The sequence below is a fragment of the Salarias fasciatus genome, chromosome 13, assembly GCF_902148845.1.
Source record: "Salarias fasciatus chromosome 13, fSalaFa1.1, whole genome shotgun sequence".
NCBI classification, from domain to species: Eukaryota; Metazoa; Chordata; class Actinopteri; order Blenniiformes; family Blenniidae; genus Salarias; species Salarias fasciatus.
In genome coordinates this window covers 22,065,786-22,126,733 of record NC_043757.1, presented here as the reverse complement: position 1 = coordinate 22,126,733, position 60,948 = coordinate 22,065,786, and the positions used below count along the sequence as shown (strand labels likewise).

Genomic DNA, 60,948 nt, shown 5'->3' with positions numbered 1-60,948 from the left:
ATCAAACAGGCCTTTTTAATGAAACCATAAGGTGGAGCAGTTTGTTTGCATGTTTGCATCCAAAATCACAGTTTTGCATTTTGGGCACTGGCTTGTGCAATCAGGCAGATGGCACCAGTGTGCAGCGTTGTGGGAAAGACCTATGGGAACGAGTGTTTGCTTCATAAAGAGGCCTGCAGAAAGAGGCGCTGCACCGGACTGGCTCACGCGGGACCCTGTCAGGGTAAATACCAACAGCTTGTGATAATAGGCACAATTTTTTCCTACTGTTGCTGTCCAACCCTGCTTTGTTGTCCCTCTTGATCAGTCCCTAAGGCGAAATGCAGCGAAGAGGAGTTAGGCCAGTTTCCATACCGCCTCCTGGACTGGTTTCTGCTCTTGAGTCGAATGGGGAGGTCATACACACCTGCTGCTCCAACCCAGAGCTGCCTCAGCCACGCCCAGAGGACACAGCTGGCACAGGTAGCTCACACTTCACTGACAAGCAGCAAGACAGACCCAGGAGATAATCCAGCAGGATTTAGGATCGACCATGACCTCACCTACTGAGGATGCACATAAGATCAATATCCACAACAAAATGCTGTGCTGATGAAACCATATCCGGTAGAAGAATATACCGAGGGATCAGTTTCACTCCATGAGTAATCCAACACCCAGCATAAAGTTGTTTTTCACACCGGACTCCCTCTTCCATGCCAGTGTACAAACTGCCCTCTCTGGTGACTGATCGATGTTAACAACCTACTGTAAGTGGCGAGTTCTCATGTTGCTTGTGGTGCGGCTGTCCGCAGGCCGAGGCCGAGGCAGCGCCTCTCAAGAACAGCATGTATAAATAGGATTTGGTCAATAATCACTAAATTATTCAATAAGATGGTGAATAGAAGGATAACTTAATATCACCGACAATGATCTCCTGTCCTCATGGGAATTATATGAAGCCCCATGTACTTTTTTCATGCTATGAAAACTGATACACTTTTATTTTTATTATGTGTTTTTGTTCATTTTCCACAGGAGTTCTGTATTTCTTGTCTTACTGTTCCTAAGATGTCCACTCAAACCATCAGCATATTGATAACATTGATATTACACATGGTCTGTCCATGCCAGCCGTTCAAGCCAAAATGCTGACTTTGAAGAAATCAGGCAGCACATTTCCAATTTCCTGTTTATTAAAGTCAGTTTTAAAAAAAGTATATTCTTCATTTGATGCTCAGTTTTTGGTGAGTAATCTCTGACTTTTAAATGTAGAAGCTTGCTGTGATGTGAAATCCTGACAACACGATAGCCAGCCACTGATTTAACAGGTGTACCTCAGGCTATGATCAGTTTGTTTGCAATGCTATGATATTATTTCAGTTCAACCTGGCAAAAGTTATTTCTCTTGATAAAGGCAAGCAAGTTTGTTTTTCTTCAATAAGACCACCATCCTCTTTGCTAAATACGGAATTATTAGTGGAACAATGCTGAGTGGAACAACCTGCTTTTTGTCTGCTTTTTTGCTCTTAAATTTCTGCATCTTTAATCTTTTTATTCAGGAAAGATTCACCTTACTGGATAGAAACAAAGACGGCAAGTTGAGCCGCCGGGACCTGAGGAAGCTGCGTTATAAGCGGATGCCTCTGGAGCACTGCGCCACGCCGTTCTTTCAGTCAGTCCCACCTCCACCAGTTTAATACTATAAGCCTGCCAACTGATGTGACGATTAACTTGACTCATGTTTGAATAATTTCAGCCCCGGCGTGTTTCTCACCTTCACGTTGCTCATGTGCTACATGAACTGATGCTCATGTTTGCAGGATGATGGTTCCATCGTTGGGTGACTGAGCAGCCGTGTCCCGCGCTGGTTCACTGGTTACACCTCACGTCAAGCAGTGGTTCATGATCTAAACCTTCTGTTCACTGCAATATGTTTCGTTTCTGTTAATCACTGAAACAACAAGGGTTAAAAATGTCACACTGTGCCGAAATTCGCCCCCGCTCGAACCAAGCTGCACCTCCCACCATGCTGTTCTCTCTGCACGCCATCTATCCATTCATCCTCCACGCCAATCTGCGCTTCCTGTGTCCCCCTCCCCACTGATCTCGTGACCACGCCGTCTCTACGTTATCTTACACCTCCTCCACGTTCGGTTCCTCCTCGGTGCTCCTCAGTTTCCAGCCGCCACGCTTCCTACAAATGGACCCATCGTCTAACTTTCACTCATCTGTCATTCTTTTATCCTTCCATCAAGCCTTTATTTCCCTTCAACGTTCATCCATCACCCGGCCCTCCCACCCCCCCACCCCCCACCCTTTTTTTTTCCACTGCCATGTCTGCAATGACAGGTTTTGTGGGAGAAGGGCTGGCTGTGTCAATGTCAAGCCATTCCCAGCAATGATAATGTTTATTACCCACTGTGTCTCCCGCTGCCCATGGATTAACACAAATTGAGGGAGTACCCTTCAGAGAACTGAAAGGCAAACTGCAGCTCGGGAGCAGCTCTTTTAATACATGACCCTATCTGCAAACTGCATCTGTGCATCTCCATACAAATCTGTCTTTTTCATGTTTTAAAGCTTGCATGTAACAGGTGCGTGTGTGTGTGTGTGTGTGTAATCGAATACATGTGTTTTTACAAACTGTCCACTGTCTGCGGGGGCTGCGTGTCATGCTGTGATGTGTTTGCAGGTCATGTGATGGTGACAGTAACAGGAAGGTGACCCTGCGGGAGTGGAAAATCTGCCTGGTGGATCGCACAGAGGCCTGGTTTCAACATTTCATGTGTTAGTTATAACTAATTCACTTTCTCTGTTGTGATTCCTCAGAGTGGCAGAGGGTTGATGGAGGCAACAGATTACAGTTGTGCTCTATATTACTGATAAAATATGACCCCTCTTCTAAAGAAAATAATTTCCTAGGTGATGCCCACTCATCCATTAAAAGGACAATTTTAATATGACACTTTCATAAAGTTAATGGACTGCCTCGCACTTTAAAATAACCAGAGGAGACGATGGACAAGATATCCTCACTTATATCCACTTCAGGGATATTTTCCCCTGAGATTAGAGCGTGATCATTCTCCCAAATTTTACAAAACACCACCTGGAGGTCGAATTCGAACGTTTTTAGTTTGCTTTGACTTGTGAATCCAGTACATTGCATGCAATCCCAATGGCCTAATTTCACAACTTGGTATTCATTTTTTCCTCAATAATTTTGTCATCTTTATAACCAATATTTGTCTTTTCTCCAGTATTTGCCGTTCGCTGCTCACTGGAGATAATTTCAGAACTATAGTTCTTAAGTATAAAATTGAAAACATTAAAAGTTTTTTCCAACTCAGTTAAGCTAATTTTCCACAGTTCTTATTCTCCAGGCTGTTTGAACAAAGATGATTTGAATTGTTAGAAAAAAAAAATTGTCTGTTTGTTTCATCCACAGCCATGGAAATGGGTTCCCGGCAGCTGTGTCCTTCAATCGGAGAAAACAACCTTTGACATAAAGGCCGAGCGAGGACGCTGCGCCGCCTTTCTTCTGCAATGAACTCACGACGTCACAGATACCTGATTTTAAAGCTGATTCTACTGGCTGACATCTTTCCACACTGCTTGATTAGCGGTTTTACTGGCTGTAATATATATTGATTTATGAGATCGGCCAAAGTCTGCTGGTCGTCTGTGTATTTGTGCTCGGGGCGACAATTAAATGTCTGGACACACTGCCTGCCAATTACTTTCAAAGGTAATTATATTTGCTGACATTTGGTGCGACTGTGTTGTAAAAGAGCAGGAACAATGGGCAATATTGAAATCAAATTACCATGGCAGGCTTTAAATCAGCAATTAAAAATCACTGTGGACGGACAGCGGGATGTACAGAGAAAGACAAACGAGATGGGAAAGAAAGATGTGGGGGGGGGGGGGGTTATGGTAGGCAGAAACGCATAGTGTGAGATGATGTGACCGGGGAAGAGACAAAGAGATAATAAAGGGGGTGAATGGGAGAAGTAACGCTAAGTGTCATAATGCGAGGGAAACAATCCGGCGGAGCGGCGGGGAAAGTGTCTGAAGGAAGGAGAGAGAAGTACAAAGTGTGTTTGTGAAAGACGGGAGGAGGTAATGCACTGTAAATGGGAGTTGAGAGTAATGGAGTAATGCATAAAAAATGGATCAGAAATGAAGGAAAGACCGGAGAACGGAGAGCGAGGGGGAAGGGACGGCTGAGAAGGCAAGAGGAACAGAGGAAAGGCAGAGAGGCAAGAGGAAAAAAAAAAAAGAAGAGAAAGAGGAGGTTTGATTCTGTAAAATATTTTTTATTTGCAGGTAAATACGTAAATGGCATCATGGGAACACGACGCAGAATATTTAAAACACTTGACCTCTGTCAAGGTCAGGAAACTCGCAAAAATGCAAGGTTGTTGACTCGTTCTCAGCCTTTATTGCCGATTATCCCCATGATCTAAAAAGTCATGCCGCATCTTGTTTGTTTGTTCCTGCTCTGTTTATGAATGTGCGTATGTGTGTGTTGTACTGCTACAGCAATAGAGGGAAGTGTGTGTATGTGTGTGTGGCCCGGGGTGGACTCCTTGGTATGACTGGTTTCTCTGGACTAATTAGCCTTCACATTTACCACGCCTGAAGGATGGGGGGGGGGGGGGGGGGGGGGGGTGGGAAGATGTTGGGAAGGAGATCAAGAACGGGGGGAAAGATTTGGATGTTCAATACGAGATGCGGATTCCTGTTCAACACTCGAGACAAAACAAGGGTCAATACCTGCTCGCCATGGACGTTTCCCACCCTGAACATCAAAGCGCATCCTTGTGAATATCAAAACACCATATTTTTCATTCCATCAGATTTTTCACTCAAAACTTTGGATGAATTGGAGTCGACCAGCGGAGGAATGCAGAGAAAGCAACTCTGAGAGGCATGCGGAGCTTAACTGTACTGAATAGAGACCAGACTGTATTTGTTAATGATGAGTGACCTGCGGAACGGCGAGCTGCTGGTCTTGGTTGCCCAGTTGCCCACTGTGTGAAGAAAAGATGGAAAAAAAAAAAAAAACAGGAATGAAGTACTCCCCCCTCACGACTTCCGCTGGTAAACATCTCCCTTCAATCCCTCGCTATTCCCCTAGGGACTAGTCCCTTTATTCAGAAAGAAATAAATAAAATGAGTTGTTGGGGCCACCCCTGGAGGTCCAGCAGACTCCACACACACCCTCCTCCTCCTCCCCCTCCTCCTCGTCACCACTGCTTCTCCCTTTGTGTGTCTTCATAACCCCCCTGTGCTCGGTGCTAATAGATTCCTTCTCATTACCTCTGGACCACCATCTCCACCTCCTTCCATCCCCCCACGACAAACACAGCGATTGACCCACCTAATCCCGCTTTACCTTTGGACTCACCCCTCCTGTCACACACCATTTGGATATTAGAGAAGGGAGACATCTATGTGTGGCCCACCTCTCTAACCTTGTCCTCTCTCCAACCCTCCTCCTCCTCCTCCTCCTCCGGGCGCTGATCAGTGATCTGATCTGTGATGGCTTGCTCGCATCTTTCCCTCTCTCGCACACCCATACACACACATATACACTCCCGCGGGACTCTGACAGCACAGGAGCAGATGGGCGGCTGGTGATGACATGTTGTTAAAAATAAAGATTTCTGTTAACCCGTTGTCAGCTCGCACACCCTCCCTCTCGCCGTCGTGTCCCCACGTTTCATCTCGTCTCTCTCTGTCAATCTTTCCCCCCATCATTCTTCTCCCTGTCAATTCCGTATTCTTTTATTGCTTTTAGCCGACAACTCCGTCCATCCCGGCTGTTACTCAGTCATTGCAAAACCAGATAACTGTGGTGGTAAAAGCACGCAGCCCGAGACCCCCGACCCTCTGAACATGATATTTAATACATGGCTGTCATGAAGACGGCCCCTCTGCATTATGCATGGCTAGTAAGCACACATCAATAATAGATGAAAAGGCCAGTTTTGCAGTTTCTTTTCATGCAATTAAGCCAAATGAAAATTTTACTCTCACTTTCTGTGGCTTTTCCTGCGAATGGATTTTGTCCTGTGACTGTATGTAAATAAATTATTAAAAAGCAACACAAGAGGGAAGAGGGAGGGAGTTAGCGAGGTGGGGGGGGGGGGGGGGGGGGTTGTGGGGGGATCAAAAGAAATATTCAGGCCGGTCGTGATGGTGGTGAAACACAAGGATGTGTGTGAGAGCTTGTGTGTCACCAAAAGCCAAGTCATCCATTCCAGGTCTGACAGATGTCCAACAGATGTCCAGAGTCTTAGGAACAAGAAAAAAAAAATAAAAAATCTGACAATGTGACTAATGTCACTAAATTAAATTCTCTTCCCCTTAAAAAAATAAAAAAAAAAAAAAAAGTACAAAAGTTGTCAGAACACAGCTCAAACATAAAGTTGTATGTGTGCAGTAATCTCTTCAAGGTTAATCACCATCCGGTCTTCAAAAAGCTGCCGCCATATCGTTCCCTGCCAGACTGCCGACTTTCAGAACTTCTTAGGGACTGTAAAGTGGGGCAACTAATGGAGAATGATATCAAGAGTGGTGGCTTTGAAAGAGAATCCAGTCACAGCAAAGGGTCCTCGCTCAAAAAAAAAAGAAAAAAAAAAAAGAAAAAGTGGTTGTGGACATTGAAGCGATACATTTATTAATAGCCACATTTTTTTAATTCTCTTTGATGCGATGTTGCAGGCAGAGGGAGATGGAGCAGAAGGAGAGAGGGGGGGTCTCTCAGATTCTCGCCTGCGGTCAGACAATATTCCCTCCGGGTGGAGTGGGTCCCATTCAGAGCGACCTCAATAGCCCTACACTGAAGGACCTCGTGAATGAGTGAGAAGAAGGCCCCATCACAAAATGGAAAAGGGGGACTTAGCACACAGCTCTTTCTATTTTCCTGATGATATTGATTAAAGAACTCAGGGGGGTACATCAGGCCCCCCATTGTGTGGAGATGAGATGGCTGGATGGGGTTGGAGAGCCACCGATATGAATGCCTCCAGCCCCTTGAGATCCACACTTGACCTGTGGGTGGAGGACAAGAAGCCTTCCATATGGCTGTCCAGTATGAAAACTTTACATCACTTTGTGTGGAGAATTTTCACTTCTTTACATCCAGTCCACTATGAATAGTCAGGGCCTGCGGGTTTTTAATTTTAGCAGTCATTCAGAAGCTAAGCTGCCAAACGCAAAGCAATGTGATAAAAAGTGGAAATATTCCCATTCCTCAATGTCAAAAAGACACATTTCATATAGAGGCATTATGAAGACGTGTGCTTTTTTTCCATGTGTGTTCTTGCCAATATTTACACGTGATGACTGATGCCAGTCTTTTGTTTTCGTGCCAAATACAAAGCTACTACAAGCAATTTACTCAATTAGATGGGACAAATATCAGCACATTACCTTCTGCCAAGAAACTCTCTGGCACAAACCCCACATTAAACCACTATGTTTTCTCAGATAAAACTTAGGTATTATAGTCAGGTTTGGATTTTAGTTTATGTTTCAGTGAAGAAAACTGCTGCTCTTTGACTTATTCATTCATCCATTCATCTGGATCTGCTTGTCAGCAGCTCATCTGAGCAGGATGAGCTTCTGACAAGTTGATACACACAGAGCTCTGACTGATAATGTAATGACCTTTTTTTCCTCAAATTATATAATTGATTGTATCACTGACAACAAAAACAATTAATACATAAAAAAGCTAAAAAAAAATTTTTGATTAAAAGCTGTACTATACATTTTAAATTTGATTCCTTCCGTAACCACTAAATTCAATGAAATTACTGACTAATCATTTGTCTATTTGTGGTATTGGCATTGAGCTAAGTATGAGTGAAGGCAGGATACACCCTGGGCAGGTTGCCAGTCCACCACAAGGCAAACACAGAGAGATGAAGAGCCACACACTCATGTTCACCCCTGGAAGCTCTGGACTTCTCTTATAGCGCATTCTTTCAGTGTTTCAACAGCCTCAAAGTACTAGAAACATTCCATCCATCCCACTTCAATGCAAGGTGCTCAAAAATCTATCGGAAGCAAGGATCTCTGTCCATTGTTAGCAATTTCAGAGTGTGATGCCTTGCTCAAGGACAAGAGACAGTGGGCAGGCAAGATGGGAGCTCAAACCCACAGCCTCCATAAGGGGATTTAAAAGAAGAAATATGTTTAAATTTAGTTAGAATTTGCATAAAACTCTTGGAAAAACAAACATGATGCAGTGGTTTTAATTATATATATGATTATCTAATTTATTTATTTTTTTAAACTACAACATTTACACAAACAGTTCTTTTTTTTTTACCATTAGACAAAAGAGTCCCCTCCTCACAAAAAAAAGCCCTAAATATTTGCATAAATCTGTAAAGGATTTGCCTTTCCATTTTAACACCTTCATTTAGAGCCAGACAAAGCACCTGACTGAACGAGCGATAAGGACACAAAGACAAAGTAACCTCCAGCATGTCGTCTGAAATCGTCTCCCGATACAGATGTTATCAGAGCACCCGGGGACTGGCGTATTGTGAATGCATTTAACTTTTACAACACCTCCCTTTTTTCCCTAATGATGCACTTCACAACAGATTCTCTCTCTCTCTCTCTCTCTCGCTCGCCCATCACCACCCCCATTCGGCGACCTCACCGTCAGCCCCCTCACACTCACCCACTCGCTCCCTCACTCTCAGATTGCGCGTACAGATACACAAACACACGCGCGCACACACAGTCACACATGAGCCCGTTTGAAATGCAAGTGAGCTGTGTTCACTACCGGGAGGGGGTAAACACACCGAACAAGTGGAAAGACGAGGGGAAAAAAGTGAAGGGAGGAAGACGAGCAGACAAGAGGTGGATGCTGAGGCTTTGCTGGCCGGATGACATTCACACAGTGTTAAGCAGGATGAGCCGGCACGCGTGAAGGACTGAGACGGAGAGAAGGAGTGAGGAGAGGGTGCAGCACTCAGGAGCTGGGACCGCCCCGAGGGGACACCTGAGCCCCGAAGAAACACCTCCTGGAGTCAAGAGTGAGCAGCTCCTCATGGGAGCCGGAGTCAGTGGAACACCAGACAACAACCTGCTGTCGCTCCTCCTCTCCTCGCAACCATCCCTCACCCCCCTCCTCCTCCTCCGCCTCCTCCTCCTATTCCTCCTCCTCCTCCTCCTCTTCCATCCTCTCTCCCTCTCTCATTTGATCCCATCCCTCACTCCCTGCACCAGTGAGGGGAGAGCCTGAACAGACAGAAGGTAAGAGGGGATGCATGCGTGCGTGTTGCCCTTGCTGACCATGTGTGTGTGTGTGTGTGTGTGTGTGCACGTGTGTGCACGTGCATGAGTGTGTGAGTGCAGCAGCGTGTCAAATTTCAACTGGTTGTGTAAGTCAGCAACTTGTTTCTTTGAATCAGTTGTTTTTGAGCGAGAGCGTGTGTGTGTGTGTGTGTGTGTGTGTGTGTGTGCGTGTGTGTGAACAGTCTCTGGAGGCTTTTCAGCAAAGCGGAGACAGATGCCGTGCACTTTACATGTGTCACAGGAGAGTCTTCATCTCAGTGTCCACACGTTCTTGCATGTCTGAAGGTAGTGATTTTTTTTTCCCTTTTCCAGTGTTGTGATCTCTAATTAGAAAAGTGAGGCAGTGATCACAGAGAGCGATCACATCTGATGTATTTCCTCAGAGGCTGTCAAATATTTAATGGAAATTTAAAAAAAAAAAAAAAAAGAATGCACTTGAGAGTGAGAAGGATGAAAAGTGCAGTCAGAAATCGCCAGCGAGAGCGAGGGAAGCGGGAGAAGGGTTCATACATTCAAACGTGCGCGCACCGGGGGAGAAAATCAGCCGTAAAATCCTATCAAGTTCCATGGTCATTGCACGTTGCCCTGCCGTCATCTTGTCAACCCCCACCATGAATCACAGGCCAGTTCTGTACCCGTAGTAGTTTGGGAGGATGGGGGGACAATGGATCCTGCAGGGACCACCCCATGCCATTTAATCTGTCCCTGCCCACAGATAACAGAAGGCAGATGGTCCTGCCAGAGCCCAGGGAGATAGAAGATAGCTAATACAATGTGCAGACAGAGAGCGCACAGCACTCAACCTGTCCCTCTGAAACTGAGCCTGCTTCAACTTCTAAATAAGGGGGCCAAATGGAGAGAAAAGCAGGCAGGGAAAAAAAGAAGGGGCAGAGAGAGAGAGAGAAAGAAAAAAGACAAACAGAGCAGGGCTCAAGTATCTTTAATTAAAAACCCAAACAGTAGCCAGATTAAATACAGTCAGTTGACAGTCTGGTATAAAGATAATGCTGAAAGGAAACTTGCAGAAAAAGCCAAAAAAGCTGAGCTGAAAGTGAGCGGGACCATCAAAGTCATGAGCTCCTGTGTTTAAAGGGGAGTGTGTATTTATTTATAGAGGGCGGTAGTTAAGTTCACTAAGCTCCCTCTCTCTGTGAGACCCAGCCTTTTCGCCTTATGAAAATTCAATCGCCATAATTTGCTGAGGAACCGTATGCATATTTTATCACCGGGTACGTTTTGAAGAACGAAGCCCGCCAAGCTTTTTTGTGTCTTCGCCTTTATCAAGATTGAATGAGGGGGTGTGTTAGAAGAGCTGTGAAGGCTGTGCAGCCGTCTGGTAATGTGTGACACGCTGGACATTTGACATGAGACGAAGTAAACACCATTCAGTTGCACATGTCTGGTTAAAGCACGGAGTCAAATTTTGTTGCACGGCAGTTGCTTTTTCCTCTCTATCCCGAGCATATATATATATATATATATATATATATATGTGTATATATTTTTTTTTTTTAAGTTTCACTTTTTTCTCCTTCTGTCTCCTTCCCTCTAATTACTCCAGAATCCGACATCCTCCTCTTCTTGCTCTCCATTTCCACAGCTCTCCTTTCCCCCAGCCTGCCCTTCTTCTCCTCCCTCCCATTTCAATCTGTTTTTCTCCCTCTGCATGTCTCTCAGTTAAAGCTTTATGGGTCGTTCACTCCCCTCTTTCCTTGCAAGGATAATGAGCAGGCGCCTCTGCGCGACTTTGTAGCTGTGTGCCGGTTTGTGAGTTTGGATCTCGGAGCGTCCCGGGGCCCACAAGACTTAGATGTACCTTCTGTAACCGCCTCCATGGCTCCACTGTGATTGTCATCTGATCTATAGGGCACCGCACCGACATAATACACCTTGTTAGGGGAAGGCGGGGAGTGTGTTTGCGAAGACTGTGTGACTTTGAACAAATGTGCTTTCTCCTGGGAGAAAGACGAACACTGAGACCTGTAATCATCCGCTATCACCAAATCACGCCTACACGTACACAATAGCACGGCCACATATAAGCGCACACACACACACACACACACAAAAACAGCGTGAAGCACTAATAGAGCGTGAGAGAAGTAAATAAAAGGCAGACAGAAGGAGAGAGAGGAAAAATCTGATGCAACTTCCTCCCGTTTGGCGTTGAATTAATGTATGCTGATTGGATTTGACTGCATCAGAGCACCTCCAGGTGTTGTTTGTGCACCTCTCCACCACATCAGCGTGGCGTCACACTCTCCAGATAAAATGCCCACTAATACCCATAAAGGAAGATATTTTGGAGAACAGGCCCATTTGAACCCTCCGACTAAAAATAGAAACGTAGATGTAAAGGCTTCGACTTCGGAGTGATATTAGCAACCCACTTCACACTTTGAAAAGTGGTGCGATGGGTGATTTTTTACAGTGAGCGTCAAGCTGCGCTACACACACATCCCAGAGTAATATAGCATGGCAATTTTCTTTTCTCGAGCATGAATAATTCTGTCTGAATAGGATTGGATGTTTCTTCATATCAATGAATCATCACCCGCTACAGCTCTTTAGTGTCTGAGTGAATGGTACAGTAGAAATTTAACTAAGACTGTTTGAGTGCCCCTCTGTGTGTGTGTGTGTATTACTCATGTGTTTTGACTGATGTTTGTGACCTTTCCACTGTGCCTCGTCAGAGACTGGGAGACAGCCACAGCGCTGGGACCAAGGAAAGTTGAAGAGTACAAGAAGAAAAGCAAGCAAAAGCGATGGCGGTCTTGTTCTCGTCCTGGTGTCTCGGTGTCACACTGGCGCTGGTTTGTGGTTCGTCGTGGCCCCAGGTGCACTCAGCCCTGGCCCCCGAGAATGAAGTGCCCCTTCGCCCAACTACATGGCTACCGGAAGGAAAGATCACCACGATTACACTCCCAAAAGGACGAACCCGCAGGTAACAGTGCATTCAAATTGGAAATGGGATTTTAACACAATGTTATGGCACTGACTGTTTCAGTTATTAACATTTACTGTTAAGAACACGCTGTGATTGACATCATGGTTTCAAAGCATGGAGGAAGACGCTTGAATATATTAGAGTAAACTTGACTAGACTGGACTGAACCGGACTGGACTTCAAATGGGCTGGAATGGATTCAGCAAGGAACACGGCAGCCAAAAAATCACAAACATCAAACCAGATATAAGTTTGACAAACAATATTAAAACATTAATAATGTGGTTATAATAATGTCAATTATGTTTGTACTTCAACAAATGTCTTGAACTATTTTTAACAAAGTCCTAATGAAAGTATCAGGAGTGAACACACCAAACGTGTTCTCAACAATATTTCAATATTCAATATAATATAAATATTAATATTATATAGCTATTTATCAAAAAGTTAAAAAAAAAAAGGACGCTAACGATTAATGTGAGAGAATGATATCACAAAAGATTGATAATGAAGGCAGGAAACTGTGCAGATAGGTTCAGGCTTGAACTATACGTTGACAAAATCATTCCTGATAATAACCCTGATAATAACCCAAAGAAATGATACCATAAACATGTGAGACTGAGAGTGGAAATGACAGATTTTTTGATGTTATATACATCAAACACGCCGTGACTTTTTGAAACTCACAGCCACACGACTCATCTCATTAGCCCGATCCACATAATTCAGTATTGATGCTCGCTCATAAAGTTTGTCCTTCCCACATCGGTGTCACGTCTCCAGCCGTGCTGAACCACCTTTCTGGGAGACAGAGGCTGATTCCAGCATCGCTACGGAGAGAACGGGAGGAAGTGGAGCCCATTTGGCCCGAAACGTGCGCGACAGTGCCAGCGCCTGCGTTTTGAGAGTGGGAGCTGAAAATTGCGAAATGCGTCTCCCTGTGAGCTGCAGTCTGTCCGCCGGGGCGGCCACGCAGATCCGCACGGCAAATAATGGAGAGAAAACAGCGATTCTGAAATTAATCACTCTAATAAATAAGCTGCGAAAGCGTCCTTGAGAATGACAGTGTCGCACATCTGTTTGGAAACAACCTCCATCTGCACACATTCATGAATAATTGTGTGTGTTTACAGAAGAAAAACAAATATTCATTAAGAAATAACTGTGCGGTTACATTTTTCCGGAAATTAATTGACCATAGAGCAATGAGTGAAATGTTTTGAGTTGAAAATTGACAGAACTCATTCTCTTTGTATGGGTTTGAGGATGAAAGCAATAAAAAGTTGAGCAAAGTGATGAATTGTGGCATTGTAACAGCAGACCACCTCAAAGCTAATGCTGAATGTCCTTTAACAACCCAAAAGTTGTCTAATATGCAAATCTGCAAATCCAACACGCCATAACTTTATCCTTAATCACAGAAAAGGAGCTTAAGTGGTTCCTATGCAAAGCACGATCTCAGATAGTTACAGCAAACAGGCAGATATCTATCTTAAAACTGTCGATGCGGCCTTATCGTCCGATTCCCAGGTCACCTCTCCCGATCTACTATCATTCCACGGATCGGGATGTGGGTGAATGGAAACACGGCGATTGGGAAATAATGTCTGAAAACAGCAGGGATGGCCCTTCAATCCCTGGGTAAAAAATGCAACCAGCTGCATGTTATCTGAAAACCATTAAACAAAAAGAGGGAACGTTGCTCAATCCGCGCTGGAAGATATCTTCTCGTCTCATCCATCACGTCGCTGCTGAAAAGAGAGCAGGATGTTATCTCTTCTGACGATCCCCGACAAGAAGAATCGGGAGAAAGAAAATACAACTTCTTGCGGTTATCTTTGGTGTTGTTCCGCAGATTGTACTTCACGCTGAAGAAGGCGGCTCCGGCGATGTCGGTGACGGTCAGCCCCTGCGACCCCCCCATCGAGTGGAGCCTGGCCGCCCGCACTCTGAAGGACAAACCCCTCAAAAGCCTGCAGTGTAAGTAGATCCTCCACCACACCGAGAAATTCATCACTTTAAAATGGAAATCCTTGAAATTTGGGATTTTCAGAAGAAATGTAACTTTTGGTGCTGGTTCATGACCTTGATTGACAGATCATGAGATCATGAAAATAACACTATCTGTACACCGTGTGTCTGTTTTTAACACTTACTCAAGTCATAAACATGGAGACCATTCTGTTTCATGCAGGATCTTAAGTTTTGCATGGTGTTGTCGTGGCAGTGGGATCCATTGAGAGAAAAACCTGTATTTTGCAAGGGTAACTAGTTGGCACGGCCCCAATTCAAGTCGTCACTGACTTCGCCGGTCCCAAGCCAAGTCGGCCCCCGACCCTGCGAAAAATGGCTGCCCCCGACGGCGGGAACGCACATCGACATGTTTCTGTATGTCTCCACTGCTCGCATACGATGTGCGAATGTTTCATAAAGTATTCTTTATGAATATTTATGAGTATTTTTTTACAAATTAACCATACAAACCATTATATCGACAAACATCCCTCAGTCACAGGGCGCAGTCACTTTTCGGCAGCTGAGTGATGTGAGGAGTGAATAAAGAATATTTTATGAAACATCCGCACAGAGTATGCGAGCAGTGGAGACATACAGAAGCACGTCGATGCGTGTTCCCGTCGGGGGCAGTCATTTTTCGGCAGGCAGTCACTTTTCGGCATGACACCGGGTTGATCGGGGGCCGACTTGGCTTGGGACCGGCGAAGTCAGTGACGACTGGAATTGCAGCCATGGCAACTATAAACCTTTGCAAGGGTGATTTTTATCATTTTCAGTATTGCAAAAACTGTCATGAAAAGTCTTCAACTGTTGCCTCTTTTGCTTTAGGCCCTCAGAAAGTTACTGAGAAATCCTGAATCAAATGAAATTTACTGTTATTGTTTCATTGCTAAAATATCCAGAATGGTCACAAATTCACATTTCTGGTCATTATCACATCATTGGTTGTGTCAAGCAATTCATATCTCACAAAATCAGTGTTTCACATTGGGGAAGAAGGTGGTTAATGAAAAATTATAGTGTCAATTTTCTTATTTACTAAACTTGAAATCTGGAAAAGATTGATCATGATTTCCAGGTAAAGACTGGGACTTTGAGAAAAAGTGTTCCCCCTAGCACCAGTGGCTCATAAATATCATGTTCAAAACAAACTTTGTTTTATCAAGAGATATTTTTATTGAGCATAATTCCAATCAACTTCAGAGGCCCTTTGAGAAAATGAGTCCTCCCCCCAAGCCTAAAGCTGATTTGAAAACTTTAATTTGTCTCTCTTCATCCACAGTAAATTCAGCACTTAAATGTTTTCCAATATCTGTTTTTTCATCACGGCTTATTTAATAAGAAAATCGCGCCATCCCTCTGACCTTCCTTTTGAGCAGAGGATCAGGATTTGAGTGTTACACTTTTCTACTTTCAGTGTTCACAGCTATGAGGCCAACCGATATTTCACCTCCAGTCGCAAATACAGAAGAGCTATAAAATATCTTGAAACAATATTAAGAGAAAACTCCCTGCTCACACCTACAGTGTGGCCACATGTCCAATGTGAGTCTTGCCTTTGCCTTTAGTCAGATGGGATCGGCTCCTTCGAGCCAAAACAGTGAATTGGATGTAGAGGTTCAGAAGATGGATGGATCATGGATTTATTACAATTTCTCATGAAGATAAAGCCTGAATTTTTTTTTATGCATTTCATTAACGGTGGATTGTTTCAAGGTCAGAACAAAAAGAAATGAGTTTTCTTGAATGCCTTTGTGGAGAGAGAGAGTCAATCACATCTTGAAGTCACATTGATACAAAGCTGAAAGAAAGCTTTGGATTCTAAAGTATCACAGAACACACACCGCCAGCTTGAGATTCGAGTATTGAAAAATCAATAAAACATTTCTGAGATGAGCGAACTGAACAGACTAAAGTTTCAGACTACAGTAAGAGTGATAAAAGCTCAGAGTAAACCACACTAATCACATTTTTAGTCCTACGAGGTAGCGGTTTCTGAGAAATGAATTAAAAAAAAAGACATCCAAATGTTTCAACAAGCATTCCAACAGGTTACCTAAACAGGTTCCTCTCCATGGCAAAATAACATGTAGAAGTTATAAAATGAAGCATAAATCATTCAAACCCTGAGCTCATGGTCCCCACTGCCAACGTGAATTATTCACTTTGATTCTGCAACATTTGGTCTCATTTGAAGAGCAATTTCTCATCGCTAGCCGACATGAACAGTGAGGACAAGTGGTGATGATTTAAAAAAAAAAAAAAAAAAAAAATCAATTTTATATGTTTATATTGCCGGTTGCGTCATTCAAGTGAAGAGCCGGTGCTTCAACACTGAAAACACTTTAGGTGTGAATAAAAACACTGGCAAACACTTGTGAAGAGGCAATTGAAATTTTTATTTATTTGTTTGTTCATTTATCGGGAGCTCAGATTTTTTCTCTGTCTCCTCCACGTGTGATGAGTTGTTATTCTATGCAGCTCACATGCATATGCGAAACGTGTATTGTGCAGATGAACAATCGAACAGTAGTTTAATGTAAAAACAGAGCACTTCATCTAATTCTGCTCAGTGAAGGACAAAAAAAGCAGTTTTGTTGCTGCTGCTAAAATTACAAGTATTGCTCTTCTTCAGGCAATGCATGGCCAGGAAGGAAGCAAATGATGGTGACGCAAATAACAGCTATGTAGTATATAATCTACAGTTTCACAGAGACTCTGTGGTCACAAAAATCATTTGCTTTACCATCTGTGAATTTGGAAACAGGCTTGATAAACTTGATGAAACTTACCATGGTGGGAGCAATCAGAGAAGATTAACGGGGGCTGAGGGCTTCACGTTCCCCAAAATTTACCACCACTGTTGTGTCATAGTGTCTCATTTGATTTATAACCATGCAAATCTATTACTACATGCTCTGCATTTAATTGGATTTGTAATAAATGCCACTTTTTTTTAAAAAAAAAGTTTTTTCTATTGGTGTAAATATATAAGAGTCAAATCCACCCATAACACTCCAGAGGGTACCATGGTTTATAAGAACGACATATAATACAAATAATTAAACAAATCTATTGAAGAAATATGTTCAGAAATCCATTTCATAATTAGGCATAATGAGGACCTTATGTTTTGAACCATTCTCTAAAGGCACATTCAATATTTCTATTACACTGAAAAAAATGGTATGCCGTCACAAGTGAGGCCCTGGAGCAACATCAAAAGTCGAAAAAGTAACTTTTCGTGGCTAAGGAAGCTTAACAGAGTGATATTACTTTTGTTACAGTTGGAAAGTTTCAGAGTTCCCAGATCTTTCTGTTGTGTTCATCAAATACTAGATTTCACATCCACCATGGCTGTGGTCTTAATATTACCATGTCACTGATAACAGATCAGCAGCGGCCTGCATCTTTGTACCTAAATAAGCAACTAATAACTATAATGACCTGTATTTTCATTTAACACTGTTAATATGATATATTTATTCTCCCCTTCCAGGGAGCACAAAGAAGAGCATGCCTGAGGTGTGGTGGCGAGGACCAGGAACTGAGAAGAGACTACACAGTTTTTCCGGAAACGCAGTGGACACCTACAGGGGTCCCTCCTATCCTCACACCTCTGTCTACATCCTGAGGCTCCGCTCCAAACAGAAGAACACCAGAGCCACAGTGTACCTCCACGAGGGCCAGGCTCCCTCCGGCGCCTTCCCCCTGCTGCCAGCTGACCCGCGAGTTCACACTCTCGGCGTGGGCATGACCAGCGTCACCCTCAGCTGGGCGCCCAGCGCCTCCGTCGTCGGCCTCCCGCAGGCGGAGAACGCCTACGATTACTGCGTCCTCGTCAACTCCCGGCAGAACTACCCCAGCCTGTGCGCCGCCCGAGAGAGCGCCGGGAAAGAAGGAGGCCAGGACGAGGAGAAGAGGGAGCGGCGGAGGAGGGTGACGGTCTGGCCGATACTGAAAGAGTGGTGGTGGCAGCAGTGGGACAGGTACCCTGAGAGTACGCCGTCGACCCTCGCCGATGAGTACGCCGACCTCCAGTGTGCGTGTCAGGGCACGGAGAGCGTTTGCACCGTATCTGAGCTCCTGCCCGACACCCAGTATTACTTCGACGTCTTTGTGATCGACAGGTTGAACGGGACTAGCGCGGCGTACAAAGGGACGCACGCCCACACGCACGAGGAGGCTCGACCCGCAATCACAACGCTCAGAGAGGGTGAGCTGAGGTGGGTGACCTTCAGCGACAGGGGCTCCAACGCCCAGCAGTTCTTCAGTTTCAATCCCCGGGGCTCGCAGCAGAGCGGCCTCCTCACCTTGCAGAGCTGCGGAGCGGGTGAAAAGGTCAAGGTCACCGTGTCCAGTAAAGGTCAGGTGTTGAACTCTCAGGCTGTGGGGGGAGATTTGGTTCACGTCTGGCTCCAGGGAAGTCCGTCCTATCTCATTCACTTGCAGAGAGATGGTACCACCACTGGGCCAGACCCGGCTCTGACTGGAGGTTTGATGGCTTCGGTCAAAATGCAGACTTCATCGGCCTACCACCGCAGAGGAGTCCCCTCTCTGCCCTCCACCTTACAGATAAAGTCCTTCAACCGGCTGCGCGGTTGCAACAGTGTCACTCTGGCCTGGATGGGCACGGAGGAAAGAAGCCTGTACTGTGTGTACCGCAGAAAACTTGGCAACGGTGAGGCAGAGGCGGGGGGAGTCTCCGCTCTAACTGCACCCTGTCTGGGGCCAGAGTCGCGCTCTGACACCGAGAGAGTTCTCTGTAAGTATTTCCAAGAGCTGAACCCTCGACGGGCCGTCACTACAGCTGTGATCGGGGGCCTGGAGCCAGGAGTGGCCTATGTGTTTGATGTGTATCTAATGAGACGCTGGGGGATCCCTATCAAGTACGCCAGCAAGATGGTGAAGACCAGAAAGGAATGCTGAGCTGCCGCCCCCTAGAGGAGGTCTTCAAACTGTCCCAGTTTAGGGGAAAATGCATCAGCCATGGACATGCTGTAAAGACTGACCAAGAGAACGAAGCCATTTGACTGTTGTGGAGATACTGTTACCATAACAAGGGATTTATCCCTCTGGATGAGCAATGGTTTCATTCAAACTCCACTTGCACTAAGGATGCAAATGGGTGGAAGGCATACGAGAAGGATCTGCACACCAGCAAACATTCATAACATTTACAACTCTTGTGCTTTTGTCAGTTTGTTTTTCATTGTTAATCATGATAATGATGTGCCAGTTGTCCAAGTGCTTATTTCATGTCTGAGTACAAAGGACAGATGAGGTTTGCGATGACAGAGAGTCAATGCAAAAACAACAACAGAGACTGTGCCAAATATGCAACAGAAGCAGATGGGGCAATAATTAGATAACATCTGAGACAGGGGGGGGCTTGCAGTGTATATCTCTCATGCTGCATATTGTATAGCATTATAAACACAGATGGGTGCAATCTACAGATGCTAAGTTCAAAGTCAGTGTGTATCTTTGTGTTCTGCTTTCGCATGAAGCAGTGAAAAATACTTAGTGACTTGCCTCATTGTCTTTGATGTTTTCTTGTGCTGCTTCAAACTCACCAATAAATACTGGGGTATCTGTTTGTTCTTGACTGACTGACTGACTGATACATGAACGCTCAGTCCACAGTTTACTGTGAACTGTTCTTTAGACGTTTTAATTTCTCAACATCAAATTATTTCACAGTAGATTTAAGAGTTTTATATTTGCTCTTCGTGCAATGCAACTCTGCAGAGTTTAACAGGCTAATTCGAAAGGCAATACAAATATTTTGTTTAGGTAACCAGATGACTTTAGTAGAGTTAAAGCAAATCAAATCAAATGTTGTTTGATTGCAATTTTCATACATATTGTAGCAGAAAGTGCTTTACAGGTTAAAAATACAATAAGATTTAAAAAAAAAAAAAAGCCATGCCCTTTACACACACAGACTGGCACACGCATACACTCACATGCACTCACACAAAGGAAGCCATTGCCCACATTCACCAACTAACAATGAATGAAAGGTAAAATAATTACATAAGCAGTAAAACAAAGGGTCAGTGTGTTTCGCAAAGACAAATTTGCTTCTGAACTGCACCATAATTTCTATTTTCACATTTAACACAGAGTATTACATCAACTACAAACCCCATCAACACATAAGCTGTACAACAGTGTTGGTCTTAAGCCTGACAGTCAAGCTTTCTGCATGAAGTCTGCATGTTCTCCCTGTGCATGCACAGGCTGTTCTGAATATTCCAGTGTTGTTTCACAGTCCAAAGATGTGCATTTGATGTAGACTAGTAATTTGTAGTTTCCCATATAGACATGAATGGGAGTGTGTGACTGTACTGTGATGACTTGGAAAACTGTCACAAGTATCAACAATGTAGTCCAGTACTGGAATGGCTGGCTGGATGGATGGACAGCAGTACATTTCATGGGAGACAACCACACTTACATGAACACCTGGGGCATTTAGGGTCACGCATGTTGAAATGCATGTTTCTGGATTGTGGGAGGAAACCGGGCTACCCAGGAAACCCAGAGACACGAAGGGAGAACATGCAAACTCCACACAGAAATGACTTGGCTTATTTGAATCTAGATTATTTTGCTGCGAGTCGAGAGTGCTAACCTTTTTCAGCAAACAACACATTCTCCTAAAAGATCAATTTATTTTGCATATTATTTATGTGTAAATATCATTATATTGCTTATTCATATCATTAAACTCAATACATGGATTCCAATTCCAAATTTAAATATTAATGTGAATGAAATCACAGTTTCTGACAAAGCAATTTTAGAGCTTTTCAGAGTCAAAATAATTTGTTTCAGAGCCTTCATTCCAAAAGCTATCCTGTAAATCCTCATTTTCCTTATATCTGTCTTTTACATAAATTCTAGCTGGATTTAAGAGATGTTTCCTTGACTTGATAAATTATGAAATACCAAGGGAGAAACAAAACTTCTTTTCCATGGTATATCATCCATAGAGCTATTTCAATGTTAAATGTCACAGGGGAAAGTGGAAGCTTATTTTTATAACATGGCTCTAATAGATTTATTGTCATTTAGAGAACGATCAGACAGACAGATTGTCACTGCAGGTGTTTCTATTGTGACTAAACATGGCAATCTGTCAACATCATATCTGTTTTAGCATTTAAAAAGAATGTAGAGAGATTGTCCCAAATACTCTTACATACTGTCTGGGAGACAGAGGGAAATTACAACTTTCAATAAATTCTTATATTAAAAAAAAAAAAAATCCCTCCTTACTAAATAACACATCTACCCATATGATGTTGTTTCCAAAACAACTGACCAATTTACCATCACTTTGTTATTCCAAATTAAGTTCTTAATTAAGTTCTAATGTGTTGGAAATTATACTTGTGGACAGAGGTGTCAAAAGTATTTGCATTCACTTCTCAAGTAAAAGCATAGATGAAAACTTTCAAAAAGACTTCCGTAGAAGTTGAAGTATCACCTCCAGCTTTTTACTCAAGTAAAAGTATAAAAGTACTGATTTCAAAACTACTTAAAAATATAAAAGTAAAAGTAATGTGAGGGGAAAAAATGGCTACAGTGCAATCGTAAAATAAATTTTCTAAAATGATATAATGACTAATATTGAAAAATTTGGAATGCACTAGAATAGGCTATCTGTTTCCACCTCATATGTCCATTGAAAAGGAATGCATTTTAGTAAATATATTACAGAACCGTGTGTGTACTACTGACAATTAACATGTGTTTTATGGAGCAGCAGATATGATGACTAGTTTTTGTAATGGTGCAAATAGTAAAACATCAGATACATATTATCAATTCACCTTTATTGATGAGCAGGTAAAATGAACGAAACCTGTAGTCTGCTGATGAACAGTGACCCAAGATATACGACCAACGGGACAACAAGGAGAATGTCCTGGAGTGGCTGAGTCAGAGCCCAGACCTCAATCAGAGCCCAGAGCTCAATCAGGCTAATTTAAGGAGATGATGTAACAGGCACTTCTAACATAAAGACTGACATCAGTCAAGTAAAGGACTCATCCAACCACAATTAAATTAATTCTATTCGGAGGGTGGAATTTACGGTATCTGGTAAGCTGGAACAAAAACAAGTTGAAATGAAGTAACGAGGCAATTTTTAAAATGTAAGGAATAGAAAGTACAGATAATTACATGAAAATGTAAGGAGTAGAAGTAAAAAGTTGTCCAAAAAATAATTACTCCAGTAAAGTATAAATAACCAAAATGTCTACTTAAGTAAGGTAACGAAGTATTTGTACTTCGTTACTTGACGAGTCTGCTTGTGGATGAGAAACCATAAAAGTAAGTCTTATTTATGGGAAAAAATATCGATTTATCAATGTCATAATCATAGTTCATCATGTTTATAATTGCATTTTAAAAAAAAATGTAATACGATTCCAAATACGTAATCTGACGCGTCAACACTCTGAACCAATGGGAGCCCTTGCCCGTGCTACGTAAGCACGTCGCTGTACGTCCTGATGTTTGTGACGGGCCAGCGCGCCAAATAGTTCCTGTCGACAAAAGCTTCGCGGGAATAACACTTTGCTTTCATTAACAGACTGATTGACACAGGCCTAAGCTGTACGCGTCGTGTGGACGCTGAAGAGGAACCATTGCACCGCTTATTTACGTGTTTCGCTGCTGTCAGGATGGGTTTGCTCGACCAGTGCCAGGAGCTCTTCAAATGCTCGGACCTGTACGGAGTTCTGGGGATCAGCAAGGAGGCGACCGAGGCGGAGATCCGGAGGAGCTACTACAAAGTGTCCCTGAAGGTCCACCCAGACCGGGCTCCCGACGATCCTCTGGCTACAGAGAAATTCCAGGTCATTAATGCTTGTTGTTGATGTCAAAACAAGCTAGGTTTACAGGCTAGCTAACACAGATCACGTGAGTGCAGCTCAGATAACACCGATTGTACTAATTTACAACATTTTAACACCTGTAGGAATAAAGAAACCCATCAAATCCTTCATGAATCTCAATTATTACCCAAGTAGATACTGACTTTGAAGCAATCAATTGATCTATCCTGTTTATTGTAAGAGTGCAGGGTATTATTTGAGCAATATCGTCATTTTTAAGATGCATTTTACTAAATGGGTTTTATTATACCGACAGGTTTGTTCTCCCGCTCCGTTTTCGTAAATGGAAACGGTGGGGAAACACTATTAGCACCTTAACACGGTATAATTCATTCCAGCCCAACATCCTCGTTAAATCCAAGTTTGATGTATTGAAAAAGAAAACCTGATTATCTCAAGCAAAAGTGAACAGCATCAAAACTGAATTTGGCAGGATAGTTGCAAATAATCTATTTTCAAAGCCAAGAAAACATTGTACCTGCAGAGACAACTAATATACTTGGAAGATGGTGTTGTCCAATCCCTGAATCAACATATTACATGTAGTTGGACAAATGGCAACATGTGTTAACATCCAGTCAGTAGGAGCTGCTGTGTCAGTATATCTGTATGGACTGTCACTGCAGGTGTTGGGAAAGGTGTATGTTGTGCTCAGCGATAAGGATCAGAGGGCGGTCTATGATGAGCAGGGGATCGTGGACGAGGAGTCTGACGCCCTGAGTCAGGACCGATGCTGGGACGACTACTGGAGGCTTCTCTTTCCAAAGGTATCCGAACACAGAGTCGATTTTTATATCCCCCATCTCTGATTAGTGTCTGTGTTTAACATATGAGAGCAACTGTTTTCCTGTCTCAGATCACAGTGCAGGACATCCTCGAGTTTGAGAAGAAATACAAGGGCTCGGATGAAGAGCGGCAGGATGTGATCCAGCTTTACGTGCAGCACAAGGGAGACATGGACGCCATCATGACCTCTGTTATGTGCGCCACCCAAGAAGAAGAGCCCAGGCTGTGCAGCATCATTCAGGAAACCATAGACAGCGGAGAAGTCACGGCCTTCCCGGCTTTCACTCAAGAGAGCCAGAGCAAAAAGAGGACCCGTCGGAAGAGGGTGAGAGATTAAAGCTGTAATATTCTCGCCTAATCGCAAGTTTACTATCTTGAATTTTGCTTCCTTCACTCTAGTGTTGGGTGACAATAGGATTGATGTTGTATGGTTTACTTCACTAACCTTCCAGGCTGACAGGGAGCGACAGGAAGCGGAGGAAATGCAGAAAGAGCTCGGCCTGGGTGATGATAAAGACAGTCTGGTGATGATGCTTCAGGTAACGGATAACCCAGCCACATGCCCGTAAAACTGTCCGTGCCTTAGTTAGTTTGTCTTTTCTAATATTTTGTCTCTTTTTGGTTTGCAGAAAAAACAGAAATCAAGAGAGCAAAACTTCAACAGTTTCCTGTCAGACTTGGAGGCAAAGTACACCAAGAAAAGTACGAAAGGACGTAAAGGGAAAAAGTGAAAAGATGAAATATCATGTGGATATGGAAGTGTGTGTTCAACTCTGTTTTCATCCTTCTAGACTTGTTCAGTTTTAATGTGGCACTTGAAGATCTGTAACCAGTTCTTGTCTTTTGTTGCCAAAATGTTCTTGAGATACAAATAAAGTCGTATTTATCGAGTATATTATTTATTGTTTTGTATAAAAAACATTTTTTTTAAAAATGCATTGAAGAGAAAGTTTATATTTTCAAGCCTTATCACCGTTGTGGCATTGCTGTCTGATTATTTTATCCTAATGTAAAATGAACCTGTTGTACAGTAACCCTGCAGTCAGCCTTTAAAGCATCCAAACTTGGCCTTGCTCAGATCAAACGGAAAGAAATATCACAATACAGCATTTTGTACAGATATGATCAATAAGTTATTTACAAAAACAGCGTCCTCGCTCAAAAAAAAACAAAACAAAGAGAGCCCCAGTCGTTTCTCTGATTCAGGATTTCCAGCAAACTACCAATGCAGAGAAAGGTGCTTTCTACTGTTTTAGTGTTCAATGATGGTAATACATTATTTTTTTGCACCAGGCAGCTGAAAATGACCTCTCTATAAAAAGATACAGTACCAAACTGATGTCGCATCAAAGAAGAGGAAGAAGTGCGTTTTAATCCTCTGTTCCCGTCTGAGAGGATGTCATTCCCTGCATAGTCATTAACCAGCACTACACCACGTCGCAGGGGAAACACACAGTACATTCACGTCCAAATAAATACACATTCACGTCATACACACGTAGTATAAAGGTCAACACATACGGCTCATACTCTGAAGGTGGAGTTACTGTCATCCTTGATTTGTTTGGCAGCCGCATGAGCTGAAATACAAAAATAGGCCTTTAACAAAAACTTATCCTAAGCAGCAGCGTCGTATGAAAAAGTCTGCTACTTCTGTAAAAACAAGACTGTCTGGTGGGCACAGAGGCTGCAGGGTGTGTACTCTTCGTTGCACTGCGGAGAGACGGATGGCTGAAGGCTCCGGGGATGAGGTCTGGCCTACAAGGCGGGTCTGCTGGCTCTGGATGAGACGCCTCCCCGGGTGTGTGTTCGCGGCGGGCCAGACACAGGCACCAGTGGAGCTGAGAGAGCAAGGAACAGAGACAGAAGTTTAAAAAAAAAATGTATATATGTATGTTAAAGGCCAAAATTTAAAGAGCAATTTATTTTTTTTTTTTCTTCTGGTTGGTGAATTTTAGTCGAAGGCAGCAGCTGCTGCACGTTCAGAGTGTGGAGGAGTTTCATCAGCCGCTTTAATCTGCCAACCTGGGACGGGGGCCGGTGGCTCGGGCTCCTCTTCATCTTTGATGGGCGAGTGCCCCAAGGGGTGGTGGGAAACGGAGTCCAAGAAAGATGAGCTGCTGATGCCAAGACTAATGCCAGTCACGCCGATTCCAAGAGAGTCTGGTGGAATAAATGAATGCATAAGCGATTAACTGGTGTTCCACCACATCTGTCTCCCACCGCAGGTTAAAAATAAGTAACAACAGTCTCAGTACAGTGCAAATAAAGGTGAGACTGCTATGTATCAAGTCCGTGTTCCCGAAGAATTCTGGGAACCTTTATTTCAATAGTCCAGAATTGAATTTCCGACCTGTTGCCACGGAGGCTCTGCCAGGCCGCCCCTGCCCGATGTTATCCAATACTGTGAAGGAACGGCGGTAAGGAGTGTCCGACTGCAAACAAAGAAAAACATTACAATTCATGAGCTTCCAAAGTACATTAGAGGAAAGGTAGATGGAAAGATACTGTAAGAAAGATGGTTAAACTAAAACTGTGGAGAAGATAAGGATTGTAGCGCTGCTCTGCATATGATTCATGTGAGTAAACATAATTTCTCCCGTCTCACCCTGTATGTGTGAGTCGTGTTGGGACGGGAGAAGACGTCCAGCAGGTGGTGACGATCTCTGGGTATCGAACCGCCGGCCTCGTTGTTGATGGCGCTGTGGGCTCGGCTGGACGGGCCCTTCTGGCGCTGGTGGGACGACAAGGCGGCTCGTCTGTTAAATGCTCCGGTGCGACTTGGTGACTGGCGCACCGGACGGCTGCTGTTACCTGTGCAGTTTTCGACTGCTGCCCTGAGTGAGACGCCTCTGGCTCCCCGGTGCCGATGGGGGGAAGGAGTGTGTTTCGGCTTAAGGGGCACAGTGGAGAAGTCAGCCGGTCGCTGGCTGTGGGTCTGAGAAGCACAGCAGACATTCACAGACATTTTTTTTAAATTTCTGCTGCATATCAGGTCCAACATATAGATATATCTTAATAGATGCCCGTGGGAGTTCTGTGAAACTCACAGTCTCAGTGTGAGCAGGAAAGTTGTTTTTTTTTTAACAATTTATCACCCCAGACTGAATCTGATCAGCAAGTCTAATGCGTCAGACTACTATTTGTTTCAGAGCTGTGACTTTGTGCAGGTGAGTGAAATAGTAATAGCCACAAATGTTTTTTTCTCATGCAATTGAATTAGCTTGAGTTGTTTCATCTTTCAAGTGAGAAGCTTCATACTTACTTTGAGGTGTTCTATTCACAACTATGCGAAAATGAAAATGTCCACATTTTCAATAAAACTTAATAACTGTGATCAAATATTACTATGATCTTGAAATAAAACCAATTTCAATAAGACTTTCTGGTGCAAAATACTGTGAAAATGTCCAAAACACTTCTCCTATCACTGTTGTATCATGCATTAATCAGTGTTTTCTTTGAAATATATACAACTTCCTTGGTGGTTTGACTGTTCGGACTGGACCTTTTTGCAGACCGGTCTTGGCTCATGAGCCTTATATTTTACACCCCTGATCTATAGCAATCTGTATATAAATGAAACAACCAGTATGAATGCTTCCTCAGTCAGAAATAGGCCTTAAGAAAACCCTGTTTTGTTTTTTTGGCAATCTTGATGCCTTCATCATTCAGCTAAATATACCAGGAGCTGGATGCTCGAGACGCTTCACACACCTTCAAACGAAAAAGACAATTTTCAAAAATATCAAACTGAACCCTCAAATAAATATTCCATATGTGCTCACAGATGTTTTTTTGTTCTCCAACATAATCAAAGATGCTACAGTTCATGGTAAGTTCGTCTGTAAAGATGGTTTTACATATGGAACTTTTATCTCCTCCCACCTTCCACCTCCATTATTCTACTGTGCAAACCCAAAAGGCGCGAGTTGAAAGCGAGACGGTTTTCAAAGTAATCTCAGCCTCTGCACAGCTTCACAGGCCATAGGGGAGAATGAGGGAGTCAAGAAAGTAAGACAGGAGTTGGGTTGTTGTTGTTCCCGCGATGCTGAAACTCACAGACGTGTCCCGCGGATGACCTCGTCCATGGATCCCGCTACGCAGGACTGAGTCAGGCTGGGAACCAACGGCAGGAGGGTCCGGGGAGGCGGGTTTCTGCGTCGGGCCGACTGTGGGGGGCGCGTCAGCGACGAGGAGCTCTGCTCCAGGGCTCTGCGAGGACGGGGTTTGCTGGACGGCACCAGGCTGGAGGCCGGCCGGTGCGACGCACGCTCCTCTGGCTCCCTGGGCAGGAGAGAAGGAGAAGAACACGGTGGATGAACGGTCCATGGCCAACAAGCCAACTGGCTGGGGAAGATGCCAAGCAAGGTGTGAAGACCAGAGACAAAAATAAGTCACAAAGTGAGGCGAGAAGCTCCTGTTTAGCAAAATGTGATGCATTCATCTGTTCTCACTCTTCCTATAAGTGCAGTTTCTGCAGGATGTGCATCGTGGATATTGAGCAAACCTGATTACATATGTGTAAATATTTATGGACTATTTCAGAATTATTACATATACAGTATATACATAAAAAAAAAACAACTCTTTCTGCTAGCAATTCAAAGCGTGTCCGTACTGGTTCCTCTCCAGCACGCCCAGGTTCCTCTGCTGCAGGGGGATGCTGTGGATCACAATGAGGTCGTTCAAGTTGTGCTGGGTGGCTGCCGCTCCCGTCGGGACCCTCGCCTGCAAGATAACATGAGAAGAGTCAGAGGAGAGGTGAGATGATGTGGGAGGTCACACAGCAGGGGAACCAGGTGGTTAGTTATGTTCTATTGTGAAACAAATAAATCATATCACCTCAAAGACATGGTTATTCATCATGCAGCGATATCAAAAGGAGCTCAGATCTACGATGCCACCGTTTAAAAAAAAAAAAAAAAACTGTCACAACATTGAGTGAGCAACAAAGGCAATAACTAAGAAAAAATAAGGCTTTTAAAACTCCCCAAAAAGAAAAAAAAACAGATCAGAATAAATGTGAATGATTTGCAGTAATAAAAAAAAAAAGATAAAAGTGGGGACGTTTTTGTGTTAATCAACAGGCACAAGCACATTTAATCTGGAGCACTGATTGTCAAACTGTGATACGTGTACAAGCAGTGGGATGAGAGCTTCCTCCAGTGATGAATGACATCCATTTATATAATATATCATCAAATTAGAACGCATGAAACTCATGAGTATTATCTTTCCTTTATTTCATTTTCTTTATTTGCTTGTTGTCCTATCAAGTGATAGAAAGCTGCTGCTCTGTATGACAATGCTTCCTTAATATCACTGCTGCTTGGTACAGTGGCTGTTGTCGGTAAAACTGACCATGTCAGTCAATGCCCGACTCCTTTGTGAATTGTCTTGAGTTAATCAAGCAGTGTATTTTGCTGTATTGCTGTATTTCTACTGCTGGGGAAGCTCAACATTTTGTCTGGTGGTACACACTAAAAAGTTTGACAACCACTGTTCGAGAGATGGAAATAAGGAGCCGCCACGGACAGCGTGTAGACAACACGCCTCCATTTTGGCTCTAAGTGAGTGAGTTACATACAGTGGAAGGCTTTTTCTGCTTTTTGGATTTCCGCCTCGACTTGTGCTTTGAGCCCCTCGACTTTGTGTTCTTTAAGAGGGGGGGACATGTTCAAAAAGGGCAGTGGATATAAATAACAGGGAAGGAGGGAATGGTAAATAAACAAAGGTAAACAAAGACAGAAATTAAACGAAAGGAAGCCAAACAGAAAAAACAAACGGGACACATGAATACAGCAGTGAGGTGAAGGGCGGAGTGTGTAGAGGGAGGGAAAGAAAACAGTGATAAAAGTTAATGAAACAGAAACGGTGAGAGACTGAAGAGCAACAGGCAGGCGTGAAAACGTGTGACAATCGAATGTGAACTGTGGAGCAGACGACTGTGATTGAAGAGGAGTAAATAAGTCCTGACACAGCATATCTGCCATTATCCTTCCAGAGATGAACGCAACGTCATTATGCATGTTAGATTATATGCTCATTTAAAGACCTGTTTGTAAAGAAAAGCTTCACGGCGCCCCCGTCCTCCTCAGACCACTGACCTGAAACTGGAGGCCAGCGGTGAGCGGGGGCACCCGGCTCTGGCCAAGTCTGGGCAGCGTTGTGGGCGGTGTGGAGAGCAGCATGTAGGGATTCTGGGGGTATTGCTGCACGGGGCTCAAGCTCCCAGAGAGCTTTTCATCCTCTGTCAATCACACAAGTACGTGAACTTTTAAAAACTCTGTAAGGTGTGCTCGCAGGCATATGAGTTTGCTCTGCGTGCAAAGTTAAGTGAGACTCAGCTTTACGTGAGGTGCAGTATTCCCACTGACGCTGGACCAGCTCTTTCATCCAGCCCACCACCTGCTGCCACACGTCATCGAACAGCAGGTCAACCACCGCCTGACGGCGACATCGGTAGGGTGAGACCGGGGGGAGGCAGTGGTGTCTCCGGGCCGGCTCCAAACAATCCTGGTCCCACTCGTCATCCCTGACAGTGATAGTTAATTCATTCGTCAAATGTCTAGGATATTTGTAGTTTATGGGAATATAAATCTGGGAAGTAACTCACAAGTCCCTGCAATCGAAAGCCAAGTATTCCTCCATCACGCCCTCAACTTCAATCACTCTTGGCTTGTCATGACTGTTGGAGGTGGTGGAGGTACCAGTGGGTCCATCCAACTCCGCTGAGGAAGACTTGATAAGTGCAGCTCTCCTGCCCTGCACATTCAACCTTTTCCCAAAAAGAAAGAAGACAAGCACATCTGAAAACATTAAATTAGCACAAGTGTACAGAAATGCTCAACATTTTCCACAAGTTTCCTTTTGTCACAAATTCAAAAATGTCTATCTTTATACTAAATCTTGCATTAACTCAGTTTTGAGGTAAATTTAGTCTTGCAGTGACTCGGCCTACTGCAGCCCATAGTTTCTATTTATCACAGCTAACCTACATGACTTTGGCCTAAATTCGAATTTAAGAAGACAGAGGATCTAGGTCAGGAATCCACCATCAGTCAGGACAGCTCTGTAACTGATGGACCAGCAGCAGTCACGTGGACAGCCAGCAAACAATCATCTGAGACGGAGCAGAGTGATAATCTTTAATTTATGTTTTCTTTAAGATCACATTTTTCAACAACACACGTATTTTTGGTCGCGCTTATTAGTATCAATGTCTACAGAAACATCTCTTGAGCTGTTGCTTGATAACAGACTGATGTGGAAAAGCTTCAGATCAGTGTACAGTCACTGGGGAATATGTATCTGGTGAACTTTAACTTCCCTGATCAGTCAGACAGCCAGTGAGTCAGTGCAGTTAAGACTTACTCTGCGCCACCTTTATCTCTCTCCTGGGACTTCCCAGTGCTCTCTCCGCCGGATGACGGCCTGTTTGCAGAGCTTCTTTTCCCTGATGAAGCATACCACTGAAAGCCCTCGTCGCTGGGGTGCAGCAGCTGAGTCCCCAGGATGCTGAGCGAGAGATAAAATGAATGTGTAAAATCACTCTTCCTTCAAGGTTTTTTTTTTTTTTTCCATCACTCAGCGTTGACTTTTGATGCCATCACTGCTTTGTTTTGCTCAGCACTACCAGGTCTAAGGAGACTGGCAGGAAAAGGGTAGCTACCATACCGGAGATGGGGAAAACGCGTGGCCCACTGTTGACATTCATCCTGCAGCCCCTGGAGAATCCCTCCCCCACTTCCTCTCCCATCATACAGCTCTTTGTCGATCTCCTCAAACATTTGCTGCACTTGCCGTGACGCCGCCTCGTCAAACTCCTGTGGGACAGAAAAACACAACAAAGAAATCTGGTTGTTTCTCTGTTCTTACACAGCTGCTCCGAGATTGAAAGCCTCTGCTTTTCTGCCTGTTCAAATATTGGAATGCATTAACGTTATCTGCTCTAACATGCATGAAATGCATAAAAGTGTTTGTGGTCAACAGTGACTTTTGGTGTGGGAGCAACAACAACAGCAACAAACAAGACTAGTGGTACTTGTGCATTAAAGTTTTCCCCTTTCAGAAATGACTTCAGGACAAAAACTAAATAAATTATTGAGTCTGGAAAAGTTTTGAAGCACCAGCTGAGTCTGGAAAGCACAGCACAAAAACAACCCAATACCCAGCAGAATTAGACCTTGGATGCTAAAAAAAAAAGTGGCAGAAAAGGAAGCTATGAGCAGCTTCATACAGATTCTGATTATATGTCCCTACATGGCTTCTCACAAATTCATTAAAATGTTCAAAAGCAAATCAAAACATCTTTTCATTTTTGCAGCAAAACTGCAACGCAGATAGGAAATACCACGGTGGGGAAAGCACATCTTTTTCCAGTATGTGTACGTTGGTACTTCTGCTGAGTAACATGGAAAAAAAAAAGGAGACTGGCATTATCATTTCACGTCAAGGCTGTGTTTTTCAAGAGCAGACTTACATCGTAGCCCCAGGAGAAAACAGAGCTCCTTTCTGTGGATATTCCAGTTCCTGTTGAGCTGTGGATACCTGACCAGGACTGGTTGGAGTCTACAGAGATGACGGTGGGACAGTCAGAGTGGCCTGAGGCAGCAGACGTCTCTGAGCTAAACACAAAAGCAAGTCTGTCTTACTTTGCCACATCCGATAGCAAATCCTCTGTGTCACATGTACCGAGTGACTTTGAAAAGTCAGCATTTTATATCTTACTAAAGACAAAGTGTCTGTTGTATGATTCAGAAAAGCAAGCAGCTGATAAAATCAAAGTGGAAAATAAAAGGACAAATGTTAAACTAATTGAATATTCTAACAGGTTGCCACATTATTTATTCTTTTAACTGCACATCTGAAGCAGGCAATGTGATATGAATTAATCCACTGCTTCTGAGTGGTGTCACATAGCAAGAACTCTGAGAATCAGCTGTCCACTCAAGATGGTGTAACATTACAAAACACCAAGACATGAGTGTGTGTGTGTGTGTGTGTGTGTGTGTGTGTGTGTGTGTGTGTGTGTGTGTGTGTAAGTTACAATTAGATTCATCTTGACTAATATCTCGAGTCTGCTGTTCTCTCTGTGTATAACAAGCGCACATTTACCTGGTGTGTGTGTGTACAGATTCCTGCAGGTCATGGAGGTAGCGCTGAGGAGGTTGATTATCGTCTGCTTCTTCGGGAAGAGGATGATGATCAAGGCTACTTCGAGATAATCCACGACTATCCAAAGGAGAGACCGGGAGCATTTTAATAAATTAACAAAATAACTGTGGTAACCTATCATTTCCATGTGACCATTTTCTTCAATGCTGTATGCAAATCAAGCACAGGAGGCAGTACTGGAGTCAATCCATCTACAAATGTACAACGGCAGATGTGATCCTGGACAGGTCTCCAGTCCATCACTGTGCAGGCACAGAGGAAATTAAAGATGATCATATCTGACACATGGGCAATTCAGCTCAGCACTTATTTTGGTTTCAGTAAGCTGGGCTTGGCTCCAGTGGACTGTAACCCTGAACTGGATAAAGGTGTATAGAAGATGGATGGATTGAAGAATGAGTTTCTTGACTGTGGGAGGAAAGGTGAGTATCCAAAGGAAAAACATGTACCAGAAAAACATGCAAACTCCAAATATCAAGGTCCAGTACGAACTTCAACTCATGAGACGAGAGTAATAACTACAATACCATGTAGAATATAATTTAAACTTATCTTAAACAAAGCACTGTTTCATTTTGTGAGACCAGAGACAACCTAAGAAATTTGCACATGTCTGTCTGCTGATATTGAGAACACCATCAAAGACACCATGGAACCTCTTCTTTCTATCACAAGGTACAATCCTCTGGCTAGTAAAAATACATCGGAAAGCAGTCAAGCTATAGTATTACAATGTCAATGAATGGTGGACAACCTGTCAGCCATTTAATGTCCTCGGAGCTGTGTGTAAATTAGGCATTTCTCTCTCATAGGCCAGTACTCACATTTCCAGTTTCTGCGATACAGATCTCCTGTTGTACCGTGAAATCATCCTCCTTTATCTCCGGTTTATATACATAAACCTCCGTCTCTTACTCTCGCCTCCGCTTCCAGGACTCTCTGCGACCAGTTAAGAGAGAGCTCTGACATCTCCACACACAGATACGAATAGATTAAAAACTAGAGACACGGATTCGAACGATGTTTCAAATTGATGCAGCTAAAAATAAACTAGTTTCCGTTATACTGGCGGTAGCGGAATGAAAAACAAGGCACGAATAGCACTATAAAATGTCCCCATAACATACTTCACGCGAGACTAGGGTTTCTAAATATGCATTTTTTGTGCCCCAAAGGTTTTCTGTGAATTAATGTCTCAAAATAATAGAGAGTATAATGTTTGTGGGGCTAGCAGTCGGAAGCTAACATTAGCACCACTGACACCAACAATAACGCGGCTGTCATGGATACGCAGCTACGTAACCCCACAGCCTCATGGGAAATTGAGTTCAATGTTAAAGTAATGCGTGAATAGAAGTTCGGCGATTCACTACATATCCCAGAAGTCAAGGTAAATACTTGAGTACGTCTATTAAATATCCCCGCTTGACCTACTCATAGTTTATCAATTAAGTGAAAAAAAACTATCGCTACAATAATCTGCATTTATTCTGCTAATCTGTTGTAGCATATTTTCATTTAATAGTGTTTTTATTTGCCTTAAAATTGTAAATATTTGATGTAGGAACTATATATTGCCATAACGTTGGGTTAGCCGACCATACTTTATTGCAGGACCTAAACAACCCTGAGAAGCGTGTAAGCGACGCTTGTCTAATTTTATATACTTAATGCATTGCTTTTGTCTTGAATTGATGTCAAGCCTTTGGGAATAAGACAAGGTGAGGTTGACTGAACTGATTAATAGATTACTGTGACCGTACTTGATATTTTACTGAGTGATTTGAGCTGTTTTACTCTTGAAATGTGAGCTTCAAGTCCGACGCTTTTGGGTGATTTGCGCGATCTACCGGTCACGCTGCTTGAATAATAGATCTTTAATTAGTGTGTTAAATATCATTAAAGTATTTTTAAAAAATAGGACTGTTGACATTTTTATAATCTGTGTAAAAGTAACAATGTGCAAAATCAATAAATTACCACCAAGCATTTTGCATACTATTTTTTTATTGGTAAAACTCACATTGCAATCAAAGGATCCATTATTTGCGCAACGCGCAAATCGCCCAAAGGCGCATATCATCGTGATCGACCTTCTAACTGTTTTGCCATTGTGTTTTTTTAGGGGATCAAACAGAAGCAGAAAAATGGATTTCCCAGAGAGAAGAGTGATGCAGGAGGATGTCGTTCAGTACAAACTGTTCTTGATCCAGTCGGAGTGTTTATCTTCACAACAGACTCAGAACCGACTGACGCACCTCACTGAAGAGATTTTGGCAAAAGTTGCTCCTCTTCTGATGCAGTATATCTGGCAACATCAGCCATTCAACCTCAAATACCATCCTGAGAAATGTAAGTTTTTTTGACAGTGTGAATTGCCTTTGCTTTTGAGCATTGCATTGGTCAGCACATTTGAAACTTGAGTAAGATTGGAAAGATGTCTGCTAATTAAAAATTTCTTTATGTGGACGCTGAAAAAGCCAATTTTGTGTGTTTGATGTGTGGTCTTTTTTTATTAAAAGGTGGTGTTCCTGCACACATTGGTGGCAGTACACAGTTCGGAGACAACGTTGAGGATGAATGGTTTATTGTTTACCTCCTGCAGCAAATCACAAAGGATTTTCCAGAACTTGCAGCCAGGTGAGATGGTGTGCTTGGAAGTCTCTCTCTTTTTTCTTTCAAAATCAAAAACTGCTTTGGTTTAATAATTAAGCGCAAATCAATGCTGTGTGTCTGGATTTTAAATATCTCTAATTTTTGTGCTTACAGAGTCGAGGACAACGACGGGGAGTTTCTTCTGATTGAAGCAGCTGATTATCTTCCCAAGTGGCTGAATCCAGACACCAGTGAGAACAGGGTGAGACATCCAAATGAGATGGGAGATGAAGTGATGAGCAAAGGTTTCAGCCCGGTGTTAAAAACATACTTTTCTTAATGTACTGTTACATTCTTACTCAAATTTTTTGTTTTTAAGCCCATACAATTGACAAACTTTCAGATTCACCGTGTCTTCATATAGACGTGTTTCTTGACTTGTTGTATTTTGCAGGTTTTCATTTATCAGGGAGAACTCCATATTATTCCATCCCTCTCCAAGTCCAGTTCTGTGGGTTTCCCCAAGGACGTCGTGCCGGGCGTGGAGCAGGCTCTGGCTCTCCTTTCCACCAACACAGAAGCTTGTCTGGCCAGCCCCAAGATTCGCACGGCTGTGAGGAAAAGAATAGCAGGGTAAGAAATCTTACGCATCCAAGTAGAAATCTGTTTTTACAAGAAAGTCAAAGTCACAGCCAAGTGTGAACATTTGAAATTATATCAGCATAAGCGTTGCGTGTTTCTGACTACATTGCCTCTGTAAAAAAAATCTGAATGCTAAGTGCAGAGTATGTTTTTCTACAATATGCATGGAAAAAATAACATGCAGGAATAGATCTCCACTGGCATACAGAAGTACTGAAATCAAACTGTTGAAAATGTTGAAAATGTAAAAAAATCAAATGCATTTCTCTCTACTTTTTGCTCAGGTACCCTGAAAAGATAAAAGCTGGTCTCCACCATGCCCACTGCTACATCCCTGCAGGAATTGCCTCTGTGTTGGCTCAGCGACCAGATCTGGTCGCTCCTGCAGTTTCAGCCTTCTACCTGCGAGACCCAGTAGATCTGCAGGCGTGTCGAAGATTCAAGACTTTCCCTCCTGATACCAGGGTCCTCACCATGGTGAGCATAAAAGATGAAAATCTAAAATAAGAACAGCGTGCATGTTTGTTTTTGTAGCTAATTGGAAAAAAAAAAAATCAGCTTGCTCCAGTGTTGCTTGGTATCATTTCGTTGGCGTCAGCTGGAAAACCAATTCCAAACCTCCACCTGACTTTGTTATCAGGTGACGTTCTCGCGTTGCCTGTACGCCCAGCTGCAGCAGCAGCAGTTCACCCCCGACCGGAGGAGCGGCTTCACTCTGCCTCCTCGCTCTCATCCCCAGTACAGAGCTCACGAGCTCGGCATGAAACTGGTACAGCATCCTTGGTTTTTCTTGAATCTTTATGCCCTTGTTGCAAACAAGAGTGGAAAATGACAGGTGGATTTGAAAACTTGTAACTTGTATCGTAGGCCCATGGCTTTGAGATCCTTTGTTCCAAGTGCAGAACGCCTTCTTCTGAGCCCGACGCTCCGGTCAGCTGCAACCCTCAGTGGAAAGGCTTCATGGCCAGTCTGAAAAAGAATAACTACTTTCGGGTGAGTGGCACACAACTGACGAACCACTTTTTTTTTTTCCTCACGATACGTTTTTAAATGAATTCTTTTGAAATGCAGGGCGAGCTGGAGGGTTCTGCTCGTCACAAACAACTCACAAGATCTGCAGAAAACTTCTTCAAACAGTCTGTCGTCTCAACGTCGAGGTGAGGAATGAGCTTAGTTTGTTTTCTCTGTGTGTGGACCCACCTGCGCTTTTTACAAAATTAAACTGTTATTTATATCGTTGCAGCGTTTTAACCCCGGGTGAAGAAATTCTCCGGCTGCTGCAGGACTGCGACACACTCGCCGTGGAAGAGCTGAAGAAACAGGAGTCACAGCTCCCACAGGAGGACAGTGAGTGGAGCAGAAACATGCTGAAACATTTTAGCAGTGGAATCGTTGTTTTTTTGTAGTTTAAAGTCTGTTAATTCATCCTGTAAGCTGAGGAGATGAGAGGTTACATTGTGAGAAACCCTTTTGAGTTTTCTGTCAACATCAAGAAGAGTCAATATGAGTAATCACGTACTGCTTTATTGACACAAAGTGAGAATATAATACAGAATTACAGTAATTTATCTTGACACTGCAAGAGAGGAAAGAAGCCCAAAAGGGACTTCCCTTAACATTTCCTTCATGAAAATAATAAAGAAAACTAGCAAAGGAGTTAATAACAGCAGCCACTTAAACCTCAAAGTCAATGGGATACTATAAAGTTGGATGATAATTGAATAATTTAGATTTAAAGATGGCCAAAGAGTGAAGTAATCTTTCATTTAAATTGAATTTTACTCAATTCACCATAATAAGAAAAAGATTTCTAATCTTCCTAAAATAAGAAATGTAAACTTATTTTGACCTTGCTACAGTGTAAACATGTCCTTGCTGTTCTCCGCCACCAGTTCATTTAATCTTCTGTCCTTCTGGTGTGCGTCCCGCCCATTCTCTCCCCCGTCTCCTTTTAACCGTTCCCCACAATGAGCTCGTCTCTGTGTCGCTCTCCAGGCGACAGCTGGCTGGACATCACGGCTCAGGATCTGGAGTGGATGTTGCAGGAGAGAAGCGGGATCAGAGCCGACGTTGGCGGCCAAAGCTCCGGTTCCTCCGGACAGCGTGTCGGAGGCACAGAGGACAGGGCGAAGGAGGGCGAGGACAGCGAGGAGGAAGAGGTGGCTGGCTACAGCCTGGTGGCGGTCAGTCAGGGGATGAAGAGCTTCCTCAACACCATGTCGTCACACGAGGGGGCGGAATTACCCTGGTGAGGATGAGACGGTCTCAATATTTGTACTTTTTGTTATGAACATAAATCATGCCCACATGTGGAGCACAGGTTTTCCTACCTCAGTGTGTGAACTTTTGTGTACATTTATGAATATAAAACATCAGAACGATCATCTGATTTCCAGGCCTCTCATTGGCTCTCTTTGCATTGCAGGAGCAGTTCAGCTCAGCCCTTTAATGTTGATCCAGAATCCATATCCAGCGCACTGGATAAGCTACTGGGTACGTGAACGTTAAAATATCCTGCATTGCTCCGAACTGATGAAATAAAATAAAAGAAACGAAGTTTGTTTGTTTGGGTTTTTCACCATTTCTACAGTCAGCCTGAATGTCATCTTGTTTCAGGAGGCAAAGCTGAGGAGCTGGACTCAGATGATCTTGACGACGACGATGATGATGATGAAGATGATGATGAAGTTGACGACAAGGTGAAAGAAGAAGACGACTCCTCTGGTAACGCAGAGACAGATGGGACGCAAACTCTGGACAGTCTCAAAAGTTACATGGACCAAATGGATGAGGAGCTGATGAACACCAATATCGGACAAAGCTTCAGTCAGACGGTAAATTCTGAAAATGATCACGCCGTCGCTGCCGTTACACTGAATGCTGAATTTGCTTGTGAGCAGCTTATTAGTATCTCCTACATCCATTTGTCATTTGTACATAATGGAGCTAGTTGTTGCGTGAGCACCATCATGTGGGCGTTTGCACCACTGCAATATATTTAGCTGGATTGGTTTCCCAGCAGTAGTCTGTATCTCTCTTCCTTGCAGAATTACAACAAAAAGGCCTCGGACAGCAGCCGCCTCCCCCCCTTCTCTTTCGGAGACGGCTTCCCGGCGGAGGGAGATGAAGGAGAGACCGAGGAGCCGGGCGAGATCCAACCTTTAGACGTGGACTTCAATCTGGTCAGCAACCTGATGGAGTCCCTCAGCTGCCAGGCCGGGCTGGCCGGGCCGGCCTCCAACCTGCTGCAGAGCCTGGGCGTACACCTGCCGCCCAACTCCGACCCCGCCTGACAGGCAGGGGGCGCACCGGCGCCGAGGAAAAGTAAATGTTAGGAGTCTTTCTCTGAAGACCAGATGATAAACCATATTGGCAACTGCTATTTCAATTCACTGTTGAGATTAAATATTCTCAACAAAATCCTGGCACTTGTGTTTCACCCTCCACTGTTATTGTACAGAAAATGCAAATGGTGTCTTTTTTTTGTAGAAAGTCATATCTCATCAACTCCAAATGAGGTTCGTGCTGCTTAGTATGTTGAGATTGTATCAAGAAATTTTGTAAAACTTATGTTTTCTTCACATTGACGTTTATTAATAAATAACCACTGATACACCACAATGCTGTTGGAATGTTTAAATACAATAATTATGCATACATTTTCACAAAGATATCAGATTACAAAAATTAAGATTAGTCTTCTGAAAAAAAACCTTTTTTGTTTTCACCCCTTCTCAGCCGACCTCTCGGCAGTCGGGTTCATTCAGGGGCAAAAATGTCCAACCTGTGGTTAAAACGTCACACATTCAGAAAGCTGGTTTGAATGAAGGTGACACTGTCGAGTAAACACGAGAAGACGTGAGTTCAAAAGTCTCTGGCCTGTGCAAACACGAGCTTCCCTTTTGTTGTCCCTTTTCATCTGAAAAATGTTTCAGAGTCATTCGGGGAGTCTGTTAACGTTCACTTAACGGAGGAGAAATAAGGACAGAACAAAAAAACTTAAATACTGTTAAATATGTGAAAGATACTGTGTGTGGTCCAGAAGGAGGAGCTCCATATTTTGACCAGAAAAACAAAAAGAATCACTCTCTTGCAGTTACATGCAAAGTACCATAACTTGTGGATCTTTGTTTGACATCAGGTTCAACTTGTGATCAAGTGAAGTTGTCTCATTGTAACTGAGTTGGCTTTGATGTTTTTTTTTTTTTTTTCCCCGCTCAATACTTTCATTGTCAGTTTTAAAAGGTTCGTGATGCACTTCATCAACCTGGAACAAGGTGATCTTTGCTCAGGTGGTTTTTCAGATGTTATCAGTACATTTGATCCTGTCTTTAAGAGAAAAAAAAAAACACCAAACTGGCTCTGAATGACCGTCCCTCTCCAACTCCGTCACATCCTGGAGTGTAAGTGAACACTTTATAATAATAGAAAAGAGGCTTTTGTTAAACCTTTTCGACCCTACTGTCAATTATTTGAACTTTCTCATTTTTCTTTTCGGTTATGACTGCATACTGCCAAAATGTAACAACCGCAACACTGTGCTACCATAACAGTACAGAGTGATCCGTGTGTTTGGACACTACAGGAGCAGAAAAAAAGGCTCCAGCACCTGCTTCGCGGAGTGCAGCACCGCAGCAGCGAACGGCGACACGCACAGGGCGGACATCCCAATCAGGAAGCTGAGCAGCGTGCCCAGCAGCAGGATGGCGTGCAGGTATCCGTTGAAGAGCAGGCTGTTCCAGCTGCCCCGGCTCAGCACCCGGCGCAGGCTGTCCGGGTGCAGCAGCCACAGCAGGCCCAGCACCAGGCCCTGGTTCACCAGCGAGGTGTAGTAGACGTCGAAAGCGGAGGCCTGGGCTTCCGGGGGGCGTCGGCTCTCGGCGTCGGACACTTTACCCAGACAGGTCAGAGAGAGGCCGTGGAGGAGTAAAGCCAGAGGGGCGTAGGCGTACTCCAGAGGCTCAGTGTGAGAGAAACCCCGAGAGGCTGCAGAGAAGAGAAACACGATGAGCGGAAATACACCGAGTCGCCTGTTTCCCCGCTAAACGCCGTACCGGTGATGACGACAGAGGTCCCGCTCAGGATGGCGGTCATCACAGAGAGATGGACGGAGGGGGGAGACGCCGTCTTCAGGGCAAAACTGAGGGCCACGGTGACCAGGGGCAGCAGAGGCAGGGCCAGGAGGAAGACGCCGCTGTACAGGCTGCTGGCTTTCAGCCACATGACCATCACGTCCTGGATGCTGCTGCAGATGGCAGGAAGCAGCAGCTTCTCGCCGAGGCTCCTGGAGTAGCGCTTCAGAGGCACCAGACCCAGGAAGTGAAGGAGGTTCAACACGAGAAGAGACACCAGCACCTGGAAGAAAAATCAAAAATTAAACATTTACAGACATATAAATATATAAAGCTGATTTACCCCATAAAGATTTCTTTTCTTTCTGTTTAATTTATTTTGAAAAATAACTCCTTTTTTTTTTCATTCACCTGATCTATTCATTTCCTCTAGCTGGAATTAAATTCATTTTGTCTTTATTGAATTAATTTAGCAGTGTTGTGGAAACAGTACAGAGATAAAAGAGACACACTGCCTTAACCTTCAGGCACCAGTTTAATTCAAAACACTGCTGAAGTTCCACAAAAATGGTCAGAATCGTCACAACTGTTGATGCCCACTGTTTTGTTTTTTGAGAGGTTTCTGCCATTAAAATGGTGCAGTGACTTTCATGTGCTTCATCTGTATTCATGACCTTTTACTTAAACAAGCAGATGATTGATGGCATTTCATTAAAGCTTTCTGTTGTTGCTTTATATCTTTTGAATGTTTTTGGCAAAGCTCTTGCATCGTCTTCTCAGGTTTTTGAACATCTTAATCTTGAAAATCCATAATTGTGTCTTTAAATAGCACTATTAAAAAAAATGAACTGGCGTGTAAAACATGCTGAGCTCAAATGTCTTATTGAAAAAAATCTCGCCAACATTGTTTTTTCCCCCTAATTTTTGCACATATTCTGAGGATTAAGTAAAGGATATATGATTCAGAAATTCACTAATGTGGAAAAATAACAATAAGAGTACATAACATCACTGTATCTGATATTTTTATTTATTCATTTATTTTTTTTACATTTTTAAACAGAGGCATTGCCCCTTGAGATGAGCCATCTCGTTTTTGAGGGGGACCTCCACATAAACTGAAAATGAATAGCACAGGTGCAAAGTCAGAACAACAACTCGAAATCCCACAAAAACAAGAACATCAAAACTAGAAACAACAAAAAGCAACGAAATAAACAGTACCCCCCCCCCCCAAACACACACACACACACTTACACACAGACCTGCTCTCAATGTTCAACCAGCCTCCAAGTCATTGTTTGTACATCATCCCATACTGCACTTACATGGCATTGCTCCAAACAAGATCCATCCATGAAGAAACTGAAAGCAGTTACAGATGCTTCGAGGATGACTGTAAATGGCATTTCGAAACATTGATAGAGAAGTTATTGATCTGATATGATTAGGAAGGTTGTTCCAGTCACGAGGAGCTTTCACACTAAAGGCAGATCTTCCGTAAACAGTGTTGGTTCTTGGAACTATAAAATAAACCTGATCTGTGTGTCGGAGGCTATACGGAGTATGATACGGCACAAGACATTGCTTTAAGTATTCTGGATGGTTAAAGTAGATGCATTTAAAGATGAACAGCAACCAGTGATAGTTTCTTCTAGCAGAAGGTGAGAGCCAAGACAACTTCTCATATAAAACACAGTGGTGTGTCCTGTAGGGGCAGCGGAGGATGAATCTACAGACTCTGTTATAAGCCACATCTAGAGAATTTAAACAGGTGGAGGTAGCATTAAAATAGACAACATTTGCATAGTCAAGAATAGGTAGCAGTAACTGATTGGCTATTCTTGTCCTTACCTGATAACTGAAACAGCTCACAGATTGATACAATGCTCTTAGACTATAGTCTATAACGCCTCCATTCTCGTCATTCCCCACACTGCTCTGCTCTCACCTTTAAACCATAAAAAAAAGAGCTACAAAAGTCAGCAGATGGAAATCCATTGTCCAAAGTTAACTGTAGCAATGATTAACAGAAATTCTATGGAAAAAAATTAATCATTTTTAAATAGTTATCAATGAATATTTGTTCTACGCTGATACACTAGTAATAATTTTACCACATATTGACTGACATATTTTTTCGGGACTTTATGACAGCAGATGAGTAATAAATGTGCAGCAGTGACAGGATATGCAAACACTCTGCTGTCAGGACACAAAGCTCCCTGTGTAAACTCAGCGACCCTGTTCTCTCTTTTCTCACGCTCCCTCCTATCAAGATATTTTATTTTGTAGAGGAATAAACCACCAACCTGGCCAAAGCAGAGCACCACAGGGTAGTGGTAGTGGTACTGAGGGATGAAGATGCCGATCACAAAGTTTCTGAGTTTGTCAGCCAGCCCGTATACGACCAGCAGCACCAGGCAGAGGGAGGGGATGAGGGGCTTCAGTGTCTGATTCCAGGACAGACTTCTCACTGCTGAGGTGCACCGTCCTGTCCTCGATCTCCCAAAACTTCTTACACTAAGAATGATGGGAAACATGTTAGTTTAACATTTTTTTTCTTTCAGAAATAATGCTTGAAAGATGACCTTTTACTTTAAACATGTGAATCAATTTTGTACAGGTTGTTGCATGCTGGGAGTAAAACTGTTTTCTGGAGTCAGTGTGGCCAAAATATGGACAACTTCAATTTGATTAATGATTTTACACCAGACTAAACTTGCACCACTGTTGCCACAAAGTGTTTTCTGCTCTTACATTGTTTCCAGAAGGAACATTTCAGTTGGCATCAGGACATTTTGCTTCTTGGAAATAATCCAAGCCTGCTTATTTCATACATTTTTTGATGAGGAAAGAAATAATCATAACGGATTATCATCTTCAAACGCAATTAAACCCAATAGTCAAAGCTTTTTTTAACCACATTTTTCGTTGCTTTTTGTACACCACTTTCTTTATTGCTCGATTTCATTCTAATAATCGACATAAATGGTCCGTCATGTGTTTTATGGAGATTATGCATATAGTTAAATGAATTGTGTGCGTTTCATAGTGGCAGTAAAGCAAAAACGTTACATTTTCCTTAAGTATTTCTTGGATATTGACCGAGTCGCCCTGCCTTGAAGATCCACATGGAGGACCATGTGCGTAAACGCATTTTGCGCTGAAGCCAAAAAAAATAAATAAAAATAAAACGCGCGCGCCAGAAAGGAGCGTAACTCACCTTGTTGGATGTATAAAATCATAATTCATCGTCGGTCAGTCCGCCTTTGGATTTTGTCGTTTCTCGCTCATTCCTACTGCAGCCAGGAGGTCAGTAATGCTCCAGTGCACGCGCTCGTGTCCTGCTCCATTACGCGCCTGACCGGCAGAGGACATTCACCTCATTTGTTTTCCAGCCACGTGGACTTTGGCCTCCCTCTGTTTGTGCTCTGTAATTGAAAACCCAATCAAGGTGGTCAGTCATTAACTATGTGAAGCAGCATCAGGAATAGAAAAAATAAATAAAACATTCATTTTTATATCACCTAATGTGGATTTTGACATCTGACCAATTCTGATTTCTTTCTAAATTAAGTTAATGGTTAAAATAGTCCTTGAGGCTTGGATATACTGTTGCTGACAGCACATAAAATCCTGCCTGTATTCTCTACCTTCACACCTGTGTGTGACATATCTAACACCCTCCATTCCCACAGTGAGTCCAGTATCTGCGTGCACTCCGTGCACACATGCATGTGACCGCAGGAGTGAAGGCCTGTGCACACGTGACTATATGTACAGTATGCACATAACTTTATTGACTTTCTCTAACAGTTGGAGGCAGGAGAAATTACAGTGACGCCTAGCAAGGGGGCGCTCTTGCTGTTTTCAGCTCTCTCTTGGGTGCAGTGTGTTACAATGAGAGGAGACAAAATGTCTAAATTCACCCATTCATTTTCACTTTATCCAACGCAGGAGTCAAACCCAGCTCACTGTGAGCAGAGGCAGGTTCCATCTTGAACACACACGCTCGCACACACACACACACACTCACAAAGCCATTTTCTAGTCACTAATTAACCAGAAATGCATAATTTTAGACTTATGGAGGATTATTGAGTAAACCAGGGGTGTTCTCACTGCGAGGCCACCGTGCCGGCACTATACAGCCGAGCAGCCAGATTAAAAATAAACTAACTGAATCCTTTTACATGTGAACAGAACTTGTTTTTCACAGCTTCAGTACTTTGCAAAAATGATCTTTTTCACAAGTTTTTCTTGCTTGCTGACATTTGCTCCTCTCCTTACCATCTTGTTACTTTATTTTTTAATCTGTACATGCAACCAAATTCTTAGTTTATCACTGTATATCACTTTGTTGTAAAGAGACTCATCTGACTCCAGCTGTGTAGATTTTTTTTTGCAGAGAAGTACATGAAAACATCCATAAAAAAAGCATTTTTATTAATAAGATGGTAAATCATAAAGTTAAACAGACTGACTACTTTCAGCTTTGCAGAAAGTCATGCTTTATTTCGTAAATCTTCTTTGTGTAGATTTTTCTTTTTCAATTATGTGTTTTTATATATTTATTATAAGTTATGCACGAATTAAAAGCCACCATGGGAGGAAAGGCCTGTAAAATGCACCGCGACAGCTGCAGTGAGTGCAATAATGTTTGTTTAGCTGTCAAATGACCATAAAACCTCTAAAGGCACACTGGCTGGAGTGAAAAAAGGAAAACCAGGTATACAAAGAGAGAGGTGACCCAGCAGAGGGTTAGGGCTGTAAACTGTGATGGGGGAGGTGGCAGCGGTTAAAGAGGACAGGAAGTGAAGGGGGTTGAGAGGCCAGGCCTGCAGAATAGAGTGACATGAAGGTGGAGGAAAGGTGACGACACGCCCGAGAGGCACATAAATCCATAGTGTCAAAATGTCAATCTTTCAATAGAGAAGCGATCAGTCTTTCGCCTAAGACCATAGTTAAAGACTGCAGTGACTTTGTCATAATCTTTCTCAGATTTATAGTGTTTTTACAAACTTCTGAGGCCCCAAAATAATGATTCCAGGACATTTTTCATTTTTCACGTTTGGCTGTAAAACAAACAGCAATGACTCAGAAAAGGCAAGCAGGCAAACAAATATTACATTCTGTAATCAATAATGACAAGAAAATATATATGTTTATTATAATCTGACAACAGAGAATTGTAAAAGAGAAGCATTCTCTTTAATAGATGCCCATGGCTTTAAAGAATGCAATGCTTTTTAACTTGTTTTTTTTTTTTTTTTTTTTTTTTAGCAATTTCAAACAATGTCCTGATTGAATTGAATATATTTTAGAGTGTGAGCATTGACAGTTGCTCCAGCTGAAGTGGGAGTCCTGTGCAGGTCATTTCTCAGTCACCTGTCACAGCCAGCTACTGTGCGGCCCTCCAGAGCACTTAAGAGTTACTGTGTTTCCAAGACCACCAGCTAAATTAAGGACAAAGCTGGAGCGGGGCTGAGTAAGAACCACAGTCACAAGAAATAGTGCGTAGCCAAGAATTTTTTTTTTTCCCCCAAGATCTTTGAGGAGACAGCTTGTTGGGAGAATAATTTTCAACATTTTCATCAACGCTATGGCTCTGGTTTCTCTTCTGTAGCATGTTCTTCTAATGAAGGGCTGGTGGGGACAGCTGATGCATCTGCCAAATGACAAACGAGATGGGCGTAGTATTGTCCAGGTAAAGAGCTGTGCTGATTTTATTTCTGTTACACGGAGAGTTGTGTTGTTTTGCCACCTATATAATGCTTTGGTCTTGAAATTGCTCCTGTCTTCTTGTGTGTGCCTCTCTCTGCGCGTCAGAGTGAATAACAGCTGCAAAAGGGCCCCAAAAGAGCCTGTCAACACATTCCAGACAGTGAGCAGCATCTCCGACAGAGAGGTCAATAGCATAGGCAGCGATCATTCCTCCATCATACCTGTCCAGAACAAAGGTGAGAGGTGTATTATTACCAACACACACACACACACACACACACACAAAAGTCTTTCTAATCAAAAGCACATGCGGTTAACCTCACACCTGTTGTGATGTTTGTGTTTATCCTGCCTGCAAACAGTGTGCGAGCCAGAGGAACTGCTGGTCCCTGCTCTGCCAGAAAAAGCTCGTGTGGAGCGGGGCTACATCACCCCACAACAAGTGTACAACCTGCTGAACGCCGAGGAAGGCCAGCCGGCGCTGTACGATCCGTACTACATTCTCATCCTGGACTGTCGCAATGCAGACAGGTGGGCCTCACACGGCACTGCCGCTCTGCGCTTCAGTACAGCCAAGAAAACTAACATGCACTCAGTTCAATGCAGTCAATGTAGTCAATGCAGGGGCAGCTTAAAAACTCTTTAAGAAACCAGTATTGATATGACACAGTATTAATTTTAAATTTAGAATATTGAATCAGTTGATTTAAATGATTTGATGATATACCACAGTCCTGAATCTGAGTTTAAACTTTCTCAATATATCTATCCTGTCACAAAGTCAGACTTTATTGCAGGAGTGCAAGATCATCCTCCATTCAAACTGTATTTTAAAAAGATGAAAACTACGGAATATGTGCAAGGAGGACAAAACCTTGATTTGAATAAGTCCATTATTTTGAGTCACAGGGCTGCACTGTTGTCCTAGATGATTATTCTGACTGACTGTTTGTTTTTTTATTATTCCCTCTGAACACATCTGGATATTTACTGTTTTAATCTACTTCTTAACATGTTATCCAAAATTTAAATCACCCAGTGCTTATACGTACATTTGTGTGAAGACTTTTTTTTTGCCAATTGGGATTTGGAGAGAGTAAAGTTTATGAAATTCAGCCCTTTTAACATATTACATCACAGACTTGTGCAAAGTGGCTGTAGCTGTTTCTGCTGTCATTATTCAGAATCATGTGTATAATATGAATGTGTGTGTGTGTGTGTGTGTGTGTGTGTGTGTGTGTGTGTGTGTGTGTACGCACTAGGTACAAGGGCAGCCATGTGGTGACAGCGCGGGCTGCTGTGACCGTGATGCATCCTGAGCTGGGCTGTCTGATCAGCTGCATAGAGCTGCAGAAGTACTCCATTATTCTGCTGTACGCAGAAGAAGGATGCAGTCCAGGTCAGATAACCATAGTAGGACTTAAGCATACACACACGAGCACACACAGTAAGATTTCTTTATTTAATATTTGTGGTTATGACAGGCTAAGTTGTATTTTGTGATGATAATCTGTATTTTTAAACTTGAAAATATCTTGATAAAAGCAGTTGCAGGGCAGGCTGGACAGAATGTCTGTGGTTGTAAATGAACATCAAGACAAACCTGTATGTGGCAATTTTCAAAGCTTGATTGTTGCTCCTAAAAACTACACAGATTTTCAAAATGTAGATCATTACTTTGTAGTTCAAAATCTTGGAACTTGATTTATATAATTTCCCAACCACCTAAAAGTCTGTGAAAATACCTTTCTAAAGGTACCTTTCTAAAAACTAAAAATGCGAATCAGGTCACCATCTTATCTGCCGAGCATCAGCATGGTGTAGCCAGAGATTTCCCAACAAAATACAAATGTGGAGCATTGCCTAGATTCTTGTTAAAATAAACTTTGCAGCGTGTTTGGTCTGCACTGCTTGTTTTAATGCGCCTCTATGTCTCTTCAGTCGGCAGTGTAAAGGCCAGAGCCGACTCTCCAGATCTCCAGCGCTGTTTTTTCCAGCTCAGCGGTTTGGGAATGGACCCTGTCATCCTGCTGGGTGGATTTTCAGCCTTCTATGCCCTTTACCCTTTCCTCTGCACGCAACGAATGGTCCTGATCGAACCTGAGCGGCACACCCTCACCATCTACCCCTCAGAGATCCTGGAAGGAGCCCTCTATCAGGGCTCCGCCACCCAGGCCTCCGACTACCGCATCATCAAGAACCTCCACATCACGCACGTGGTCAACGCCACCGCCAACTGCCCCGACGCGTTCCCCAACACGCTGAGCTACCTGAGCCTGCGTCTCACCGACGACGCCCAGCAGGACCTGGTGGAGGCCCTGCCGCTGGCGTCCAGGTTCATCGACGCGGCGCTGAAGGCCGACCCCGCCGGCCGCGTCCTGGTCCACTGCAGCATGGGGCGAAGCCGCAGCTCCGCGCTGACGCTGGCCTTCCTCATGGAGCACCGGCGCTGGTCGCTGCTTCACGCCCTGCGCTGGCTGAAGGAGAGGAGGGCGTGCTCGGCGCCCAACTTGAACTTCCTGAGCCAGCTGATGACCTACGAGGAGCTGCTGTTTGGGAGCAGACTCACCTGCCTGGAAGACATTCGCCGATGACCGGAGGAAGAAAAGGAGGCGGAAAGGAGGACGAGTTTGAGATTCCTTCATCTACACTGAGAAATGTATCTTATTTTTTTCCACAGTTGAGTAAACGTGTACCACAAGCTGAGACTGAAACAAAAGAAGTGGATGTTTTTACCGCAAGTAAGACTCTCAAACACTGGATAGGAGCATTTCTCTGAGTTTGATAATATTCTTGCTTAACAAAAAACTGTTTTTTGAGTTGTACCAATGGTAACCACAGAAATGTTTAATTTTGTGACCTCTGCACGACTCAGAATAACTTAAATCCTGTGATGACATTTTGCTTTGTGATAGTGCAGTACAATAGAACATGTACAGTAATAAAGTGTAATTATTTCATTTTACTATAGGAAAGTTATTTCTTGAAATTTTGTAGTCTTTTTAGATGTATTCAAGTGGAAAGCAGTTGGAAGGCTTTCAAAAATCATGTGTTTATCCAACACATATGAAGTGTCTGGTGTTTACACAGGACATACCAACAATGAATTATTGCATTTAATAGTTTGTTGCATTTCCTCTGTATACAGCTGCAATCTCTCAAAAAGTTTTACTGTCATGCAACTATTTAGATAATTCCAGAAAGTGGAACTCAAAGAAAAGATTGGAGATTTCAGTGTGGATCATTGAAATGCACTGAGATTCACAAACCAGGAAAAATCTGCAGAGGTGCTTTTAGACCGAACAATGGAAATACACCCAAATAGTGCTTCCTGGGTGAAGACTACTTAGAACATCTGTTCTAAAGAGAGAGAGAAAAAAAAACAGAAGCAAGAACTAATGTTTGCAAAGCCTTCTCACAGATAAGCGACAGCTGGCCAGAGACTCTACTGGTAAACACAGTGGAGGTTTTATCCAGCCGTGGAGTAGATTTACACTCTTTCCTCCAGGAGGAACTCAATTCACCAAACGAACTGTGGAATTTGAAGATCACTTAATCATTTCAAGAGAGAGAATTTTTAATCATGTGTCAAAAAAAAGCAAAAAAACCAAAAACTGAAGCTCCAAATATTGTGCAACCAAACGTTAGTGAGAAATGCCAAGAACAGATTGAAGAGTACATTCTTTCTTAAAATGTTGGAAAAATATTTGGTTTGATTTTTAGTATCCATTCTTCAAATTCAGAATAAATCACAGCTCACAGTAGGTGAAGGAAAAGTACTGGCAGAAGGGTGAACACAGACACACACTCACACGTTTAAGGATCACCATTTAAATATAAGTGCGTGTTGAGGGAAAGTGTAATCCAATCACAAAAACATGGATGCATGGGGGAGTACGTCGTTCAGTTCAATTTCATTTATGCATGGCCAAATACTCAAGGCTCTTTTACAGAGGAAATTAACCAAACATTTTCGCATGAGCCAGAAGAGGAGATGCCAGGGAGGGAAACTCCTTATTAGCAGGAGAAAACCTTTAAAACCACACAGAAGTGGAGACTTTCTGTTGTTCTGGTTGGTGTAATGGAATAACAAGAGAGAAAAGGATACAGGACAGAGAGATTTTGGGAGGGGAGCTTCCCAATCTCCACTCAGTCAGGTACAAATGGCTGCAGCCCACTTCTACTTTATGGTTAATTCGACTGTGGACTCCAGCTCCACCCTGTTGAACTCTCTAGCAGGATTCTCCCTCCTTCTGTCACATTTTTCAACTGGGAATAAAGGAATTTTCTGGAATGTGCCAGGTAGAGGAGGAAAACTACAGGTGGAAAATATTCTTTTGACTTAACTTTGTTCATCAGTGCATCTGTATGAATGGAGTTTTTGTGTTGGAAATGATGTAGGTGTTATGTTAAATATTTTTAATGTGTAGTAATAATGTAGTAAACACGTGCAGATGATTTTAAAGACGTGGCAGGAGGGCTACCTCTTTGGATCATAAATTCCCCTTTCGACTAAAGCTCCCATCCAGTCGAGTCACAGGAGCTGCAGACACAGACACCTCCCCTGGCTGCTTTTTCTTTTTTTTTGACGACAGCCCCTGAAGTTTTTAGCAGAGGGAGACTGGGTGCATGTGAGTCTGCACGTAGCATTCAGACCCAGACGGAGGGAACCAGTGTTTAACCAGCAGATGGCCAACAGAGCTCCGAAACAGCGCCGATAGGACGAAGCACCTTCCTCTTTCCAGAAGAGACTCTGACACAGGAGCGGAGGCTTTCCTACCAGGACAGGATGCTTGGGACAAGGTAAATGCTCGCCCCCGAAACCACACTGGATTCCAAAACATAGCATGTCTGTGCACCGTGTGCATATTTGGTGTAAAACTATCCAGCTCGTTTATCGTGGAACTCCGTTAATTCCATGCTGTTTGACCGGTGTTTCGGATCAACTGGTTTCCCTGCTAACCGGTGATATACTTCCTCTAGCGTCCGTCGTTACAACATATATTAAAAACACTTCAGAAATCTGAGGCTTTCCCGCAGCCGCATTTACAATAAAGTAACGAAGTTTTATGACTTTTGAGAATCTTGTTTTTTTAAAATCTGTTGTTATTAGCTGCAACAAACGAACACTAAAGGAAATTTGTCACCAGTTCACAAGGAGACCAGTTCATCCGTTACACTGGCAAAAACTTTACTTCCATAGCGTTAGCTATAAAATAGAAAGCACATTTTAAAGCTCTGTGTAGGTTCACGGTTGCAGTGTCTTGTCAAAGTAAGTAAATTTAACGCTGTTTTGTCAGCCTAAATGCGGAAACGAGGAGTCGAAACAATCAGAAATGTGGACATTGTGAAGCCGCTTCAGTGTTATGGAATGCTGCGTGGGATGCTGCCGTCTAATCTGCTTACTTCATGTTTTGTCTACATTCTGGATAAAAATCAATATTCTTTGTCATGTTAAATACCAGGAAAAAAGCACTGTATGCGGAAAAAGAGTCACATTGTCCTAAAACTTCGCTGCACATCCTTTAAATCTCTTTGCGGGCTAATTAATTTAACCTGAATGAGTTTGGGGGTAAACACAGCACTTTATCTTCCTCTTGGAGAGTAAAAACCCCCTGCTGATCGACAGGTTTCTGGGTTCATGGACGGGTTACTGCAGGCAAAAGTAGCCTCCATTGGGTAGCATGCAATCCGTGTAGGAGTCTCCCCCCGGCGGGGAGGGGCGAAGACGTGGCAGTCAGTCCTCTTCCATCCAGAACTCTCCACAGATTCACTCCCAGAGAAATGGACACGCGGGATTTTAGCAATGAAATCTTATCATACAGTCCTATCAGTGTAGCAGTGTAAAGTCACACATGTTCAAAACTACATAAAGTTTTGAACAGAGTCCTTGAACAAAACTTTTAACAATCAGAATTTGCAAAACTTTATGATTTCATTTAAAATACCTAGTAAGACCCGGACTTGGTTTTCAGATTATTGCCATTTATGCACTGTAGCTGCTTTATCCAGTTCAAGATTGTGGGGAACATTGTACTTTTTAGTATTTTTTTTTTTTAAACATACAAAATACAATGCTTACAAATATATTGGATAAATACAATCCAAGCCCTCCATCTTTTTCTCCAACAGATCATCCTTGCAACAGTATTTCTGTACCATGCACTGAACAGTCTGTAAATAATCACATACACATACAAATTAACTCGATTTGGCCAAAAAACAAAACTAAGCAAAACAAGAAAACTTTTGGAATATTTGCTGGAAAGAGAAAAGAAGTGACATCAGGTAAGAAAAAGCAATGCAATTGCAAAAACTAAATATGCAAGCAATACTAAGGGGTCATTATCACAGAACTAAAATATCTTTTGCATCTATTTTTTCTATACAGCTTAAAAAAGTTGCCATGTAACATAAAAATTCATTTTCCTGTGGTCTCAAATGATACATAAACCCTTTGATCCATTCTTTAAAAATCAGTGAGAAGCAACAGCTATCACATCTTTCACTTGGTGATTGATATGCATGTGTTTTGGAGCTTCGCCGAAAACTGTCTTTAATTTCATTTACTTAAGTTCTATTAAAGCTGAACATCTTTGGAGGAAAAACTATGATGATCTGGCAGGCTAGAAATTAATGCTACTTTTCACTGCAATTATAATTATGCGGTTCTGTGGGTTAATCTTATAAACGTGTCTTAACAGACTTGCACCCGGCACAGTTTAAGAGGTCAACAAAAGCACTTTCAGGCCTTTTTTGAAGTAGTTTGAACACATAATGCCCACAGGTGTGTCTGGCATGTGAAAGATGAGGTTGTTAATGCATTATTGTGCATTATTTAGCACTTTTGCTGCCACTCACTTTCATGTTTGCTTGACACAGGGAGTGAAATTATCTCATGTATAGCTTTTATGTGACATTATACCTCTGCAAAATTATTATAGAAGACAGACACAGTCATTAAAGCGGTAACAGTAATTACACACTTCTGGGTTTTATCCTGGAAATCAAAATGTGGGAAAGGCATATTTAAGGTGTTTTTGCTGTAAATGGCTCCACAGATCCTGGAAGTACAGTGCTTGCAGTTTGGGTTCATAGCAGCTTTGTACTTCCCTGTGTGTTTGTGTGTTTTACTATCTTTTTTTATTTACTTCACCTCCTCCTCTGGCATCTGGTGAGCTAAATTGCAATCTCATTTGAAAAAAGTCATATTTTCAGACTTGTCCTCATTGCAAAAGTCACAACCTGCCCAAGCTTGTTGTCTTGCCTCCAGTGAAAGGCTTAGCAAAATTACATCGAGGCATGTTTCATGCCTGACCTTTACTTTACCACTGAGCTAACGTGAACGTGCACTTTTAGTATTGATTTAGTATTTCACAGCAACAATAAGAATATAGAGTTTTCTTTCTTCATCGATCAAAGCTCATATCATACTTTATTTTTAAACTTTATTAGGTGACTTTATACCTGTAGAATGCTTTCACAGCTGCACTTTTTGGACTGAACCAGTTTCAGAACGGTGCAGCAGGAAAGGTGCGATCGCTGCAAATGGACACACCGGTGCTGTCAGGCTGCTATTGAAAAAGCGAGTACCTCACAAGTCTGAGCGAAAAAAGCTTTGCTTGTCTCATAAGCTATGTGCTGCAGCTTGTTGTGCGATTTCATCTCTCACACACACACACACACACACACACACACACACACACACACACACACACACACACACAGTGAAGGCACATGCCAAGAACCCTGGCCAAACACTGAACCACTCCAAGATTCAATGCCTCATTGATTCCTTTTTAACGTCGTAAAACGTGCTGCTACCTACAGCTCTTCAGAGCACTGATGTGTGTGTTGTGTACATTTAATAACAGGGGGATCAATTGTGCAAGGAAGAAGAAAACTTGATCATGCGAGCTGCAGAAAGTATTTTGTCGAACGACAATGGTAGCCACGTGTACAACGTGTCCATGACCGACCAGAATCGACTTGATTCACATGGTCAGTGATTTACAAACCTGCTGCTGAAGGGTCCAAACCCGTCATATTTACATTTACCCTCCTCTGTCACCTGGTTCAGATGGATGAGTTATCAGGAATTAATGCAATAAACACATTCATTTGAATTGAAGTGAACTGAATTGAATTGAATTGAATACACAGAGAAACTCCCAAATGACCATCAGGTCCTAATCATTAACATTCTCGCTGTGAGGAAATCAAAATAAGCATTTATCGCCATGCCGACTGGTTTTACTGGAGCCGTGATTCTTCTGGAGCGGCTTCTTTTCTCCAAGTAAACTTTCCATTCGGAGCACTTTTATGACAATGTGTTGTGCAGACAGCTGACTAAGTTCAAGCTTGGTTCTATTTCCATGCTCATTTGTAGGTCAGTTGGTTAGCAGAGTGTCCCACATCGACATTTCCAGAAACTTCGTTCTGCCACATGGATGCTGTGACGTTTGTCGCTGTGCTTATTAACAATGTTTGAACCCAGTTTTATATGTGTACATATGTTGTGTTGTTAGCTGGTTCCTCCACCTCTCAGGCCACAATCCCTTTCATAATTAACGGCTGTACCGACTCTAAAGCTAAACCACACATAGTGACAGCAGCCGCAGATTTATTTTTGTCTTTTTGTGGTGTTTGAAGGGCTGCACGCCTAAAAGGCTTCAGGAAATTCTTACAACAGTTTTAGTTTCAGCCTTCAACTCCGTCCTTTCACTTCGATTTTTGAAGAATATTGATATTGCTTGGTGTTTCAAGCAAAAAGATATTCAGTGTCGGTACGTGGATTATCTGATGCACTGTTGTCATCTGTGATACCACATGAAACGATGAAAACTTTCTTCTCTTTCTCCAGGATGGAGCTGCCGTGTTGGGGCTTCCTGTTGATGAGCTGTCTGCAGTCGCTCTCAGCCCACAATGACTTCTTCACTTCGATAGGTAAAAACCCTGCCCATTTTATATCAAGTAGTTAGTCAATATTGCGTATGTTCTCGTCGTGTGAATCATCTTTCACAGCGATGTCGATAAGTTTTCAGATTTTAATGCGTCAGGGACGCAGGATGCCTATCTGTCAGCATCACCGTTTCATTTGGGTTTTCTGTTTCGTTTTCCTCAGGCCAGATGACAGACTTGTTGTACACTGAGAAAGACCTGGTCACCTCTCTAAAGGACTACATCAGAGCTGAGGAGAACAAACTGGAGCAGGTGAAACGGTATGTTTGGACAAAGGACTCAATCATTGATTGCAGCATTGATCCACATCCCAGTACCAAAAGAAGCTTCCGCTGTATCTTCAACAACTCATCATTGCTTTCGACTCTGCCCTCTCTTTTTGTTCCAGGTGGGCTGATAAGTTGGATTTACTGACAGCCACGGCCACAAAGGACCCTGAAGGCTTCCTGGGCCACCCTGTGAACGCTTTCAAACTGATGAAGAGGCTCAACACGGAGTGGAGCGACCTGGAGAGCCTGGTGCTCCGTGACACCACCGACGGTATGAACGAAGGAGGCCGGGCTCTCAGTATCTAAAGCTAGAGCTGTTCAGTTCAGGCTTCTCAGACGCTAAACAAAAGTGTTGATTTTGGTTTATATGGTACTGAAGTCAAGGGCTGTTTATTGTGCTACACATTTACATTATTGTTATTAAAGCATTTTGGTAAAAAATAATATATTGATGCTAAAATCTACTTAATTTTTCACTTTGTAATTACAATGCACACTTATTCTTTTGAATCCATTTGACTGGTTGCTTTATAATTTACAGAATATCCTCACTCACTCTTTCTAGGTTTTATTTCCAACCTGACTATCCAGAGACAGTACTTTCCCACGGATGAGGACCAAACCGGAGCTGCAAAAGCTCTCCTCCGTTTGCAAGACACCTACAGACTGGACACCAACACGATCTCGATAGGAGATCTCCCTGGTAATCCCTAAATCCTGATGTTTTTACACTGATCTGGTACAAAGTTTAGCTCTCTAAATGGCTATTAGATATACGTAAACAGAGTTCCGTAAAAATACGGTGAATGATTTCTGTCACTTCATAAAGATTGCTGTGTGTTCTTGCTCGTCTGCACCAGGAGTGAAACACAAGAGCCTCATGACAGTGGAGGACTGTTATGAGTTGGGGAAAATCGCCTACACCGACGTGGATTATTACCACACCGAGCTGTGGATGGTCCAGGCCCTCAAACAGCTCGACGAGGGCGAGGAATCCCCCATCGACAAGGTGACCGTGCTGGACTACCTGAGCTACGCCATCTACCAGCAGGGGGAGATAGAGCGAGCTCTGGAGTTCACCAAGAGGCTGCTGGAACTGGAGCCGGAGCACCAGCGTGCCAAGGGCAACCTCAAGTACTTTGAGTTCCAGTTGGAGAAGCAGAAAAAGACTGAAGAGCAGGAAAGTCAGAAGGAGGCGCAGCGGGAGAAAAGAGAAACGCCTGAAAAGAAAGAGAAGACCAAGTCCCAGAAGACGTTTTCTCTGATCCCTGAAAGAAAGAAGTACGAGATGCTGTGTCGTGGGGAGGGGATCAAAATGGTGAGGAGAAACTCGGAAATATCCGCGAAGAAAATTTCATTTCAACCCGTATTTCGTCACTCAGTTTCACCTGACTTCCCCCCGCAGACGCCCCGCAGGCAGAGCCGGCTCTTCTGCCGCTACTTCGACAACAACCGCAGCCCCCACTACGTGCTGGCGCCCGTCAAACAGCAGGACGAGTGGGACCGGCCCTACATCGTGCGCTACCTCGACATCATCTCCGACGCGGAGATGGAGAAAGTCAAGCAGCTGGCCAAACCTCGGGTAAGCAAATCAAAACTCCGCACTTCACCAAGCGAGAGGCGGCTCAGCTCCCCGGGTAGCTGAAGGTCACATCTGGCACGAGACGCAGACGTGCACATCTGCACGGGCGTGTCTGTGGGGTAAATAATGTCCCTGGGTTCACAGCTGCGCAGGGCAACCATCTCCAACCCCATCACAGGAGTGCTGGAGACGGCTTCTTACAGAATCAGCAAAAGGTAAGACGGTCTGGAGGAGACGGACGGAGAGGAAGGACCACCCGGCGTTTTTACCCCCTTTTCCGCCTCAAACAGCTCGTCCCATCTCTTCGTCTCTGTCCATGTTTCTGCCTCTTCCAAGCTTAAAGACTCTTGAGCTGAAACACAGGATTCAGTTGAGAATAAAATATATATATTTACGCACCTCCTGCAGAGAATATTAGTTTCTCGAGTGGAATTGATTTCGGGTGGAATCTTTCTTTTCTAAATCGGACATGTGAATGTTTCTGCTCAGGAGTCTGCTACAGAAACGTAACACAAGAAACCAGAGGAGGGCCCGTGTGTTACTGTTTCTGCTAGTTAGTATTAACACAGCTGCTTTTGAGAGCCAGGAGACGAGGCTTTCGTCTGGATTTTATCTTTGCCTCATGAAACAGTCTGGTTCGTTTTAGAAATAACTTTGAAAATTAGTGACCGGATCTTTTCTCTCTCTCTCTCTCGTGTGTCTTTTCCTAATCTCCCCCCCCCATCCTCCTCCTCCTGTGTGTCGTGTTCTGTCGTCCTTTTTTCCTTTCCTCTTCTTATTTCCTCGCGCCCCACCTGCGTGTCCTTGTGCTGCGGGAACTACTGTAGCTAAGGCGAGCCACGGTGCATGACCCTCAAACCGGAAAACTTACCACAGCCCAGTACAGAGTCTCCAAGAGGTAAGGGGCTACGGGTTCACGGCGAAGGTGTCGAGGCCTTCTGCACCTCCCTCCCTGTCTCACCTGATCTTTATTAGCAATGAAAACACTCATTTAGCCATTTATTGTGCAAACAGGAAAAAAAAAATTGAAAACTCACAGTGGAGCTGATTTTAATCTGGGTCAAACTAACTTCTGCTGTTGGTGTGAAATCTCTTTACCAGCTCAGGTTTATTGACACTTTATGAAACACTCGTCTCTATGCCTCCAGGACGGTTTATAATTCCAGCTGTTGGCATCCTACTTCGCTTTATACCTACAACATCAGTAAGAGAGATTAAGAAACTTCCTGACAGTTAGTCTGGATAAAGATATTTGTTGATCACTGTATTCTGCAATGTGGAACTTGATTTTTTTTTTTTCAGTAGATGCATTACTCAGAGTGAGTTCAAATTGAATCCCTGAAATCCAGACTTTGCAGATAACTAACAAGCCCAGGTCTTTTTTGGTTTTCCTGTCCTTTGTAATTGAGTGAAGGGTGTGAGGGTTTGGTGTCCCTCTGATGTTTTTATAAACGTGCGTGTCGGCCCACTTGTGACTCTGCATCTACCGAGTCTCAGCAATGGAGGGAAGAGCGTAGTTTGAACTCCCGTTGAACTGCCTGGAAGACACAGCAGAGAAAATATGTTTTGGCTCAGATTAGTTTGCAGCATTCTTCGACAAATCCAAGTCACGACCAACACAAGCTGGATGAAAACGATGACTAATCTCTTTCTCACAGATGCAGACATGCGACTTAAAGCCGATTTTCAGAAATTTCGAGGCTCTCTTGAGGAAACGGGTGGAGTTATTCCTCGCTCATTGAGATTGTTTTGATTGAGTGTGATTTGAATGATTGTTTCATCTGCTGTTTTTAAAATATATAAAAGGAAATGAGTGAAAATATTTAGTCTTTATGGATTGTTTACACCCATACCCAGAAGTGTCCCTCACCCTGTACCCCGAGCTGATTGGAGAGTCTCAACCGGGCAGTTTCCTGTCTTTTGTTCCTCTAACCTCCGCTTCTCTTTTCTGTCATTTGTTATTGCTGCTTAGTTTTCAGCAGCACTCTTCCCTGCATGACATGTCTGCTAAGTCACTTCACTGCCATCTTGTGGACATATTTATGAATTACTAAAAAAAAAAAAAAAGAACTCTCCACGATAAAGCGTGTTGCTCTTTGATTCCAGTGCTTGGCTGACCGGATATGACGACCCGATGATCGATACGATCAACCAGAGGATTGAAGATCTCACAGGGCTCGAAATGGACACTGCAGAGGAGTTACAGGTAAATATCTCTTCTTCTCCTTCTCCTCAGGCAGCCTTCAGTTTACTGGAAGAGACATCTCATCTTGTATGTTTTTGTGTTTAGGTGGCGAACTATGGTGTTGGCGGACAGTACGAACCTCACTTTGACTTTGGAAGGGTATTTGCTGTTCCCTAAATTTATTGTATTTGTCCGGAGGTGTTAAAAGGAAACACTATTGATCTCATTGTGTGTTTTATTTTTTTGTCTCCACACAGAAAGATGAGCCAGATGCTTTTAAAGAACTGGGCACTGGGAACCGCATAGCAACGTGGCTCTTCTATGTGAGGAAACTGTCCTTATAGATGCATGAAAACCTGAAAATCACGTATTTTTGAATGTTTTCATCCAGATATTTCATTCACTAAAGATACTTCTGAGTAAACTCTGGATTTACAAACTGAGCAGTTGTGCTCTGAACTGTTGTGCACGTAATGTTATTATAACAAAACGGAAAGTAAACAGAGTGCTTTGTTTGTGTCTGTGCCGTAGATGAGTGACGTGTCAGCAGGTGGAGCCACAGTATTCCCTGACGTGGGAGCAGCCGTTTGGCCGATGAAGGTCAGCCGAGTCTAAAGTAGCATTATTATATGGACATTTGCTGTTGTCTGGTCCAAAACACACTCATGTTTGTCTCCTAACTTGTCCTATATGTGTGTGTGTACCTCAGGGTACAGCAGTCTTCTGGTACAACCTGTTTCCCAGTGGGGAGGGAGA

General features: G+C 43.1%; 7 protein-coding genes and 1 pseudogene across 11 annotated transcripts in view; 6 read left to right on the top strand and 2 right to left on the bottom strand.

Annotated features, from left to right (window-relative positions):
- The first annotated feature begins 311 nt into the window (after positions 1 to 311).
- On the top strand, positions 312 to 3,509 carry sparcl2 (SPARC-like 2). The gene is made up of 4 exons (XM_030105844.1): positions 312 to 462; positions 1,542 to 1,654; positions 2,675 to 2,769; positions 3,431 to 3,509. Exons 1-4 carry the CDS (start codon positions 388 to 390, stop codon positions 3,484 to 3,486), a joined length of 339 nt encoding a protein of 112 aa, XP_029961704.1. The 5' UTR covers positions 312 to 387; the 3' UTR covers positions 3,487 to 3,509.
- Positions 3,510 to 12,035: 8,526 nt separating this feature from the next.
- ndnfl (neuron-derived neurotrophic factor, like) lies at positions 12,036 to 19,588 on the top strand. Its single transcript, XM_030106404.1, has 3 exons — positions 12,036 to 12,256; positions 14,121 to 14,245; positions 17,781 to 19,588. Exons 1-3 carry the CDS (start codon positions 12,078 to 12,080, stop codon positions 19,208 to 19,210), a joined length of 1,734 nt encoding a protein of 577 aa, XP_029962264.1. The 5' UTR covers positions 12,036 to 12,077; the 3' UTR covers positions 19,211 to 19,588.
- A 3,220-nt stretch (positions 19,589 to 22,808) lies between these two features.
- On the top strand, positions 22,809 to 24,871 carry dnajc9 (DnaJ (Hsp40) homolog, subfamily C, member 9). The gene is made up of 5 exons (XM_030106405.1): positions 22,809 to 23,154; positions 23,820 to 23,960; positions 24,050 to 24,304; positions 24,432 to 24,518; positions 24,609 to 24,871. Exons 1-5 carry the CDS (start codon positions 22,981 to 22,983, stop codon positions 24,708 to 24,710), a joined length of 759 nt encoding a protein of 252 aa, XP_029962265.1. The 5' UTR covers positions 22,809 to 22,980; the 3' UTR covers positions 24,711 to 24,871.
- Positions 24,857 to 34,438, bottom strand: fam149b1 (family with sequence similarity 149 member B1). Of its 3 annotated transcripts, none has more exons than XM_030106401.1 (16): positions 33,984 to 34,438; positions 33,100 to 33,216; positions 32,465 to 32,609; positions 31,660 to 31,808; positions 31,357 to 31,500; positions 30,599 to 30,760; positions 30,336 to 30,517; positions 30,090 to 30,232; positions 29,570 to 29,638; positions 28,601 to 28,710; positions 28,042 to 28,266; positions 26,794 to 26,917; positions 26,588 to 26,713; positions 26,333 to 26,414; positions 26,005 to 26,142; positions 24,857 to 25,820 (listed from the first exon to the last, which is right to left on the bottom strand). In XM_030106401.1, the coding sequence occupies exons 1-16, from the start codon at positions 34,028 to 34,030 to the stop codon at positions 25,738 to 25,740; spliced, it is 2,046 nt and encodes a 681-aa protein (XP_029962261.1). In that variant the 5' UTR covers positions 34,031 to 34,438; the 3' UTR covers positions 24,857 to 25,737. The 3 variants fall into 3 exon arrangements, with proteins under 3 accessions (XP_029962261.1, XP_029962263.1, XP_029962262.1); XM_030106403.1 differs by having other exon boundaries at positions 32,465 to 32,553; XM_030106402.1 differs by lacking the exon at positions 29,570 to 29,638.
- A 336-nt stretch (positions 34,439 to 34,774) lies between these two features.
- On the top strand, positions 34,775 to 40,011 carry ecd (ecdysoneless homolog (Drosophila)). The gene is made up of 14 exons (XM_030107385.1): positions 34,775 to 34,880; positions 35,285 to 35,511; positions 35,682 to 35,799; positions 35,929 to 36,016; positions 36,209 to 36,387; positions 36,681 to 36,873; positions 37,037 to 37,165; positions 37,264 to 37,389; positions 37,468 to 37,553; positions 37,640 to 37,743; positions 38,392 to 38,644; positions 38,822 to 38,889; positions 39,013 to 39,230; positions 39,444 to 40,011. Exons 2-14 carry the CDS (start codon positions 35,307 to 35,309, stop codon positions 39,687 to 39,689), a joined length of 2,013 nt encoding a protein of 670 aa, XP_029963245.1. The 5' UTR covers positions 34,775 to 34,880; positions 35,285 to 35,306; the 3' UTR covers positions 39,690 to 40,011.
- Positions 40,012 to 40,975: 964 nt separating this feature from the next.
- Positions 40,976 to 44,830, bottom strand: LOC115399364 (uncharacterized). The gene is made up of 4 exons (XM_030106686.1): positions 44,695 to 44,830; positions 43,781 to 43,991; positions 41,451 to 41,751; positions 40,976 to 41,382 (listed from the first exon to the last, which is right to left on the bottom strand). Exons 1-4 carry the CDS (start codon positions 44,721 to 44,723, stop codon positions 40,976 to 40,978), a joined length of 948 nt encoding a protein of 315 aa, XP_029962546.1. The 5' UTR covers positions 44,724 to 44,830.
- Positions 44,831 to 47,109: 2,279 nt separating this feature from the next.
- On the top strand, positions 47,110 to 49,800 carry LOC115399816 (serine/threonine/tyrosine-interacting-like protein 1; annotated as a pseudogene).
- Positions 49,801 to 51,812: 2,012 nt separating this feature from the next.
- Positions 51,813 to 60,948, top strand: part of p4ha1b (prolyl 4-hydroxylase, alpha polypeptide I b) — a 10,279-nt gene continuing 1,143 nt past the window's right edge. The window contains exons 1-14 of one of the 3 annotated variants that reach the window (XM_030107258.1): positions 51,813 to 51,998; positions 56,059 to 56,141; positions 56,320 to 56,416; positions 56,545 to 56,696; positions 56,991 to 57,128; positions 57,286 to 57,743; positions 57,831 to 58,007; positions 58,152 to 58,222; positions 58,840 to 58,905; positions 60,114 to 60,213; positions 60,298 to 60,351; positions 60,450 to 60,515; positions 60,724 to 60,792; positions 60,902 to 60,948. The exon at positions 60,902 to 60,948 is cut by the window's right edge and continues 50 nt beyond it. In XM_030107258.1, coding sequence (XP_029963118.1) covers positions 51,985 to 51,998; positions 56,059 to 56,141; positions 56,320 to 56,416; positions 56,545 to 56,696; positions 56,991 to 57,128; positions 57,286 to 57,743; positions 57,831 to 58,007; positions 58,152 to 58,222; positions 58,840 to 58,905; positions 60,114 to 60,213; positions 60,298 to 60,351; positions 60,450 to 60,515; positions 60,724 to 60,792; positions 60,902 to 60,948 — 1,592 coding nt within the window. In that variant the 5' untranslated portion in view covers positions 51,813 to 51,984. Of the gene's footprint in view, positions 51,999 to 56,058; positions 56,142 to 56,319; positions 56,417 to 56,544; positions 56,697 to 56,990; positions 57,129 to 57,285; positions 57,744 to 57,830; positions 58,008 to 58,151; positions 58,223 to 58,834; positions 58,906 to 60,113; positions 60,214 to 60,297; positions 60,352 to 60,449; positions 60,516 to 60,723; positions 60,793 to 60,901 lie in introns of all 3 variants that reach the window. The other 2 variants (XM_030107256.1, XM_030107257.1) reach the window with 2 other exon arrangements.

What these genes read in the sequence shown, in the direction of transcription:
- dnajc9 (XM_030106405.1), top strand. Translation starts at nt 22,981, where the DNA reads ATGGGTTTGCTCGACCAGTGCCAGGAGCTCTTCAAATGCTCGGACCTG. An exon ending in AGAGGACCCGTCGGAAGAGG is followed by an intron (nt 24,305 to 24,431) that starts GTGAGAGATTAA and finishes CTAACCTTCCAG; the next exon opens with GCTGACAGGGAGCGACAGGA. An exon ending in GTCTGGTGATGATGCTTCAG is followed by an intron (nt 24,519 to 24,608) that starts GTAACGGATAAC and finishes TTTGGTTTGCAG; the next exon opens with AAAAAACAGAAATCAAGAGA.
- ndnfl (XM_030106404.1), top strand. Translation starts at nt 12,078, where the DNA reads ATGGCGGTCTTGTTCTCGTCCTGGTGTCTCGGTGTCACACTGGCGCTG. An exon ending in CCAAAAGGACGAACCCGCAG is followed by an intron (nt 12,257 to 14,120) that starts GTAACAGTGCAT and finishes GTTGTTCCGCAG; the next exon opens with ATTGTACTTCACGCTGAAGA. An exon ending in ACCCCTCAAAAGCCTGCAGT is followed by an intron (nt 14,246 to 17,780) that starts GTAAGTAGATCC and finishes CTCCCCTTCCAG; the next exon opens with GGAGCACAAAGAAGAGCATG.
- sparcl2 (XM_030105844.1), top strand. Translation starts at nt 388, where the DNA reads ATGGGGAGGTCATACACACCTGCTGCTCCAACCCAGAGCTGCCTCAGC. An exon ending in AGAGGACACAGCTGGCACAG is followed by an intron (nt 463 to 1,541) that starts GTAGCTCACACT and finishes CTTTTTATTCAG; the next exon opens with GAAAGATTCACCTTACTGGA. An exon ending in CTGGTTTCAACATTTCATGT is followed by an intron (nt 2,770 to 3,430) that starts GTTAGTTATAAC and finishes TTTCATCCACAG; the next exon opens with CCATGGAAATGGGTTCCCGG.
- fam149b1 (XM_030106401.1), bottom strand. Translation starts at nt 34,030, where the DNA reads ATGATTTCACGGTACAACAGGAGATCTGTATCGCAGAAACTGGAAAT. An exon ending in GTGGGAATACTGCACCTCAC is followed by an intron (nt 30,233 to 30,335) that starts GTAAAGCTGAGT and finishes TGTGATTGACAG; the next exon opens with AGGATGAAAAGCTCTCTGGG. An exon ending in ACACGACTCACACATACAGG is followed by an intron (nt 26,415 to 26,587) that starts GTGAGACGGGAG and finishes CTTTGTTTGCAG; the next exon opens with TCGGACACTCCTTACCGCCG.
- ecd (XM_030107385.1), top strand. Translation starts at nt 35,307, where the DNA reads ATGGATTTCCCAGAGAGAAGAGTGATGCAGGAGGATGTCGTTCAGTAC. An exon ending in AAAAGAATAACTACTTTCGG is followed by an intron (nt 37,390 to 37,467) that starts GTGAGTGGCACA and finishes TTTGAAATGCAG; the next exon opens with GGCGAGCTGGAGGGTTCTGC. An exon ending in TCTGTCGTCTCAACGTCGAG is followed by an intron (nt 37,554 to 37,639) that starts GTGAGGAATGAG and finishes ATATCGTTGCAG; the next exon opens with CGTTTTAACCCCGGGTGAAG.
- LOC115399364 (XM_030106686.1), bottom strand. Translation starts at nt 44,723, where the DNA reads ATGAATTATGATTTTATACATCCAACAAG. An exon ending in GATTTTATACATCCAACAAG is followed by an intron (nt 43,992 to 44,694) that starts GTGAGTTACGCT and finishes CATCATTCTTAG; the next exon opens with TGTAAGAAGTTTTGGGAGAT. An exon ending in GACCTCTGTCGTCATCACCG is followed by an intron (nt 41,383 to 41,450) that starts GTACGGCGTTTA and finishes TCTTCTCTGCAG; the next exon opens with CCTCTCGGGGTTTCTCTCAC.